Raw genomic sequence first — 70,447 nt, 5'->3', positions numbered from 1 at the left:
CTCGGTCGCCATCACCATTCCATCACTGCATGGAGACCTTTCCCTCTTCTCCTCTGGGACAGGGCTGGTCTGAACTCCAACCATGGACAGCTAAGGCCCCACCTGCTCCGCCACAGCCACAGGGACTGCTCTCATTCTGCATCCCTGATCACTGTGTCAGAAGGCTACTTGGGGCCCTCCCACTGTTTGCCATCTGTACCTTGTGGATCCTGAAGTGTCCCCCCTCAGGACACAATGCCATACCTTCCCCTGCACTCTGCAGACAGTAAGGACCTGCTCATCCCCTGACAGATACGCCCACCATGCTGGCTCCTAAACCCCCTTACCCTTGTCATCTCTGCACAGGAGGGAAGAAGAACAAACCAGGGAGGATGGCCCAATTCTCTTCACTGCATCAACCACCCCTCTTGTCTCCCTGAGCTCATGTCCTGTCCCTTCCCTGTGGGCCTGCTGCAGGAATCCTCTCCTGCTACCTGGTCCTGGCACAATGGACTCCTTCAAAGCTGAGCCTCATACTCACAGAGAGTTTTTTGGCCTGTTTCTTGACATGGTTTGCATCCGCGATTAACTTTTTATTCAATTGTGCAACCTGGAGAGAATAGTCTTGGTAAAGTCTCTGCCTGTAGAAGACAACAGTGAACGCTGTGATATTCTGTCTCCACATGAAGAAAGCTCACTCAAGGCCTGACTGACCTCTCCTCACTAAATCTACCGATGGAGGACTGGGAAAGGGCATCTAAAATATTCTGACAGGGAAACAAAAAATTACATGGGTTATTTCATATCACACTGACAGTATCTGTCCTGTCTTGTCTGAGAGAGAAATCAATTCACAGCTCTTAGTGCTAGAAAACTCTGCAAGAAGAACCATTGCTGTACTAACATTCCACAAGTATCCTTCTCTGATGGGCACAGCTTATGCATTCTCTTCTCTTCATGAAGAGAGGTAGAATGAGGATGGACACACCGGACAGTCAGAGAAGTCTTTGGACACCATCTGACTCTCCAGTGAGGATTTTGGGACACCTGCATTGTGAACACTGCTCTTGAAATCTGTGACACTTTGCATGTGATTTTCATCCCATTTGGCACTGAAGAGACAATGGACTGCAGGCTGTATGTCCCAAATGCAGGCTGCATGCACCCAGGACCTTTGTACAATACACACGCCTTCCTTACTGGCACACTGGTTCAACTGCCCAGTGTCAAAACAGTGTAAAGACATTTTAATTCATCCTTAGGAAACACAGCTGACTTCAGTTACCATGAGAGGCTATGAGAAAAAACAAAGTCTGTTCTACAGAAAAACCAAGGCAAATCCACTTGCCACACCAAAGCAAACACACTTGGGAAGAAAGCCTCTAGCCAGCTTGGTCACTGCTTTATTCCCCTTTATGGAGCTCACAAGCCAACCTTCAACAGCTCTGGAAACAAAGTGTCAGGACCTCACCTTTGTTCACACTGGGTTTGTATAATGTCCTTAACTTTGACCTCCATGGCGAGGAAAGATAATGTAACCATCCTTGAGAATCTTTCTCTGTCTTCCTGAAGAACCTTATTCATTGGCTCTGGAAGGGAACATCATCTTGTTGAGCATTAGTGCAAAAGTCCCTCAACAGACAGAAAAGATCTACAGATGCAAATGTTATCTGCCTCCTTTCTTTCATCCAAGAATTTCAGTGGCTCTGACCTTATTGTGAAATTGAAGAGTTGGACTTCAGTGTCTCGATATTATATAGAAAACATAACAGAGGGGACTTACAAAACGGGAATCAAGCCACTGTGTAAATTTCTTTTTACATCTTCTAGATGTCATTTATAAAGTATGAATTTGATCAATGTCCTAGTGTGCTCCAGCTCAAAGACACGTTAGGAGTGACTGTTGGGCTGCTTGTGGCAAGACACAAAAGTGGTCCATTTACAAAAATCTACAAAGGCTCAGAGAGCACTGCACAGCGAGATGACAAATGTTGTAATTACTGTATCCATTGAGACTTCTTGACAAATTGGATAGGGTAGATACCCTGAATGACATAAACGGAAACTGGCTCATGGGAAAGTCTGTGGCATTGGGGATGGTAGACCGAAGCTTGAACACACCAGGCAAATGCAGTCCACCACGATACACTAGCTTCCTATGCTGAGTCCTGAATAGTTTCTAGGTGTAACTCTCCATCAGAAAATCATGCAGACCTCCCAGCTGGCACAGTTTGTGATTTGATTTCAATAGTTCATGTGACTAACCTGTGACAGATCTAAATGCAGGATGCAGGACTCAACTGGTCATACTATATTCAGAGGCTAACACTACTGAATTAAGCTTTCTACATCTTGTGTTAGCTTTTTGCAAGATAAATTGTGGGCAGGTATTTAAAAAGGAGTGGCCCTCTACTAGCTCACACTCCCGAATAAGAAGAACTAGACTAGAACACAAATGAGTGGAGTGATCACAAAAGAACACACAGGGCATGTGCTCACAATGGAGTGGATACTAGCCCGTAAGCTAGCAATACCCAAGAAACAATTCACAGTCCATATGAACCTCAAGAAGACGGAAGGCCAAAAAACAATGTGGATGCTTTGCTTCTTCTTAGAAGGGGGAACAAAATACTCACGGGAGGAAATACAGGGACAAAGAGTGGAGTAGACACTGAAAAAAGGTCATGCAGAGACTGCCCCACCTGGAGATCCATCCCATATGCACCCATCAAACCCAGACACTATTGCAGAAGGCAAGAAGTGCTTGCAGACAGGTAGGTGCCTGATATAGCTGTCTCCTGAGAGGCTCTGCCAGAGCCTCAGTGATACAGATGAGAATGCTTGCAGCAAACCGCTGGACTGAGCACGTGGTCCCCAATGGAAGAGCTAGGGAAAGGACTGAAGGAGCTGAAGTGGATTGTAACCCCATAGGCAGAACCAACAATATCAACGAATCACCCACACAGCGTTCCCAGAAACTAAAATACCAACCAAAGAGTACTCATGGCAGGACCCATGGCTCCAGCTACATGTATAGCAGAGGATGGCCTCATCTGTCATTAATGAAAGGGCAGGGCGTTGGTCCAATGAAGGCTCATTTCCTCAGTGTATGCGAATGCCAAGCATATGAGGTGGGAGTTGGTGGGTGGGAGTAAGAGAATCTTCATAAAAGCAGGGAGAAGGGGAAGGGGAATGAGAGTGAAGGAGACCGGGAAAGGCACAATCATTTGAATTGTAAATACTTAAAATATCCAAATTTTAAAAACTAAATAAAATTAAAACAGAGAAAAAGATAGATCACTTGTGTAATTGGAAAACAGGTAATTTCATCTAATTTTAAAATATCTGAACGTGAGTAGGTAAGAATAGTCACACTGCAGGTGCCATACTCCTCATATGGACAATTAAGGTGAAGTAGACACTTGGCAAGCTAATACATACTATTTTGAAACCAAGTGTTTGAGAACAAGGCAGTAAACACACTTTTCTTGTCTGCCACGTGACAACTCCCTTGCCTTGGATTCTTTGGCTCAAACAATTTTCTCAGATTCCTAATGTCTCCTAGAACATACCTTCAAATTGTTGGAGTAAATCCTGTTTGTTCCTCCTGCAAAGAAATCACATTAACTCTTTACTTCAACATGTACATAGGGCCACCGTTGTTGCTTGAGCAGAAGTGGAGAGTGCCAAACAGCCTATATGCAGTTCACAGTTCAAGAGCAGATATTGACTCTTCCAGATGTCCAGAGACATGCATGTGTACACATGTGCTGTCATAAGAGGTAGAAGTGTGTGTGTGTGTGTGTGTGTGTGTGTGTGTGAGTGAGTGAGCGTTCAGGGTAGGGGTGGGTCCTCCTCTACCTATCCTTAACTCATTCCTATCAAAAAAGTTGTGTGACAGGACTTGAGGTTAGCTGTCAGCATGTGATTTTCATCTTGCATTTTGTAGCACACTGAATTCTGATGGTTGAAGCATGAACATGGTTAGGCCTTCAAGCTCCACGCACCGAACACACTCCTGTGATCACACACCTTACACCTACTGCACTCGTTGGTTTGTTTACATCTCCTTTAATTTTGTTAGGCTGTCTCCAGAAAGAACTTCTCTGCCACACCTCAGCCCTCAGTTCTGGGCCTCAAAGGTATTTAGTGGCCATGTGTAGCTTCTTCTATGTGGGCTGAGGATATGACCTCAGATTCTTGTGTTTGTACATTGGGTACTCTTTCACTGAACCATCTTTCCAGCCTGACTTTTCTAAATGAGTGTTATGAGTTGGGGGGAGGAAATGTGATCACCTGGCCCTCTTCCTTTCTCTTCCTGAGGAAATGCTGTCCTCCCTGCCAGCATCAAGGACTTCTTTGTCGGCTGTATTAAAGACAAAGAGGAAAATATTTTGAGACAAAGTGTGCTGCTCCCATCACCCCTCACAGAAAACAGATTCACTGTGGGGTTTCTGGATCCCACAGCCACCAATGCTAACTTATGTCTCAAAAGAAGTCATGTACATGCACAAACAGAGCACACACACAAATACACACCAGTGTGAGGGGGGCACACGGAACTCGGAATCATCCACAAACACACAGACACACCCAGCTACAAGGGGGGAGAGAATGTGTTACAGGGGGACACAGAAGTGTGCACACATAAGCAAAGACACAAACACACACACACACACACAAGTGATTAGGCTTGAGTCTTGGATCACCTTGTGTAGGCACCTGCATGTGCCTTCCACATGTGACCCATGTGTTCCCAGAGAGGCCTACTGCATACTGCCTGGAAAGAACTGTCTTATGAGCCTTGTAGGTTTCATGAGGAGTGGGAATATCAGGTCGGGAAAGCGAAAGCCACAAACAAGCTTGAGCAACAGTTAATGGCATCTGAAACCTCTTACTGTTGGGAGAAAAAAATTTCCATGCACCACACCCACTCAGGGTTCCACCTGCCAAGGGATTTTAGGATGTCTCCTGGGGGTGGACACAGCCCTCTAGCAGCTCCTCTGGAGCAGCTCCTCTGGACAGTCTGTTTGTGTTGCTTTATGATGCTAGTGTGTTTGGTTTTTGTTTTCTGCTTTGTACCTGCAGAGATTGCACCTCGGTCCTGGCTGTCATCCGAGGAGAGATCTGGATCCATCCTTCGGTGCCCGCCAGCACTGGCAGTGGCCTGCCTTTTCCTGCTTGACATGGCTAGAAACTTCTTGGGTTAGATAGGACTCCTGGAAGTAGAAATGCCGGGTAGAACTGTAAGATGGCAATGGCAAGAGGGACCCAGACTCCACAGGGTGTGGCCGGCCTGGTGTCCTGGTCCTTGTGCTGGAGCAAAATGAGGAAAAGAGCATGCCAGCAATGTCCTGACCTGCCCCATTTCTCTACTGGACTTGGAGCTCCAGACCCACTACCTCTCAAGATCAGTACCCTCTGCTGTTTCCCAACACCACCACCACCACCACACACATACAATACCTGTAAAACAAGGCACCTAAGGCTGGTGTCTGGTTGGGAACTCTAACTCGCTGATGTCCTACTCAGTCACTAAGGCCATGTCTTACAGTTCACATGCTGCCCCATTTAGCCCTCCTAATCTCTGCAGCCCCTAGCCTTGCCCTCTGTGGCCTTGTCTGATATCATTTAGAAAGTGAAATTCCTGGGTGTCTTCACCAGTTTGCCTTGGACCCACTACTCTGTGATCCAATCGTTCTATTGCATAAGGTGAGGCACCTCTCTGAGCCCTGTCCCAAGCAGAGTGACTCTTACCTGAGTTCCTCAATAGCCAATCATCCACCCAGGGTACTTCTAACCTTGGAGCCTCCTGCTTCTCAGAGGGGTGAAGGTCATACCTATGTAGGCACCACCTCCCAGTGTACATCTCTCAGACTGGTTGGGAAGACTTGTCCTCTCTGAGTTAAGTGGCTTCAACTAGTACTTGTGGGATTTGGACAGGGGATGTTGCCCTTTGGTGAAGGGGACCCTGGGCCTGTAGGGGTCCTGGCCCTTACCCGTACAGAGAGGCATTTGTGTTGAGGGAGGCAAGGCCCACGGCAGCACACAACCAGGACCCAGATGTCCACTGAGGACCCTAATCGGATACACAGAGCACACGTGGAAGGCCACTACTTCCTTTTCTCCACTTCACTGTCACAGCCAGCTCTCTTCAAACTTGCCACCCTCCTGGAACCCCTTTCATCCACTGCCCTCACGGGTCTAATTTATCACCAGGTGGGATGTCTTCCACACCTCCCATCCCAGATAGACCTGGTCCCTTCTGCCTCAAGATCCCACATTGCTCCCCAAAGGATCCGAGGCCCCAGGCTGATTGTGCTTTCTCAACATCAGAGGCTCAAGACTGACTCTGTTGATACCCTGCCACTTCACCCAGGCGACCACACCTCCATACATCCCACTGAGAGGCTCCTTCCCCTGCCCCTCAGATAGAGGCCCCACCTCTGGAATGGGTCTCTGCTTAGCAGGAACAGTACTATGCAGGCATGCCTGAGGATGCCTACAGGTAGTACTCTCAAAGGTGTGAGGCCTGCCCATCACCCATTCCCAGCTTGGGCCCTCTGCTATGCATGTGCTTGTGCAAAGACCCCTGGGATCCCTCTTCCCCTGCAGACTAAATGTCCTGTCCAGATATTGCTTATGGAAGCAGCACAGGAGGTTCCAGGAGTCGACCATTCGGGACCCAAACAAAACAAAACAAGAACAAAACGACCACAAAGGAAACAACAAGAACAAAACCCAAACAAAACCAGAGAAGAAGGGAAACCAACCCCAATCTGTGAGAGATGTGTAGAGGTGCCTACTCCCTCTCGCAGGCAGCCCACCCACCAACTGCCCCATCCACCGCGCGGTGGCCCTGCTGCCCTCATCTCCCCACTTCCCTTCCCTGGGTCTGGCGCCTCTCACAGCCCTGTGTAAAGTAAAATAAAGCCACCTCACAGGCTCCCCAGGACCCTCACGTTCAGTGGTCCAACTGTCCACGACGACAAGGGCTTCAGTCTCTCCCAGTGCCACTAAACCACCCCGGGGGGGCACCACGGAACGCACCCCGCAGAACGCGTCACCCACCAGGCCGCTCGTCCTGGACACAGCCTCCTTCCACTCAGAGGCTCATCAGGCTTCTTCTGGCCCACGTCCTGATATAACGCTCTCTGATTGGCTGGGATACCACTTGCACATGCGCACTGGATCCCGTCCCTCTGCGCGGGCATCCAGGGGCCCAGCCTGCCTCATCCACTCACACTTGCTTTCCTCTTGAGCGGTGGCCCGTGGCTTCATTCCACTGGAACACCGCCTCAGCCCGTTTTGCCCATCTCCTTCTGTTTTGTCTCTGGCTGGCTTCACCAGGAAGAAGGCTGAACGTGGGTCAGAGAGAGGTCCTTGCGCCCTGTGAGGCGATGGGATGCGCATGCGCAAAGACGAGGCGCTCGTACATGCAGGCCCAACCGAGCTCAGTCGACGCATGATGCCTAGGAAAACCTGTCAGTCTCCCAGGCATACTCTGGTGCAGCCATTGCGCATGGCGTGCCTTTTCTCTACAGTTGGCCCTTCTGTCGCGGGATGGCCTTGGCTGTATCTCAGAGGCCTCCAGCGTTCCGTCTGTTCCTAAGCAGTACACATCGGGCAGATGTTGGGAACCCCGAGCCCCTACCTGGACCCCAGTGTCCGACTCGTTCTTCCCAGGCCCTCTGTTCCTCGACCTCTTCTAACCCTCCAGGGTCTCCAAGTCCAGTCTTGGGTTAAAGGTCGACTCAGGCAGATTATGACACAGCTCCCCTTGGGCAAGTCTCCTTGTGATCCTTCCCCAAGGCCTGTGGCCCAAGCCTTACTCTTCTTAACTCAGCATAGCTGACGATGCCCTTTCACCCAGTTCGTCCCCTAGGCGACCCAAAGCCACCACACCACTGAGCCACTGAGCCCGTCCTTCCCTTCAGACAGCAGTCACAGCTCCTTCCTCCCAGCCTTTCCAAAGATGTGCATCCTTTCCGAGGATGTGACTGACCCATAGCAGTGGGGCAATGAGAGCAAGACGGTATTGGGAGACTTCTGGTTTGCTTCAGCCAGGGCATTCTAACACCTGCAAAACTTGGGATCCGGTATTCAAGCACATCTCATACAAACCAGGACACAGGTGAGGCTCTCGAAGAAATTCCACAAAGGTCCCTAAACCTCAGCCTGAACCCCGACTGCCTGCCCACAACTCAGCCTGCAGGCCTTGCAGTGGGACACACCTCCTACCTCCACAGGCTACAGGCCTGAGTCAGACTCTCCCTGCTCTCACAGGCTCACAAGACTCTGCTCAGGACTCTGGTGGCACACTTCTACCACCCTGCATGTTTCATCCTCTCTTGGTCTACTTTTAGTCAGGCAGGAGGGGGGAGGTAGGGGTCCTTCCTACAAAAGAGGCTGCTAAGTCTCCTGCAGCCATGCAGTGCCAGAACACAGCCAGAAGCAATGGGCAGGAGGAGATGGGTCCTGTTGAGCAAGCTCAAGTGTGACAGTGCCTGTGCCAGGGGCACCACAGCAAAGCTGACAGTCGAAGTGAGTGCCTGAAAACCACAGGGTGGGCCCCCTCCCCCAGGCCAGGCATGGATGGCAGGCAGCAGGTCACCAAGTTAAAGCTCTGGGGCAGAGCTGGGCAGGGTGTGCCTACTTGCGGCTTGGCAGCTTTCCAGCTAAGGGCCACACTACTGCAAACCCGAACTACAAGAAGAATGGGCAGAGTTTTGCTGCCGAAGTTGCAGCTTGAGATGACATAGCTTAAAACAATGCAGCTGGCCAAAACCTTTTGTGTTTTTTTGTTTTTATTTTTTTTGTTTTGTTTTGTTTCGTTTTGTTTTGTTTCTGGTTTGAATGTCTTTTAATTTTTTTTCTTTTCGGTTTGTCCCTTTGAGTGGAAACAGTTAATTGTCAGTGGTTCCTCTGTGGCACATATTGACTGAGTAGAGCCCACTATCAGATTAAAATCTCTAAAGCCAAGTAATTTATCTCAAACCTTACTAGGAGATCCACACTCAAGTATTCCAGGAAAATTATCAACCGAGCCTAACAGAGAATTGGCTGAGGAGGAAGAGATATGACATGGGAAGAAGATGGGCCACTTGGATCCAGAAGTCGATTGCGTTTAGTTTATTTTGCCTTCCAAAAATCATGGTCATTCTCTATGACTTTAGTCTTGAAAGCATAACTAAGTTTATCGAGGCCCATGTAAAATTAACCAACTAGCTCTTACATGTACCTTTTTTTCATGGTCAGTGTGTTTTCCTAATTTATGAAAACACAGAATTATGATTGATGACGGGTGTCAAGGTTCTATTCTACTCTATTTTGCTCTTGAGGGACTCCCTGTTAGCACGCTGTAATAAACAGGGTAGCTTCTGATAAAAAGGAACCTAATTAAAGGTCTCTGTTCTTAAACAGTGCCATTGCAAAGAAGAAGGAAAAGGCCAACTATGGATGATGGTATATTTTCCAGGAAACACATTGCAAGCTAACAAAATGGGTGAAAGTCATTTTAGTACATTTCTTCTTTATTTACCAATTAATATATGTAATGTATCATTTCCATATGAATCTGGTACAAAAATGAAAAGGGAGATAGATACACACCGGGCTTCTTTCTTTTTTCCTTTTCATTTTTTTTTCTTTTTTTGCAACCTGCTCTTAATAAGGTATCAACCTCTCCTCTGGCCCACCAGCCAGCATCAGCAGTGGAAGAGCAGCCAGATTAGGATATGGGGGAATTGGACCTGTTCAGCAATAGTTCTTTGGGGGTAAGCGCCATCTTCTTTAGCAGCAGTTCAGTCCTATGGTAAACACCCAATAGGACTCAGCATCTACAGAACAGGCCTTTCTGAAAGCAGACAGACACCAGGCATGAAGCAGCAGCTACAGCCCAGTTCTTTGGGCAGGCAGACACCAGGCAGGAGTGCCAACCGCACTGAGGCGAGGTCACAGAAACTGGAAACTGCTGCAGGAACCGCACAAGCGGTGTTTAGGCGAGATTCTCTCTGGCCTCATCACGAGTGGGGATCAACAACACAGTGTAAAGCGAACTACTACATGCTTGTTGTTAGTGTCCTTTCACATCTTTGCGATATGAAAACATCCGTTCACCTGTATGTGCTTAAGGAAAATTTCTCTGTCATGTCTGCTCTAGCAAGACCTTCTGTCACCTGTGTGCCTCAGCAAGCCTGCATTTCACAGAACTACCTGTCCAAAGAAACTAGAAAGTTTCCTCTTCAGGAAGGTGTATGTGTTGCCCATCTTTATTTGGTTTTTGTTTGGTCTTCAATTCATGTAAAAGAGGGAAGATCCTTTATTTGAGACTATCTGTGTTACTGGCCATTCCAAAATTATTGTAAATTGGCATCATGTCATCTCTTGTATGAAAAGTCCTGCCTATGACATGTCCTAGCATTCAGCAGTCTCTGAACAAATGTATTTCCTTCACAGATGTGAAATTAATTCCAGGGACTTGCATGCGGCCCAGTGGACCCATGCAGTTTGACACCTTTTCCTTGTACAAACATAGAGCAGAGAATCACCATTAGGAGGATTGTGCACACTGTACATAACGTACGTGTGTTAATGCAGAAATGTACCTACAATGTTACCTTTAAGGTTTGTGTGTTTCAGAGCAAATGGACCAGACACAATGCCTGGCTGACAGCTTGCAGGACAAGCTTGCCCAGGCCCTGTCTTCCACCACAGACGGTCCTGAGCCCCTAGAGGACAGAACACCTCCTGGGGCGGTGGGGGTGTCATTCTACAGAATCAGAAGAGTCTGTACCTGCTGACTGCTGATAGACTGGCATTTTTCGGGAGAGGAATGATGTTTCTATGCCAGTGAACCTGGGCTGATGGAATAACACACACCAGTGGCCAAAGAAATTTGGCAAGATCTCCTGGGCAGATGTGCGACCAACTCCCCTAACTCAAGATACTAAAATCCTCTGATGTGTTGGTTCCTTCCCACCTTGGCTCATAACTGACTACTGGAGCCGTAATCCTCCAGTTGTCCTGCCTCATCCTATTTCTAGAATGGCGGGGAAGTTGCATTGGAATAAAAACCACGACCAAGCAGTTTAGGGTGCAGAACCAAACCGTTCCCAACCTAGAGGCTGATGATTATGACGACACCACCCTCACTAGAAAACAAAAAGAGGGACTGGGGGGCTAGTAAGCTATGCACTTGAGGAGCCATTCCGGAACAAAGGTGAGATTGAGGCATGGCCCAACCCTGAAAACCCGAACCTGAGACCAGGAGGCGCAGGACTGTCTTCCTCCCTGCTCTGGGCCTGTGTGGCCCAGGGGGTGTAGCCTGTGAGAACCCCAACTCCACCACACAGGTAGTCACACTGGCATTTGTCCAAGTTGCAGGTTTAGCTTCCTCTCTACCTATAAGTATGCATCCAGCGTGCACCTGAAATGACTATTCATGCAAATGAAGTATCCCCAGCACCTCAGCCTATGATGTACAGTGAGGCCCCCAAACCCTTACCCACTCCCCAGGGTCTATATAGCCCTGGTTAGCCCCAACAAAGGAGAACTGTTCCTGTGAAAATGGTCTGAGAGAATGCTCTTTGTCCCCAGCATTCACACCTGCCGACCAGGGTTCTGCTGAAGCCACCTGGTCCAGCTAGGTAGGCTTCATTCTTCCCAGTCCGGCCCAGTGCACAGCACCTGAACACCCCGAGGGCAGAAACAATCCAGGAAGGCAACAGACTGGCCATTTGTGTAGGTGTATGATGGGCCCTGAAGGCACACGTGCAAGCATGCCTGGTCCACCAGGCCTCCATAGGGGGGTGAGAGATTCAGTCATGTATTTCTGCTCCAACTAAAAGATTTAAGGCTGTGTGTCTGCTTCCTCCTGTTCCCTTTTGTCCACAGAGTTCCTTCTGTTATTCCTTTTGTTACATAACATACTTGCAGGTAAGCCTTCTTGGATTCATGAAATGCTTGCACATCCAATCATCCCTCATTCCGTATTCTCCCATGTTTCTCTATTTCTGTTTCACATTCTCACTTAAGAAAAGGCTCACAAGTTGAACCTCAGCTGATAAGGAACAGACAAGCACCTCCTTCGGAGGAAGAGAAGAAGCCATCTAGGCTATGTGCTCCCCACAACTCACAAGACTCAACTTCCCCCCACCTATCTGACTGCTTTCAGTCCTTGGCTTTCCTTTCCCTTTTTATGAGATACATACCAGGATTATTCTTTCTGTTCCAAACAGTGGGGCCCCGTTGCTGTGACTTTGAGGTGCTGGCCCACCTCCACCTTCAAGGTACCCATGACATTGAACACACATTCATTCTTGTGTTAGGTAGATCTCTCCAGCCACAAGCTCTCTTAATGGGCTATTTTTCTGATGGCTATGTCCTCAGCTTACTGAGGCCGGGGAAGGTACTTGGCCACAGTGCTTTCACAATTCCTCAGCTGGGCAGGTGACTCTGGGATCAGGAAAATGTGACTGGCCCTGGCCCCGGCCCCTATAGCTGGTGTGAGACATGAGGTGAACAGCAGGAGAAACCGCACCTGACTTCTATCATACACCATTCTCAGGCTGGTCCCTGGCTCAACTACTGTCCCATTTTCTTGGCCCCAACAAGCTTCAGGTCCTGGCAGCCTGGACATCTGCCCCATAGTAGCCTAGCCCAGGGCTACCTACATCCAGTTAGCCAATTAGGTGATCTAACATAGTCATACTCCACTGCAAGCCTCCTTCCCTCCCTTGCAGTGAGCATCAATAGCTAGTTACACTCTGCCTGACTGGGTGTACTTTTCTGATTGCCCGGAGAGGTGTGAATGAGCAATATGGGGAGCTTGCCGCTGAGGTGGGCCAGCAGGCCTGCGGTCCTGACATTGTCCTAGAGTAGCCATGAGATTGGGGAAGGGGAATGAGCATGGGGGTCCATTAGGTGTAAATTAGTAGGACCCACAATAATCCTGGTGCAAGATCCAGGTTCATGTGAATGTGTAGCTCCTGGATATCACCCAAGAGGCTTGGGGTAGACACCCATAACTAGATACGCTCTACCGGACTGGGTGTATCTTTCTGATTGCCTGGAGAGGTATGAATGAGCAATATGGGGAGCTTGCCACTGAGGTGGGCTCAGCAGGCCTGCGGTCCTGACATTGTGTCTCTCCTGCTTAAGCACTAGCCTGAGGTGGCTCCAGCATGGGGATCCATCAGGTGTACATGAGCCAGTAGGACCCACAATAAGCATGGTGAAACTTGGGGGTCCATGTGAATGGGAGCTGAGAGGTCAGTGTGGCCCCCTCTTCCTTCTGGCCCCCTGTAGTTAATGAAAGGTTTGGATCCATCCTGGCCACTGTGACCCATCGCTAAAACCTGGGCACAGGATCCCCCAGTATGCATTTTTCCTGCCTTGCCATGGTCACCGCACTGCCCTACTCAGAATCTTCCTCCTCAGAAAGGGAATATATGCAACCAGTCCCTGTCTATCCCAAGAGTGTATCTCTCTGACTGGTTGGAAGTGGGGATATCAGAGGATATTCTAGCACCTGGGCATTCTTCCGATGGGCCTAGCACATGGCCACGTGGGTGTACATACATACATATTAGGCATGTATGACGGAGACAAGCAATGGAGGCTTATGTGTGAGCCAGACCAGAGAGGTGAGGACACATGAGAGGCAGACCAGATGCATGTGTGAGGGGAGCCCCGCAGGTGCCCACAAGGGAGGCTCTGCAGCATGTGCTTGCATGCATGAAGCAGGGAACGACGGGCCCCATCAAGTAGGCCTTGTGCAGGCAATCCGAGGCTTGGCGATGAGAGATTAAAGCAGTAGTTCCCCACCTTTGAAATACAGTTCTTCAGGTGTGGCGACCCCCACTCATAACATTATTTCATTGCTACTTCATAACTGTAAGTACCCTACTGGAAGGAATAGTAATGCCAATCTCTGTACTTACCAATGGGCCTTCCGATCTCCATTGGCTCACTGCCACTCTCAAAAGGTGCCATCTCCAGTTTGATCTCCCTAGTCCGGGTACCAATATCAGTGGTACCAAGTCTCGTTCCTAACCCTCCCTGGCTGGCTCCCAGAAGCACATTCAAGGCAAAGACTGTAACCAGTTCTCTTTCTCCAATTAGATTGAGTCTTCTCTAGCATACCAAAGACCTCGGAGCCCCGATGATACAGGAGTCGAGGCATCGGCTGAACTAAGACACAAAACCCCTTGGTGTGATTCAGGGCCTGTAGATGTACACAAGGGGTCAATCCTGAAGAGCAAGCCCACCAGGTATCCTCAGGGTGAATCAAATACACATCCGGTCTACCATACTCATGAGTAGAGTTATAAAGAAACACGTCCCCTAGGAGGACAGTGCCTAGTCCTTGCCCTGACACTTGTTGCAAGGTGAGAGTGTGTTGGACCTCCAACGGAAGCCCTCATCTGTCTTCTGTGACCCGAGGCAGCTATTCTCTCAGAATATGGGGGAACTGCAATATAGCAGAGCCAACAAGAGGTGGGAAGGGGAGGCTTGGTTGAGTTTGGAACTAGGAAAAGACTTTTCAGTAAGGTTTAGAAGCGGGTGCACATTGCCCTGGGGATCCTGATTAGAGAACTAATTCTCTATTATCAAAGCCATGCTGGTTACTGCAGTAACCCCAGTCACTACCTTGGGCCACACCTTAAGGCTTGGCATAGTGTGTCGAGAGGCCGGAAATGCTGGGACTGAAACAGAGTTAGGCCCGATGGAGGTGGTCAAGGCCTCAATCCGCAAGTGGACAGTGCACAGAAGCCCATTATCATAGCCTAACTGATATAGCCTTAGTCTCTAGGAGTTTCTCTTTTCTCGAGTACGTGTTCCTTTTCCTGCTTCAGTTAATCAGATGGAGAGGGGGTTGTAGGAGAAATTACAGCAATGCCCTTCTCCTACTCAGCTACCACTTCCCCGGGTGATGTCACGGAAGGTGACCAGAACCCCAAAAGACCCGGAGGCCCTACTGGTCCGTGGACTCATGTAACAGCCTCTGCGTGTTATTCCCCCACACCACCACTTGTGGAATTCCTTCTTACAGTAATTAAATACCATGAGGAGTGGGAAGCAGGCTCGCAACTCCACGCACTACAAAAGTAGCCATCAGTTTCTGCTCACTTATGGGCCCATGCCCTAGTCTGCTCATTTCTGGGGCACACATAGCCCAGGTTCACTCCTTAGCTGAGGGTACCCACACCCTTATCCTCATCCTCCCAGACCACCCCGGGGACAGGGCTTCAGGAATCATGTGTGTACACCCTTGCATTCTGCTAGTTCTTCTCCCAGTTCCTGAGTTGGAATATCCCACGTGTCCAAACTGGCAGCTAATAAACACAAATCTGGGGTTAAAGTGGACCACCAGGAGTAAGGGTGTGCGTGCTTCATTACATGTGGACCACACCTGTAGCTGATAGGGCCTGCCATGTAAGTCTAGCAGGGGAATGGGGGTTGCTCAAATTCTCGAGATGTCCAACCACAGACAAACTAGTAGTCAGTTCATAGTTTTGGGGGTATCTTGAGTTTTAGGGGGTTGTAGGTCTTTTTGATTTTCCAACTGGAGATGTCAGACGGCTCAGGTCTGGAGCAGGTTTCACATGGGAGGTGTGTCCAGGCTGCGATCCCGTCCACCTCGAATGCTGTTGATGTAATCAGCAAAACCAGGTACGGTCCCTTCCAGGGTGGTTTGAGGGTCAGGGTCTGATGGCGTCTCCTGTAGACCGAGCCTCCGATTTGGAAAGGGTGAACAGTCTCCGGGCAGCTGGAACATAGGCCACGGCCAACTGAGCCCAGACTTCTCTTTGAATTGTCTGCAGAGCCTTAGGTCTGACACATAAACCACTATCATTATGGCAAGTCAATTCAAGAACATCCCTCAATAGGGTAAGAGGAGTAGGGGTCCCATGTAGTATCTCAAAGGGGGTCAAGTTGAAGTGGGAGGGGTGTTCCTAACCTTAAAAGGGGATGAAGGAAGGAGATCCACTCAGTCTGCACCAGTCTCCAAGGTCATTTGAGTTTAAGGTCTCTTAGAGTTTTACTCCATTTTTTTCCCACCTGCCCTGAACTTTGGGGAAGGTATGCACAATGAAGTTTCTAATTGGTCACCAAGAAATGAGCTAATGTCCAACTTACCTGGGAAACAAAAGCTGGCCCATTGTCTTATCCAATTACCTCCGGGGTGCCAAACCTAGGGAAGATCTCTTCTAGAATCTTCCCTGCTACCACCGCCGCCGCCGTTCCTCTCTTTGTGGGGAGGTTTTCACCCATCCAGAAAAGGTATCTATAAAGACTAATAGATATTTATATCCATATGTTCCTGGATTAATCTCAGTAAAGTTTACTTCCCAGTAAAGCCCGGGTATGTCCGCCCTCGGCCTTTTTCCTTTTTCTACCTTAGTTCTCCATGCATTCACCTTCTGACACGGCACACAGTTATCTACTACTTGCCCACTAGATGCCTCAAATCTGGCACAAAAGAATTTGACCACAAGGTGGTCCTCAGAAGTTTGTCGACCTCTAGATGAGTCCATCGATGCATTTGCTTCAAGTCCAGGACTGTGTACCAGGTTCTGGATGGGGGCAATGAGCTCAACAGGATATAGGGTTTAGGTAAGTGAGGTGGAGATCGGCCACCCATTTGTTTACCTCTCCGAGATCTTGAACTGGCAGGCAGTCATTGGTTCCAGGTTTCCGAACCTGTAGGAGAAGTGTGTTCCAGTCTGACTGGCACTTACACAGAACCCTGAGTTGGAGTACCCAGATGATGTGTGGCATGATCCCGTCTCGTGCATCCTTTGACATGGTGTACTGACGCACCCCTATTGGGCTTACCTGGGCTTTCAGTTCTAGATGGACAGGGACGGGAGGGGGTTGGTTCTTAGCCCCGCCTTTCCTGCAGTACCCCCCCCCCCCGCTTCTGGATAAGTCTGCAGCCACCAGTCCATTTTATCCGAGGCAGGTAAGATACTCATTGATACTCATGCTCCAAGTGAAAGGTTAGGACCTGTACGGGCTCTGCTTTTGACTCTCTAACCTGTGGTCCATCAGGGTGGAAGTGAATCTGTGCTCCCATCTTAGTCAGGAGGCTTCTCCCCAACAAGGGGCAGGGGCAGTCTGGCATTACTATGAGTGAGTGGGATGCCTGGCCCCCTCTGAGATTCACAGATCCTCGGGTAGTCCATGAATCAATGTTTGGTGCGGGGAGCCCCTTGAACCCAAGGCTTTTTGTTTGACATGGGTCCTTCTGTTGTTAGCAGGGCAGAGCATTGAGCCCCTACAGTATCTACAAGGAACTGGATAGGTTTCCCCTCCACTTTCAAGGTTATCCGGGACTCAGGGAGTGGTTCTGAACCCCATCCTTCCTAGATCCTGTCTTCTCGTATGGTAAGAACTTTGAGGCCACGGGTCCAGGGGTCCCTTGTTGGGGTCCCCTTTTCTTATTGTTGGGACAGTCCCTGGCCCAGTGGCCTTTCTCTTTACAGTAAGCACATTGCACATTGATCCTTGTCGAGAGGCTCCTTCCTAGTGCCAGACTTGGTTCCTGATTCCCTGTCCCTCACCACTGTGGCCAGGACCCTCTGTAAATTCCTTTCCTGCCCATTCTTATTCCCTCCCTCCCTCCTCCCCCCTCTCACCCTCGATGCCTCTCCCCCACTCCCCCTCTCTCTCATCTTCTTCCTTTCCCTTTCCATGCTCTGTCTCCTCCTCTGTCGACAGAAATTATGGCAAAGTTTCTCAACAACCTGCACTAAATCCCACAACGACTTATCCCATCGTCTCTCTAGCCTCTGAAGCTTTTATCTGACACCTATACACTGGTGTATAAAGGTCCTAGTCACAGTAGCTTTGTGCTCCGTGCTGCTTGGCTCATGGGGTGCATATTGGCAGGATGCCTCTATGAGCTACTCTAGAAAGGCTGAGGGCGACTCATCCGGTCCCTGCTTAACCTCTCGAACCTTTGTCAAATTGGTGGTTCATCCTGAAACCCTCGTGATACCTGCCAATGGAGCCTGGTGATAGACTTGCCTGTGCTCCCTACCTTCAGGAGAGTTGTAGTCCAGGCTGGTTTTGAAGAGGGAATCCCTGGTCTAAGTCAGCAGGGTTCTGAGTGGGAGTCCCTTTTGCCCCAGGGATGTTCTTTCTGGCCTCTAGAATAATAAACTGGTAAAGAGAGACTCTGCAAAAGTTGCTGGCAATCATCCCAGGCAGGCTGATGTGTGAACAAAACAGAATCTAAAAGGCCAGTGAGCCCCCTAGGATTATCAGGAAAAGGGGTATCTAATAGAAAGAGGTGAGAGGAGGAGGAGTCCTGCAGAATCTCCTAAACAGTGTGGGGTCCTGCAAAGCAAGGATCTGGGTTGAAGGGGAAGGCCAAAAGGGCTGGACCCATGGAGGAGGGTCCGACACCAGATTCTCCCAGAGCAGGAGAATGTAAGGAATTTTCAAGGAGAGCCCTAGAAAATGCTCTGGTAAACACCCACCCAAAACACTGGAACCACAAATGGTGACACAGACACATGCTGATAAAACCAAAGCTAAGGACAGGTAGCTTTCAACCAGTGTTGAAGACAGCATCAAAATGAGTCTGGGTGTGTCTGGGAAATGCCACAGCACCACAACTCGCTCAGACCGGACACATTAGGCTCTGGCTCTACTGTGGGAATCGTGTTAACAGTTTAACACATCTGAGCACCCGAACGTGCTTGTTCAGCATGTTTCAGTGGCCTGTTGAGTTCATGTTCCAGTTGCAGTGGAACTGGCTCTGTGACCTCATGAATAAATGAAAGCATGCACATGAAACGGGTCTCATCTTTATTCCCCTGAAATAAGTAAGGTAACATTCACTTTGGGGAAGTGACAGAGAACCATCCACAAAATCAAATGACATTTGCTTCCAAAATGTAATTGCCACTACTGGGCAGAATGTATCTATCCCCCTTGCATTCATGGGCCTGGACATCATGCACTTAACTGTTGCTACTCATAGAACTGCTGGGGCTTCACTTAATGGTTAACAGAGTCTCAGTCTCAGTTGTAACAAACAAAGTAAAGAGAAAGGAGCTGCACCGACTGCTAATAGTGTCTTCTTAGCATGCCCAATGATCCCTTCCCTGTTCATCGCAGGTGTGAGCCTCAGATGGCGTCCTCAGAAATCAGGGACTGAACGTATGTTTCAAGGACGGATACATCTTGCTCTTGCTGTTTGAAAAATGGAGATTTAGAGAATCTTCATCACGTTTCTGATAATAGGAAGCCGGCTAATAGGAGGCACACAGCGATACAGACACAGGACTTACAGTTTCCATGATAACTCTGTCCTGCACCTTGGAGATTTCCTTCTCCACTTTAGTTTTCTGACCGCCAATAAAGGTTTTGCCATGTTTACTCAAGTCCTTGGCTTTCTGAAACAGACAACAACAAAAGAAGGTACTGGATCCTGAAGCCCTGACTTGACACCTCACGTCATCTGATTAAAAAAGTACTGACTTTGCCTATCCAAATGATCCTTGTTACAAATTAAAGTAAGAACAGTGGCTACTCCGGTGCATCTAGATAAACTCTCCTCATAAAGTTGCAGTGCCACAGTTGAGCTCAGTACCACTGTGAGAAGAGAACAGCTAAGGCACTTATCTCAGAAAAAGGATGGATGAGAAGGTAAAGGCCACCGAGACCAAACAAGGAATAAGAGGCCCAGGCATGTAATGGAGACCCCCGGGGTTTCCCAGGGGAAGGAGCCATTTGTTCACCGTGTCCATGGAATGTAATTTTCACAGAGAAGACACAGCATGCAACTGCAGGCCCCTTTAAGCTAAGTAAAGCTGAAGTGAGGACTCCTGATCCCCTCTGATCATCTCTCAAAGAACACTGCAGTGGTGGATACAGAGGAGGAAGGACTAACCATGTCACCTTCTGTCCATAGACTACAAAACGGCTCTCCAGTCTCTGCCCTATTCCCAGGGGAGCTTAAGGGCACAGGACTTGTATGCTGGCTGAAAATGGGTGTGGAAGGGGAACCTGCTGGCTCTGTTACTGAAGAGGACACACATGGCGACTTCCAGTGGTGAAAACATAGGATTTCCATAGGGAAGGCAAGGCACAGGGCTCTATCTGGGCCAAGAGCAGAAGCAAAGCACGGGCAGGGACCAGGAGACACTTCAGGGGAAGCTGGTACACGGGGAGGAGGGAAGACAGGACAGAGGCACCCAGTGGAACTTTGGAGGAGGGGTGTTTGCAGAGGACACAGGAAAGAGGGAGAATTAAGAAGGAAGGCCACTGGGAAATATGGAAGAGGAAAAGGCCCCATTTCTGGACAACAGCTCTCCAGAGCCGGGGTCTAGGGAAGTACAGAAGACTGAGAGAAACAGCAGAGGGGCATCAAGAGAGCCAGTCTCCACTCAGCAGCTCCCATGCTAAAACTAAACTAAACTAAAGATCATCAGTTTCCCGGGGTAAACAAAACCTAGCCTTGTCCCCACGTTTAAGCAGAATATTCCAAGAAGAAGGTGACTGCCGATTTCAAAGCCAATTACTTTTCCCACAGATTGAGAAAGGACCATTCTGTCTCCTGCTTTTACAGACACACGGTGAGACATAAGGATGTGTTCTGTTCACATGTGCAATCTCTCAGACCTTCAAAACATTGTCACACATATCCTTAGCGTCTTCAAGCTTGGTTTTGTGATCCTCTATAGCCGTCTGTAAAATCTTCAGTTGCTGCTGAGTTAAAAACTGAAATAGAGGAAATCCATGGTAAAATGACGGTAAAACTGGACATCCAACCCTGCTGCTTACAATAACTGCGTCCCAAGCTGTTTTGTGGGTTCTATCATTCGTGATCGAGGTTCAAGTCATGACCCTCAATGCCAAAAACAACATGACAATGTCTGATCGGTCACAGGGTGAGACATTCTGTCGTAAATGGGCAAAGTTCCAATGAAATAGCTACTCATTTTGAAATTTAAATGAGATCCATCTAATCTGTAGATTCCTACCCAGCAAAACAGAGGACAAAGCTTCTATTGTGGCTCCTGTTTTATGAAGTATTAATTTTTTTTGTCAAGCTCAATGCACACAGAGATTAGCTTCCAAGGGAACACTTCTTTCCAATGGAGTTTTTCACCTAAAACTTCCTTATCTGTCAGTGACTCCCCACATTGTGACACCCCGAGAAATACATTCTCAACATGGAATTAGAGAGAAGACGATTAACAACGATATATCAGCTCCAGCTGTGAGCATTCCACAGAAAGAATCAATTGCAAAAGCTGAAACCACTCAATACACAGGTCTAAAAGGTCCACAGTCTGATTTCTCCCACATCTGCTCTCCCAACTTTGGAACTTAGAATCTCCAGGCGGAACTGCTCCATCCTTCCCCAGGAAGAAAGAGTCCCAGAGACAGCAGTGAGTCCACTACCTGCCCCTAAAACCCCATTCTCATCTCCAGGTTAACCATGACTCGGTCACCATCACCGTTCCATCACTGCATGGAGACCTTTCCCTCTTCTCCTCTGGGACAGGGCTGGTCTGAACTCCAACCATGGACAGCTAAGGCCCCACCTGCTCCGCCACAGCCACAGGGACTGCTCTCATTCTGCATCCCTGATCACTGTGTCAGAAGGCTACTTGGGGCCCTCCCACTGTTTGCCATCTGCACCTTGTGGATCCTGAAGTGTCCCCCCTCAGGACACAATCCCATACCTTCCCCTGCACTCTGCAGACAGTAAGGACCTGCTCATCCCATGACAGATACGCCCACCATGCTGGCTCCTAAACCCCCTTACCCTTGTCATCTCTGCACAGGAGGGAAGAAGAACAAACCAGGGAGGATGGCCCAATTCTCTTCACTGCATCAACCACCCTCCTTGTCTCCCTGAGCTCAAGTCCTGTCCCTTCCTTGTGGGCCTGCTGCAGGCAACCCTGACACTAGAGAAATGGCATGGCAGTTTCAGCAGATCTGTTCCAAGCTGAGCAAACCACTCACACTGAGGTGTTCTTCTTGGTCCTTTGTGCTGCCCACCTCATCCAGCCACTTCTGGTACAGGGACCCAAACGTTTCGCAGTATATGGACTTAAGCTCCTGCCTGTGAAACAACACAGTTCTGATTACAGAGCATGGTCACACTGGGTGGGGGCAAGCCACTGTCACACACTCATCATTGTGAAACAGGAGCTAGAAACAAAAGACAAACAGGGAAAGAGTTGCTTTCTCATGGGAGGTGAAATGTGACACTCACTCCAGAAGAATTAAACTGCTAAGAGAGACATCATTTCACATGTCTTCCCTCTCAAACCATGAGGATGCATTAGTGTATACTTCTCCCAAGATTGCATTTCTGGCTTAAAAGTAGACTCAGCTTCCCTTCCCCTTACAGAGTAACCTATAAATCCCGAGAGCCTAAGACCATATCCTGAAAGCAACATATCCTATGGGTAGTTTACAGACAGCCAGAGCACACAGAGCCCTTTGCCCAAGTGGTACTTACAAAGGAGAACTCTGGTGATACCTCCTGAGAGGTACAGTTTTGTAGACCACAGAGGACTGGCTTGCCCTACTAGATGTTACCTGTACTGTTATCTGAGAGGGGAGGGATGGCAGTCTTGCACCCAACACATCTCGGTTCCCATTGTTTATGCATAGGACCAGGTCATAGAGAAAAAGGCAGTGCTCCGCAAAACCCATCATGGATTTGACTCTGTGTACCATCGAGGGGGCAGACAGGAGAGACTTGGCTAGAGTGAAGGCTTCACAGATCTCCTTTATGGAAGATGGTCACATCATGTTACCTTGACTGCTCCTGAGCTTTCAAAATACCCTGGAGGTTTTCATTCAGGATTCTGAAAGACTCATTCACATCCTCTTTAAACTGCTTCCTCTTTTCCTTAAGAAAGCTGGTGACATCTCCTGTGAGAGAAAGGAAAGGGCATCACCTTACATCAAATATCCAGAGGAAGAAATGCTTTTTCATCCCAGACACACCACCTACAGGGTAATATGAATAACTATGGGCCTGTTGTCTCTTCTAGCCTAGGCTGGTCTCAAACTTGATACATAAATGAGGCCATCCTCAAGTTCCTTTTTCCCTCTCTACTTCCTAAGTGCTAGCAATACAGGCGTGGGGCATGGAGCCTGACTAAAGAATGCCGTGGACAAACAATTTTCTCAACACTTCAAAACCCCAGCTCTTATTGTGTAGCAGAAAGAACAATGCTGTCAGACTTCCCTGCTTGTGTGAACTGACTCTACATGCTAAGAATTGACTGTGGCTCTCTGGTAATGTTGTCTTGGTCTGCCTATACAAAGAATATAGCCTGACTTGGTCGGAGGGACATGTTGTACACTGTGGTTGTTACCTTGGATGACAGAAAACAAGCTGGTGTGGCATGCACTTGCTTTTCTTCCCGGTGCTGCCTTGGGAGTTCCCTGACAGGCTCCTAAGCGTCTACAGACTAAAGGCTATTTTTACAAGCTCTCCTTTGACAGGGGTTCATGGTGGAGAGCAACTTTGGAAAGCCAGAAGCAGGATTTAATTCACAAGTTGGAAAACGGCTGTTGCAATCTCAGGCATTGCTCCTGCAGTAAGTTAAAGAGCAGAGATTTATCTGCTTTCCCATCACCTCTAGTGACACTCTTCAGAGATGCAGTAAGCAGGGAGCAGGAAGCAGGAAGCTCTCCTCACAGCCCAGGTGACAGCTCCATTTCCCCTGATTACAGTAGTGTCTTAAAAGGTAAGGTAAAGGTAACCCCTGAAGGCCAATGGACAACTTATTCTTTGGCAACATCCTGTGAGTCACAGAACTGTTCCAGAGTTCTGTTGTCTCTCAGGGACCACACTCTCAACCTGTGTAAGTCAGAGGGTTGGAGAGAAAGCTCTGGGACTACAAGACCTGCTGGAACCCACCTTCGTATTCCTGCATCCTCTTCTGAATAGGCTCTCTGTGGGAAAAATGACACAGCATCCTTAATTGAGGACAAGCATCCTAAGTGTGCATTGAAGGAAAAAAACAGAGGCTTTGCCAAGGCTAGAGCTTCTGTGGGGGTAAAGTCGGGTTTTCCTCTCTTTGGGTCATTACTTTTATTCCTTCATCCTTGTTTTAGTACTGAACCAAAGAGTCCTCTGCAGATACATATGGGCACATGGCTCAGGGTTACTTCCTGGAGCACAAGTGACTGAAAGCCTATACTGTATCCTCAGACATCCCACCCCAGGCTGGGCTTGGGAGGCTCAGGAAAACTGCGCCCCAGGTGTTCCCTGCCCAAATGCAGGCAGCTGCACAGAAGTATCTCCTCTCCTCAAGCGGTGGCTTTGTGTCTGTTGTGTTCTGGCAGCATAGGGGATTGTATACTAAATGTTTACTGAAATCCATTCCTGGTGCACCGGAGGCTTTCACAAAGGTGTACTCACCATGTGTCGAGCACTCTCCAGCCATATTCACTCTCCTCCTTCCTCAAGTCCCTCCTGCCAATCCTCCTACATCACCCAGACAGTGTCTCTTCAACTTTCATGCCAGGTGGCCATGTGCAACCTCCAGAGTCTGCCTCTCACCACTTCCCCTCAGCCCCTGCAAACCTTCCCCTCACCTGGGTAATGCTGGCCTCTTCCCGGCCTCCCCTCTGGGTTCAGGTTATATCATTTGATGGACATATTTGTAATCCAGGAACCCCAGAGGAGAGAACCCAGGTAGAAGTAGACTCTTTGAGGCTGGCTTATTTCACATAACACCACATTCCCCACTTACATCCATTTTCTGGCAAGGGAACATTTTGCTTTGTATACCTGCAGGCAACCACACTGAAACTACCTCGTGGGGAAGGCCAACTAAACCTTGAAGACATCACCTGGCCTGTTGCATGTCTGATCTTGAGGAACGGCCGCCCATCTCACTGGTACCAACTGCTGGATTGTCTGCTGCGTCTAGAAGGAAGGAAAGATCTTTGCAAACGAAGCATACTATTCTCCTCATCACTCACTCCACAGTTGGTTGAGCCCATGTCCAACACAAAGGTTTGGAAGCAGTCTTCCAGGAACTCACGCCCCTCCCCTGCCCCACCAACACAGGAGAAACTCAGCCTGGCCCCAGTCGAGAGACAGCAGATGCACGTGTGCATACAAAACTTACAAGGAAATTCCCTGTGACCCTGGGCGTCTCCAGAGACATGCTGGCTAAGACCAATGTCTCTGTGAGCCTTGTATCTCTGCCATGCACTGGGAATGTCAGGTGGGGACCAAAACCCAGAGCATGCTTCAGGATAAGAGGTCAGACACTGAATCTGCATCCCTCTGTCCTCTGTGCCCTCCCTCCCAACCCACCCAGCCACAACACCATGGAAACCCCTTTTTAGTCTGAGACTGCCCCCATGCTGCATGTGCCAAGTAGTAGAGCGTACCCATGGTTGGGCCCCATAATCCCCATCAGTTATTACCAGGGTTGGCTGCTTCTGGGTTCCAGTCATCTGATGGCAGGGTCTTATCTACCCTCCTGCACTTGGCACTTTTCTTCATGGTCTTCTGTGCCTTGCTTGACATGGCTGGGACCCTCCTGGCTCAGACAGGACTCCTGAAACAACGGTGGGATGCACGGACAGTAAAGATGCTGAATTTTATGACTGTACATGAAAACAGGGACCAGGACACCACAGGCTGTGGCCATGTGAGCTGGGGCAAAGAGAAGGTGGGAGGGTGACATCGATGCCCTGCAAGGTCCAATCACATCCTGTCCCATCATTCTGGCTGGAAGCAGAGCTTTCTACAACCCAGTAGCCCTTGATCTAAGCTCTTTCTCCTGATTTTTTGTCACCAGGATAGGACAAGCTTGGCTAGACCCCAAGCCAAGTGATCCAACGTTGGTGTCTAGTCACAAGCACGAATCCAGCAATGGCCAGTGAGGTCACCAGAGCCGTGCCCTGGTTGAGCCCTGCTGTGGGGTCAGGTGAAATTCCTACCCGCTCTCAGTCTAGATGCTTCTGGAGAAACTCGGGGACCCAGGCCTCCAGGAGAGGCCCAAAGAATGCCCCAGAGGCAAATACAGAGATTCCCCAATACACTCACTCAAGATGACACGCAGCCTGTGGATATAGACAAGGATATGGAACCCGGGGATGTGAAGCATGCAGGCAGGCTCGTCTCTTCAGCAGAACAAATGTATACGCCCCCTTTCCACCCAGAACGCTGGGAGTGGATGTTGTTAGGAGCCTGGTGGTCTGTTCCACCTGTGGAGTCAGGTGACACCAGAATCCCCCGACTTTTTGGTTTATCTTGAACTCCCACCCCCTAGACCTTCATCCTTAGTTTTGTTTGCCAGTCAGTAGAGCCCTGTGAGACCCGTGGAACTGTGTCACCAGACAAAACCTGGGAAGGTTCAGCGCATACAGAAACCCTGCTATATACTCATATAGGAGAATGGGAGGTGATTCATCTGCTCCCGCCTGGTTTCTGTCCTGGAACATGTGACCACAAATCCCCCACCCCTTAAAATCTTGATCACCTAGTCACATAGCACAGAACACCCAGTTCTTCGTGCTAATGTGGTATCCAGATAGATGGGCCCCCAAGGGTTCAGCCAATAAGCTTCCCTTCACCAACATTCCTTCCTGCAAAGTGTATTTAACCTCTGGTCCACCCTGAGTGAATCACGTGCACCCATTTTCCATGATGAACAATGAATAAACAGTTTGGACAAGCAAAGACTGTCTCCTCAAGGACCACTGTGGGTAGAAGCCCTTGCCTCCTAAGTCTCCTGCAGAAGGCCCCTCCTCTGACCTTTGGACAAGAACACTGGCCCCTGAGCTAGGCCAAAGTTCCCCCTCCCCCCTGGCCCTGGGCTTATCACTGGCTTGTGCAGCCTCTCTTCTTTCCAGATCTAGCCAATTCCCAGTGGCGCCTGGATGACCAGGAGTTTGGGAACCCCTGCTTCACTGGCCTCTGCACTCCCTCTGTCTTACTCACCTGGGCCGGGCCCCATCTTAGGCTACATTCCTAGACCATCACCTGTTCCCGAGTCTGCCCGAGCAGCCCCAAGCAGTGTTCGCACACCCCAGCTGCGAGGTGGAAACCAGAACCCCTCTTTAGGGGAGAACCCTTCTTTACGGGAGACGTCAAAATGTACTTTATGGCCTGGTAACCTCGACACTATCTGCAGGACTGAAACCACACCAGATCCCAGGCCCCCAAGAAGCAGAATACATCCTCCTGGCAGATGTCACCTATACTTTGCAAAAGGCTTTCCATGCACTTAGGCCCGAGTTGTCGTTCTCCACAGGGAACCGGGGAACTCTTCTTTCCCCAAATTGCACTGTACTTAAATATGTCTAAAACAAACTGCCCGGGGTCAGACTCTAGTAGCTTGAACCTGCACTGGCTAACCAAGGAGAACTGAGGGTAGTACAAGCTACTGAGACATCACTTGTGGAAGTGTACTACTGTGTGTCCCTGATGTCTAGACTCAGCTAGGGAAATACACCTCCTACAATCCCCCCAAATCCCTCTTCCCCTCGAGGGTAATCACGGCTACTGAGAAGTCACTTGAAGACATGTACAACTGTGGGTCCAGGTATCTTGTCACTCAGCTCAATAATTAATTAAATAAAAATAAATAAACAAATAGAAATAAGCCTCCCAGCACCCCACCCCCAAACCCCTCATGCCCTAAAGTGTGGTCACAGCTTGTGAGATGTCACGTTCAGAAGTACATTCCTGCCACGGGATGCACAGGCACTAAGCAAGGGGGAAAGCCCCCAAAGGCGCGCCCAAAATGCACTCTTCCTCTCGAGGGTAGTCAAAGTTAAGGAGACATCCTTTCTGGAAGTGTTCCATTACAGGTCTCAGGACACCTTGTCACTCAGCTAGGGAAACCCTCCTCACAGCAGTCTCCCTCAGTGATTATAGTCACTTGCAGAAGTATACTACTGACGATTCCGGATATCTCACCACCCTAGGGAAATACAACCCCTAAGGTCCCCCAAAGCCCCTCTTACCCTCAAGGGTGGGCACGGCTATTGGACGTCACTTCCAGGAGGGGTTTACCTTGGGGCTCGAGATACCTCCTCTCCCAGCTAATGAACTATGCCTCCTCTAATACTCCAAAACCCTGCTTACACTCCAGAGGGGGCACAGCTACGGGACATCACTTCCTCAAGGCTCTCACCATGGGTCTCAGGAAACCTTGTAGCTCAGCTAGGGAAACACACCCCCTACGATCCCCCCAAAACCCTCTTATCCTCGAGGGTGGGCACGGCTACTGGACGTCACCTCCAGGAGGGTTTAGCGTGGGACTCGGGGCATCTTGTTGCTCAGCTGGGGAACTACACCTCCTGCAATCCCCGCAAACCCCTCTTAGCCTCCAGGGTGGTCACACTTCTTTGCCATCAGGTAAGGAAGGGTTTTACATTGGGTCTTATGATACCTTTTCGCTCTGCTAAGGAAACACAGCCCTTACAATCCCCAAGCCCTCTTACCCTGGAGACAAGGCTGAAATGTTGGACGTCAATCCCGGGAGGTTTTTAACCTTCGCTCTCTGGACACCTTGTCGCTCAGATGTGGAGTTACCCCTCCTACAGTTCCCCACGCCCCCACCCCTCCTACCCTCGAGAGTGGGCGCTGCTTGTGGACGTCACTTCCGATGGGTTTTTACCTTGGGTCTCGCGATACCTGGTCCCTCAGCTAGGGAAATAGGTAGCCCTCTGGCAACCCCACGAACCCCACTCACCTCGAGGGGGGCACGTCATTGGCTATCACTTCCGGAAGGGTTTTACCTTGGGTCTCGCGATACCTTGTTCCTCAGCTAGGCTCACACACCTGCCACAGTCCCCCAACACCCCCCTTACCCTCGAGAGTGTCCTGGGCCAGGGAGACGACACCTCCGAAAGGGTTTTACCTCATGCCTCAGCATGCCTTGTCGCTCACCTACGGAATTACACCTCCTACTGTCGCACCAACCCGCTCTTACCCTTCAGGGTGGTCACGGCTAGTGCGAAGTCACTTCCGGAAGTGCTGAGCCACAGTGGGAAACGTGTGCACATGCGTGACACGGGCCAACCTGGTTCCGGGCAGAGGCCCACCTGACAATCACACATGTGTGACATGGGGCTTGGGGTTGCTCGCTTGTCAACCACAACAACGGCAACAGAAATCGTTGTGTTAAGGTTTTCAGGGGACCTGAAGAACCCACACCACTTTCAAGGGGCCCTGCTGTAGACACACAGACACAGAGAACTTCTGCAGTACCCACGGACCCCAGAAAGATGCACGCAGAACGCCCCAAGTCTTTCCCCAAGCACGCCTGCTGCCCCGTTCACTCGGCTCAGTCCCTCAGACCCTCACAGGACCTTGTTACACAGTCCTCCTGGGGCCCACCTAGGTCGCCCGGTATGGAATTCGGGCACCAGACGTCACCTCACTGAGACGATCCTAATATCTGGTCGCTCACCTGCAAGAACACACCTCACCACGGCTGCCCGAAGCCCTGCTTCCCCCGGAGGGTGGTCAAAGCAGGTTGGCCCCCACTTTCAGAGAGTATTCCACCTCTGTGGAGAAGCGTGGGTGCATGCGTCGCTCCTGTCCAGTCCTTGTCCTTGGATAGGCTTGTTGGGGGTTCAGGAATCGCCACACAAACCTCGTGAACGCTGATCTCAGCTAAGTAAGAGTAGTTTATGGAGTGCACACCTCAGTGCTGGTCAGACCAGGGACATAACTCAGAACTGTCCGAAAGATGACAGCGGGTATATTTTTCTGTCAGCTTATAAAGGAAAAGAAAACAACAAAACCCACAATGAGTTCATGTGCAGGAAGTGCTGCCTGCTGGTCAGCTCTGACTCAAAAAATGCTAACAAATGACAGTTCATAATGACCTTTGATTTGATGGGTCCTATGGAGTAAAGCTGTGTGGAACTTCTTGCGATTGGCAGACTTCATACAGAACATTCAGAATATACAGAACATATCAGGCTATGAGGCCAGCATGTCCTTGCCCTGAGGCAAGTGGCTTCTCTGTGTCAATGCCTGGCAGGCATGTTAAAGCAACGATATGAAATAGCTGGTAAGCAAAAAACAAACTGGCTGTTCTGCGTGTGGGGGGATCAGACCATAACAGGCCCACCAGCAACCGTGCACGAGGGAACAGGAAACGGTGCCCTTGCGGCCTGGAAGGACCCAACGATTTGAGTAGGGCCAAGTGTCGAAGTGTGGACCTGGGTGAATGTCTCCCGTGCCCAAGGACTTCAGACAGGGCCATGTGGCAGATCCCTAGTCCTAGGACAGGCACATGTGCTGTCCTGCCCACCCTCCTCAGTCCCTGCTTCTTTGTATCAAAGCTTTCCCACACCACCCTTCCCGCCTCCTCCACTCCACTGTGGAGTTCAGATTCCAGACCTTCACCTCAGGACTCTCCTGGGCCTCAGTGCCGAATCACTCACCTCCAGGGACACACATAGCTCGCCACAATCCCTGAGACCCTATTTCTCCTCCTGGGTGGTCGGTCTCAGGTCTTCCTCCTTTCCTCGTGCCCCGTGGAAAACCTTGTCTCCCCTGTGTGAGCCGGGCCAATGATGCTCCATCTTGCGCCCCACTGCCATAGCCAGCACAGCCCGTAATCACGCACGATGGATGTGGACCTTCCAGTTGTGCATGCACAAAACTGGGTCTCACCTGGGAAGGGCCTAAATGACCGGAAAACTCTGCTGCCAGTTTTCTGTCACCTTTAAAGCCCGACTTCATGGAACTTGTGTTCTGAGTCCCCATGTTCCGTGCACACACCGATGCCGTGGTGTTGAAGCACGCTCAACAGTGGTCCACCGCCCTTGCTGGAGGTCCAGGACAGGCAGACCACAATGTGTTCATGCAAGACAGCAGGAAGCATGGACCTTTGCAGAATCACTGAGGTGCACAGAGGGTATCGAAAGGGCCAGGCAGAAGGTCCCTTGTCGATGCAGGGCAGAGGTGCTGTCCACCCCCCCAACACCCCCCCACACACACATTTTTACAGTTCCTGGCACCTTGACAAAACTTTCCAAGGATGGCCCTCTGGGCTTTGTGAACTCCAGGGTGGACCCGAGGCCCGTGGCATCACCTCATTGGTGGCCCTAATAGCAGTTGCTCAGCTATACAGACATCCTTCACTACAATTAGCTGAGGCCCTCCTTTTCCAGGGCTAGTCCTCACGTGCAGAAAGTAAGGATGTTAGACTCTCCAGAAAGGCAGAAGAGTACTTCCAGCCTTTCTCAGGTGACATCCCAGTTTGTGCATGCACAACCCAAAGCTACAAGTCGAGCAGGAGACCGGGTGAAGTGACACCCACCAAACAGGCGCACAACTGGAACTTGAGCTTTGAAGATGATGTGCATGCTGGACAGCTGTCTTTGGTTGTGCCTGTACACTGGGCCGCAGGAAGCCCCTCTGGTCTAAGTATCGCTCGTGGCTGCTTCTCCGGGGATCCGGGTGGCCAGTGGAGTCTGCAATAGTACAAAGGGGGCAGAAACAGGAGGCCCCTAATCCCATGGTCACTGTACAGACTCCTGACCAACCTCTTTAGGACTGCCGTCCTCACGGTCCCCTTTCTGATCTCCTCCAAGAGCTTGGTCTGATCCAAGGAACAAGTGCAACTCCTGGCTATCACAGTATTGTTCAGCTCCGGCTCGGACACTTCATGGTCCTACTGCCTTCCCCCAAGGGCTGTGGATCTAAGTTGGCCGTGCTTCACCACCACCCCATCTGTGCATGCACAAAGCTCAGGACGCGTGTTCCATGAAGTCAGACCTTGGAGGATGCGAGAAACATACAAGGACAGCAGTTAAACCCAGCAAGCCTCCGCCTGACTATCTGGGAAGGAAATTAAGAATTACTGTGAAGGCCCTGTTGCTGTGGGAATTTTCATTGCCGTGTCCACTGTGGGGAGGACCTTTGTGATCATCAAGATGGCAAATGTTGCCTCAGCCCATCTCAGGGTCACTCCACCCCTAGGTAGATGCCACTTCCCCGAATAGGGGCATTCAAGCCAGTACAGGCCGGCTCGGCAAAGCTCAAGACAGCCCAAATCACAGTAGCAAAGTCCTGAATCATCCCACATGATGAAGAGATGGGCCAAGCATGCCACATCCACAGAACAGAATAGTATCCAAGCCCTCAAAGGAAATGCGCATTCACTTTACGGACACTGAAAGCATTTTCACTGAAATCGTTCCGACCAAAGTCGGAGTTCTGTAAGGATCCATATATGAGTTATGAGCAGAGTAAGAAAAAAAAAAAAAAAAAAAACCCTGAAGAGGTGTCGGTCCCAACTGGTGTCATCTATTCTGGTGACAAAATATCTCACTGGATAAAGGCATAAAGGATAAAGGCCTAGTGTGGCAGGCATGGCTTGGGACTGCTTAGTGGAACACAGTTTCCTCTGTGCCTGAGGAAGAATATGGGTGTGTGCATGTGGGTGGTGGCAGCGGAATGAGATATCTTGTGTAGCTTGGAGCATTTGGATTCTTGCTTCCTAGTAGAAGATGCTTGTTTGGGTTGGCTTGGGAGGTGTGGCACTGCTGGAGGAAAAGTGTCACTTGGTGGGAGGGGCGCTTGGCTTGGGAGGTGTGGCACTGCTGGAGGAAAAGTGTCACTTGGTGGGAGGGGCGCTTGGCTTGGGAGGTGTGGCAATGCTGGAGGAAAAGTGTCACTTGGTGGGAGGGGCGCTTGGCTTGGGAGGTGTGGCAATGCTGGAGGAAAAGTGTCACTTGGTGGGAGGGGCGCTTGGCTTGGGAGGTGTGGCAATGCTGGAGGAAAAGTGTCACTTGGTGGGAGGGGCGCTTGGCTTGGGAGGTGTGGCAATGCTGGAGGAAAAGTGTCACTTGGTGGGAGGGGCGCTTGGCTTGGGAGGTGTGGCAATGCTGGAGGAAAAGTGTCACTTGGTGGGGGGAGCGCTTGGCCTGGGAGGTGTGGACGAAAAGTGTCACTGGAAGGGGGGATTTGAGGTTTTCAAAGCCTCCTGCCATTTGAAGTTGGCTCCCCTTCCTCCTTGAGATGCAGGGTAAATTTTTTTTTCTTTGATGCTGCTGCCACCTGAACTCCTGTGCTGCTTTCTATCCTGTGCAGGTCCACGGTCCTCCCTGCTTTCTGCCAAATGACCCGGAATGCTTATTTGCATCAGGAGGAACAAACAAAGTGCCTGCCTTCTGAATTCTGGCAGTGAAAAGGGTGGTCCTCTGAGGCGTGGGCCCTGGTCTTATTATTTTAGAAGGCAGGAGGCGACCTGTGATCTCTTGTCTTGCCTTGTTCCAGCCCCTCTGTGTTCAAATCCAAGGCCCAGCTGGGACCCTTGGAACGCCAGTATCATCTTTTGTACTGTGTGCACCCTTACCTACTTTCATGTGTGCAGCTGCAGGGGATGGTGGGAGAACCAGGTGACAGGGATGTAAGTGAACAGTCAGCCTCCTGGGTGGGTGGATTAGTACTTCCTGATTTCCTCAGAGAACTGGCTACTAGGAGGGAATGTTTTCCTATGACACTGTGGTTGCCATGACAACGGGGACAAGCCATTCTTTCCTGGTTACAGATAGGTTTGCGAAGGACACTCACAGACTGGAGGGGTGGAGTGACTAGACAGACTCGCAAAGCGCGTAGGTAGGTGCCTGCAGCCAACCTGAGCGTGTGTGAGAGCTGAGTCTGCGAGTCTGTGCCTTGGGAGCGTGTGTGCTCTTCCCTGGGACTCGGAAGGAAGGTTCCTCACTACTACAGTTTGAAGAGAAGCCCCAAGGACTGGCTGCTCACTCAGCCCTGTCTCTTTGTCCTCAGGTGACACTTCTTTGCTGCTAGCTTTATCTTTTCAGGCCCCGAGAGCATAGTTCGCCATGTAAACGGACACCTCCCTCTCTGTTTGGCAACGATTGTCACATGTGCTCTCCTTGACAGGATGGCCCCGTTTGTGTGACAGCACCTTACCCTGGATAGTTGCGGCTCCCATTGTCTGAGAGAGAAGCGGGGAGGCATTTAAGAGGAGGTAAATGCGGAAGGGGGTAGGGTGCGGGTGGGGGGGAAACCTTGGAGAATGGTAGAAGCCTAGTGGTGAAGATACTCTCTCGGCCTGGAGACCTGACGCAGAAAGTAAAATCCGCCTCCCAAAGACAGCTGCCTCTAAACTGGCCACTCGTGGCAGTTAGACAGACCAGAGGGGAGATAAAAATCAGTGTGGCAGGAACACCCAAGGAAGGGACAGAGTTTGTTCCCTCGGCAGGTATTAGTTTGGGTCTGTGTCTGAGTCTTTACCGTGCTCACCTCACGGTCGGGTGAAGCATCACCCGGGCTTTCCACAGCGTGCGCGGCTGGGGCTGCTCTCTGGCCCACGGGAACATCTGGACCACTCTGTGTACCTCTGCCCCTGCGTGTGAGCCAACTGTGTTGTGCTCTTCTGGTACCCTCTCGTCAGACCGTCCCCTGCCTTCCTGTCTGACTTACCTCAGGGACGGAAGCCATTGTTCTCATCTGGAGCACGTGTGAGAGGACACCTCACAGAGGGGATTGTGTGCAACTTCTCTCGGTTAGAAGGCCTTTGATCCCGGGGCCAAAGTGTGTGTGTGGAGACAGAGATTTCAGAATTCCACCTCCCAAACTTCTCTGTGTGTCCCTGGGGAAGATAGCCTGCACTTTTCACCTTTTCAGCAGAAAGGCAACTATCTCAGAAACTTTGGAGAGCCTTTTGAAGGTAGTGCCCCGGAGGCGACACCTGGAAACAGTGGAGGCAGGTGGCAATAGTGCTAAATTCTAACCAGGATGTAGGAAAGTAAGGACTTTTAAGAGCCCATGAGCGAGCAATAGGCATACACAGGTGGAGTGCGCAGTGGGGAGAGTGTGGCCTGATATGAGCGCAGACACGTTTCTCTATGACTGAGCTACAGATGCTGCATCGGTGCCCTGGTTTGTGGGCTCGAACACACACTCGCTATTCCCAGGTATGTTTTCTAAGTGAAGCAGTAGGTGGGGCTGAGAATGTCCTGCCTGAGGGAAGCAGAAGCAGGCGCAGACCTGTGCAGGGTAGAAAGCCTGCACTCTCTAGTTGTAACTCGGCCATCCTTGGTTTCTGAGGGCACCCTGTGAGGGATGGGCTCTCTCGGGCCCAAGGCATGGTGCCTGGATGGTGGAGAGGCAGGGTTTCATTTAGCCTTGCTGGAAAGCATGTGCAAGGAAGGTCCAGCAGATGGCAGCTCAAAAGTAACTGAGGCACTCATGTCTTCCCCAGTGTCCTCAGGAGATATCTGCTTGACAAGGCCCAGGACCTCAAGGGGGCTGGGTCAGAGGAAAGCAACCCTGAGAAATGACACAGCCTCCTAGGAGAAGGGTCACCGCCCGTGATCCCGAAGTTGAGCTCCATACCGCCACAGTACACATTTACTATTGCGTCATCCAGAAGGTGTGCCCTGAGACATTCCTAGACTGATTTATGTAGAAAGCCACTTTAGGCATCGTGAACTCAGATTAGAAGTCAGTGACACGTGGGTGGGGGTACAACAGAAGAGACACTGCACATTTGTGGGGTGAACTGGGTCCTAGAGTGCACCGCCAGGTGTCCAGGGATATAGAGGGTGGGAAGGGAAGGACTTGGTGGGGGGGTGATCCCGAGAATACCATTTGTCTTCCCTGACCCCATTTTTCTGTATGGTTGGAAATTCCTACAGATAAGGTCTGACGTTCCAAGATAGGCCCCGTTGGCCTATGCTCACAGAAGGAACATGAGAACAACTATGCTCACAGGAGTTCACGAGAAGAGCAGCATCCTTAGGAAGCTGTTTCAGGAACCCAGAGTCCACAGTGCTCCGCCTCACTGTGCCTTCTGGTGCCCACTTGCATCCTGGCATAGACAGTGAGCAGGGGTGGCATGCGAGCCCATCCCGGTCCTTCCTCTGTGCGGTAGTCCGTATCTATCAGCAAACACAGTGGGCCTCTTTGGAGGATCAGACAGATGAGGGATTTGTGTCCTGTCCCACAGGCATGCATGGCGTGCACACTGCTGACAGGAAACAGACTGGCTCAAGGCAGAAGCCATCATCAGTAACACAGTAGCCAACCCCCCACACACCCCCTACAGACCACACACAGACCCCACATAGACCTCACACACACACACACACACACACACACACACACACACACACACACAGGAACGTGGGCCAGGGAGAAGAACGTGATGAGATTGCACTAAGGTAGCCAGGGAGAAGGGATTGTGTGGAGAGCCAGAGTATGGGGGAGCATGGCCAGAAGAGCTATGCTCCACATGAGAGTGGACACCACTGGCCTTAGGAGTGGGCAAGGCACCATCCAGGCCATCAAGTCGCTGCTTTCCTTTCCCTTGTGTTTAAGACTTTGTGGATTAAGATTAGGCCACAGCGCTTGTGTGCAAGATTGTTCTGCGGTCTGGCATCTCTTGTTAGAACAGTGCCCTTCACAGGCAGATAGGGATGCGCAGGCTCTCCTGCAGGCTTGAGGTTGCAGCATGGGGGTGTACAATTCCAACAGAGGCACTTGCTTACCCTGTTGCTCTCCCTGTTGCTGAGTCTGCCAATTAGCAAGCATTTCTCCACAATGAAGCGCTTTCTCTTTGGGGATCTCCCCAAGTGTGCCCTGTGAACACTTGGTGCCACAGTGAGGCCCAGGACGGAGTTGGGAACAAGAGATCTAAACAAAAACTCTGGAGGCACAGGGGTGGGGTGGGCTTGGGTGGGGTGGGGGAGGGAGGACTGGGACAGAAGGAGGCCAGCAGCTGTGACAGCAGACACCCTTACTTGCAAATCACCATGAACATTTTCCCCAGCCCCAGTTGCTCTTCAACCTGGTAACACACTGGCCTGGAAGGCAAGGGCAAGAGGTGTCCACAGGCCTCCTGGGGTTGACAGTGTAGGACTACCTCCCTAGGAAAGGAAACATGGGGCTGCCCACCCCCCACCCGCAGGGAATCCCAGGAAGCCCCTGGGCACTGACTGGGTGGGCAAGAAGACAGACACAAGCCTTGTGAAGACACTCGCCCTTCTGGGAGGATGTTCACCACCCCAGCCTCAGGTCGAGGAACAAAATTGTTGTGACTGTCTCCCGCATCTGCTCTGGAACCTTCCGTGCCTTCTCCCACATCCTCCCTTCTGGAGAACAGACTTTGTGAGCTCCCTTGATTTCTCTAGCCTTGCCTCACTGAGGGGCTGCTTCCTTGTCCACTAAAGGCGATCTCCTTCCTAATGCAGCTCTGCTTCCCTTCTCCCTCCCTACAGGATATGCCCACACCACCCTGAGCGACCTCAGTCAGTTCAAAGTTCTCTGCCAGATTCTGGAGGGAGGACGACACCACAGACCACAGGCAGGAGAGCAGAGGCAGAGAGGACCAGCGGGCAGTCACGGTGCCCAGAACACCGGAAGGAAGGAGTCACCCTGTCCTGATCAGCACAGCCCCGGAGCCCACTTGCCATGGACTCTGCAGAGTACGTGCTCTGTGGCTGGAAGGGCCAGCTGTGGCCCGCAAGGGTGTTGTCCAGACCCAGGACCTCAGCCCATAGTAAGAGGAGAGGGGCGCCTTTCCTGGAGGTCCAAATCCTGCCTGTGGGTGAGAAGACGAGAGTGAGGAACACCGAGGTGAGGCCCCTAACCAAGTCTGAAATCATAAGCATTGCCTCCCTGGCAGGAAAGGAGTCACAGGGCAGTGGCTCGCCAGGGCAGACCAGGGCATACAGGAGAGCCCTCAAGGTGGCACTGGATGTTCTGGGCGAGGGAACCTGCATGTTTCAAGGAGGAAGGGCAGGCGGCCGAAGAACCACCACAGTGGCTCCAAAGGTTCCAAAGGAGCAGGCCAGCTCCAGCAGCTCCAGCAGCTCCGGCCGAGGCCAGCAAGGCCAGCGAGGCCAGCGAGGCCAGCGAGGCCAGCGAGGCCAGCGAGGCCAGTGCCTGTGCCTGCAAGGGAGCAACCAGAAAGGCCAAGGGCTCTCCCAGAGGATTCCTGGGAGGCGGGGCCGCCGCCCAGGTCCTGTGTTGATGGGCTCACAGAATGTGTCTGCTGGGCAAGGAGGGGAAGCACAGGCCCACACTGCTGTAGGACCCCCTTGCTTTGAAATGCAAGGGAATGAGTTAAGAGGCACCAGTGAGTGGTCAAGTTACTCAGAGACACCTTTGGGAAATGCTGGTGTCCACTCAGGGAAGAGAAAGCGAGGCACATCCAAGCTCAGGTCTTTGAGTGCCCCAGCCTCCTCGGAGGTCACATGGGCTAAAAACGAGCAGCAGGCTGCCTCTAGGCCACAGAGGCACATCTCTATCTCATCCAAAGCTCTCAGACAAGGAGTTCGGTGTGCCTGCCTGGAGATCCGGGCAACTGGAGCACAGAGGAAGTCTGCCCTCCTAAAGAACAAGGACCATCCTGGCCGGGGGACCCCGAAGCCAGACTCAAAGCAGGCGTCGGTAGCCTGCATGCCTCCAATCCCGACGCTGCGAAGGTCACTCCGCATAGCTAGCCGCAAAAGGAAGATCCATGTGCCGTGTGCACAGTGCGGGCTCCCAGAACTGAAACCCCAAGTGCAGTCAAGGGTGACTAAGACCAGGTCCAAGAGGAGAGAGGCCGGAGTTCAAAAAGATGCCCAAGCCACCAACGAGGCTTCTGCCCAGGGGCCCAGTACCATTGAGCAAGGAACGCTGGTCTGGTTCAAATTTCAAGACCTGCCTTTCTGGCCAGCGGTGGTCAAGAGTGTCAGCCAAAGCGACAAGATTGCGAGGGTGCTGATGATCGAGGGCAGCATGCAGTTTGAGCGCAGGGGCATCCGTGTCCCTCTCCGCAAGCTGAAGCACCTGGACTGCAGGGAGAAATTATCACTGTTGAGGAGAGCCAGCCGACTGTACGCCCATGGCATCAGCTGGTGCTTCTCAGTGATCGACCACTACCAAGAGAGCCTCGCCTCTGGCTCCTTCCTGGGCTCCTTTATGGACTACTACACCACCCAAGCCAGTTACCCGCTAAGGAAAGCCATCCAGGAGGGCGACCTGCACATCGATTTCCCCAGGGTGAGCTATGCCGACTTGGAAGATTGGGAGGAGGAGACCGTCCCCGGGGGGAAGGGGCCCTGCAAGAAACTCCTGCCTGACCGCATGAGGGCCGCTTGGGACAGAGCCAACCAGAAGCTCGTGGACTTCATCGTGAAGAGAAAGGGGGCCGACCAGCACCTGCTGGACATCGTCAAGGGCAGGAAACCGTCCAGGTGGCTGGACGGTCTTTGGAAATCAAAGAGGGAAGTCTTATGCATTGAGACCTACCTGGAGGACGAGGACCAGCTGCATCTCGTGGCCAGACATTTGCAAGAGGTAGCCAAGGAAGCCGACGAGGCCCTGCTCGCGCTGGCAAGAGGAGACAAAGTGCGGCTTACCATGGAAGTTCTCCTTCCAGAAGCAATCATCTGTTCCATTGCTGCCCTGGACGAGCTCAGCTACAAGGAGGCAGAAGAGAAGTACCTGCGTGGCCCACCCGTGCACTACCGTGAGAAGGAGCTATTTGACAAGACCCTCTTAAAGGAGGCCAGAAAGAGGTCGGCAGCCAGGATGCAGGCTGCCAGGGACCCTCGTTGGCCCATGCCTTAGAAGGGAGCGTCCTCCTTTCAGCCATCATCCCTGCGCCTCCCAAGACAGGAGACAGGAAGCACCTCCAAACCGGAAGATCTGGGAGACCGTGGGGTGGGCTGTGGCCGCTGTCAAAGCTCCTCACTGTTTCTTTCCCCCCTCCAAATAAATCTCCACGTTGGTACTTGACAGTGTTTATGTCTAGGTCGGCTCCACCAATCCTGTAAGCTTCAGGCCCGGTCTACCCTTTTGGCTCTCTTTCTCCTGTGCCCCAAAAGTACCCAAGTCCCGTGGGGCACCTCTCTGGAAAGACACCAGCCCTGTGTGGAATACTGGCTAGCTAAAGCCCACAGGCTGGCTCCTCTCTGGACGGACCCCATGCACCTAGACAGCACACCAGGTTTCTGATGACTCCGGGTCTCTGACAACCGCCCTCCCCCCACCCCATACTACCCGTCCTCTTGTCTCTAGGGTGTTGCTCTGCGTGGGGCTGGGTTCCACTGTTTTCTCCATTACTTTGTCCTTCACTCACCCATACTGAGGTAGAGGAACAGATTTGAGGCTGTGCTTTGAAACCACAGGAGGGGTTGCAAATGTTATGACCCTGGAACAACAATGCAAAGGACAAAAGGTAAGGAGAATTCGAGAACACAGTTCATTGTGTCTTACTGTCTCTCTCTCTCTCTCTCTCTCTCTCTCTCTCTCTCTCTCTCTCTGCCTGTGTGTGTGCTTCTCCCTGTCTCTCTCTGTGTTCTCTCTCCCTCTCTGTATTTATTGTACACGTGTGTGGGGGCACAAGTGTGTGGGAATCATGGGTCAAGATCTAGTTTCTTCTTCAATTATTCTATCTTTTTGAGACAGGATCTCTGGCTGAACCTGTTGCTCAGGGGTTGTTCTACAATGGCTTGCCACGCAGCTCTTTTGATCCTCCTGTCTCTGTTACTCCAGTGATGTCATTAAACATGCCTGTCCGTATACCTCCCCCGCCCCTTTTGTATGGGTACTGCTTAATGAACTCAGGTTTTCACCCCACACTGGAAGCACTTTTACATTCTCAGCCATCCTCCACATGCCCGACACTTCATGTGCCCAATGAGAAGAAAGATTTGCTGACCTTGTGGGCTGACCTCTGAACCAATGGTCCCAGCATCATGAGGTTTTTCTCCAGGGGCATCCTTCCTGGAAGTGATCAGAAGTGTGAAACAAAGAGGAGACAGTGCACTGGAAGTGTGATACTTTTACATACAGTAAGGCTTGTATAGTTTTAAAAATGAACCATGTGCTTCTTTGATATTTAAGTCCATCTTAGTGTAGTCTGGAGCAGGGTGAGTATGTGGCCTGAGTAGTGCAGCTTTTACTTAACTGGTACTAAGATGAAAATGGCACTCTTACCTAGTAGAGAAAATAGTACAGAAGATAAGCTAGGGAATACAGCAGATATTCCTACAACCAACACTTTGTAGTCAATTGTTGGCCCCTCAAACTGAGCCCACATCACAAAGAACCACAGCCTGACTTTGAAAGGGAAAATATATGTTTGTCCTTTTCTCAGGGATGACCTAGGGCAGAACTTCTGCAGGGAAAAAAAACAAAGCAAATTTAGAAGCCTAAATGGTCAGACCGTAGACACCATGATTTTGTTTTCTGATGAAATTAGATTAGAAAATCTGATTTCTATATGCTAATCTTCAGGAGCAAGCCTGGGAAGAGGCAAGTAAAAGAACCCAGGAATCATAAGAAATAGAAGATATCCCTGGAGAGAGCAGAGACTCATATTCACAGAAACAACAGCTAAGAACAACCCATGTTCCAGATAACCTGGGGGCCTGTCAACACTCAGTAGTAGGTCTAAAGGGGCTGCGAAAAACTTAGCTCAATGGATTCTCAATTTCTTTCTTTCAGAAGGACTGAGGGAGATTTCACTGAGGATATATGCAAGGAATAGCATAAAGATGCAGAGACATAATAGTGACCAAGAAACAAGAACATCTCCCACAAAGGAGATGGTAAAAGGCACTCAAAGAGCTCAAAGCAAGATATCAACATTGGGGGGTTCACAAAGTCAATGGAAGAGGGCACTCCACATATGTGAGCAGAGATAATCAGCTTGGGCTATTCTGTTCTTCCCTAAGAGCAGGAAACCAAGTTTCACTTCATGTGAAAATGAACTAACAGAAGACAGTCAAAGGCAAATCTTATGCAGAGTACTAACAGGAAAAAGGAATTAAAGCAGAAAAACACCTTCCTAGACTCCCTAAAATATAGAGTAAAGTCATTAAGAAAATAATCTAAGTTGCATGTGCTTATAGAGCACACATAATCTCAAGTACTCTTGAGGCTCAATCAGGAGGATCACACATTCAAAACTCACCAAGGCAACAGCGAAACTCTCTTTCAACAATTAAAAGCATAGTAATAGCCTAATACAAATAATCACTGTGCCCACCCCCCCCCCGCCTTTGCACCCCTTCTCCACTTATGTCAGTGGCCTACTGATGGCGCTGTCTCTCTTCAAAGCTACCACAGGCCAGTTCACTCTTTCAGACCATTGCTAACCTCAAGCACACCATTATACCAAGCCATACGACATACAATGCAGGCTAGAGGACAAGATCATCAAGGGTTCCAAGCAGAAGGGATTCCTCATGTTAGCCATCAAGTCCCTTTGGGCTTCTGACAAGCATCTGATGCAACAGCACTACAATGACCTGAAAGACAACTCCAGGCTAGTGAAGTATATGAATTTAGTACCTGTGGAGACCATGGGAGGAGTTCAGTGTGGTAAAGCCTAGCCAAATGTTGAGAAAGACCAATCCAGCTGACTCTAAAATGAGCACCATTCAAGGGGATTTATACATCCAAGTTGTCAGCAATTTATTGAAAAGTGCTGAGAAAAAAAATCACTGCATGGTTTAAACCTGAAAAACAATCAACTACAAGTCTTGTGTCCATGACTGGAAGTATGAGTAGATTTGGAGAAACAAGGTCCTTTCCAGCATTATTGATGAATACACTCTACCAAGCAGATCTTTAGTTACTTTGTGTTGAGCTGAAATGCAAAACCACCACCATGAAAACAGTCCTTAAGTAAGACTGAGGAAGAAAATGTATATAGAACAGAGAGCGCTAGAAACGTAGGAAGGAGCAGTAAGACAGTCTTGGCTGAAAGTAGACAGAAAAGGGAAAAGATATACAACCAACAAAATTTTGTGTTATTCTTAGCTTTCAAGAGACTGGGCTACTGAGATCCTACAACCTGGCTAGTCTAGGTTTTTTGGGAGAAGAAAAAAGAGAGAGTGGATACACACACACACACACACACACACACACACACACACAGAGAGAGAGAGAGAGAGAGAGAGAGAGAGAGAGAGAGAGAATTTCTAGAGAAGGTAGGTAGAAGTAAAATTGTCTAGGGAAACTAAGTGGATGGGTAAGAAAGGGAAGAATTTGCTCAACATACAATATATATAAATAAGAAATGGCTAGATATGTAGCCCAGTAGTAGAATAGTTGCTTAGCATGTGCAAGGCTCTAGGTTCAATTATAAGTACCAAGGGAGAATAATCCAAGACATGAAGGAACAACACAAATCAGAATTATAAAATCACAGAAATGGGGTAATTAATTTAGAAAGTAATTATAGGTGAAATTTACAGTTTTAATTTTTTCAGTAAATAAGATTAAAATTAAGACTTATAAGTGGCTACGATGGTTTGACTAGGTTTGATCCCCATAGACTCGTGTGTTTGAATGCTTGTCCCATGGTGAGTGGTGCCCTTAGAAGGTGTGGTCTTGTTAGAGGAAGTGACTGTATCACTGTGGAAGCTTTGAAGTCTCATATATGCTCAAACTATGCTCAGTGTGACAGTCTCCTCTTTGCTGACTGCAGATAAAGATGTAGAACTCTGAGCTCCTCTGGCACCATGCCTCACTGGATGCTGCCATGTTTCTTGTCTTGATGATAATGGACTGCCTCTCTGAACCTTTAAGCCAGACCCAATTAAATGTTGTCCTTTATAAGAATTACCTTTTTCATGGTGTCTCCACAGCAATGAAACCCTAATAAAGTGACTAAATACAGCTTATAATGCCTCAAAAAAGAGGTCTGGAGGGATCGCTTGGTGGTTAAAAGTACATGTTGTTCTTGCAGAGGACTCTAGTTTGATTTGCAGCACCCACAGGGCAGCTTACAACCATCTGTAACTCCAGTTCTGAGGGACCCAATATGCTCTTCTGGACTCCATAGGCACTGGGCATGCATGCAGGCAAACACTTTATACACATTTTTAAGGATGAAACAGATGAAGAGGACTTGAGAGAGAGGACAAATATAATTTAAATAAGATAAAAATAAAGCAAATGAAAAGGACAAACATGACATTTCTTAATTCAATGAACCCTTCCTGTGCTATTCAAAACCATAAACAAAAAGGGAATAAAATGTACCTAAGAACTAGTCTAGAAAGAGCAAAACCCAAATTGTGTTTTAGTGGAATTGTTGAACATCAAAAGAAAACAACTTTCCTCCAGTCGAGCAAGATGCCCAAAGGAAAGAAGGCCAAGGGGAAGAAGGTGTCCCCGGCCCTCGTCAAGAAGCAGGAGGACAAAAAGGTGGTCAATCCTTTGTTTGAGAAAAGGCCCAAGAACCTCAGCATTGAGCAGGCTATCTAGCCTAAGAGATCTAACACGCTTCGTCAAATGTCCACGTGACCTCAGGCTGCAGTGGCAAACAGCCATCCTCTATAAGCGGCTCAAAGTACCTCCTGCTATTAACCAGTTCACCCAGGCCCTGGACAGGTCAGAGACAAAGCAAGAGAAGCAGCAAAAGCTACTGGCCCGTGCTGAGAAGAAAGCTGCTGGCAAAGGGAACGTCCCAACTAAGAGACCACCTGTCCTCCGAGCAGGAGTCAATACAGTCCCCACTTTGGTGGAGAACAAGAAGGCTCAGCTGGTGGTGATTGCCCATGATGTAGACCCCACTCAGCTGGTGGTTTCCCTGTCTGCCCTGTGTCGAAAGATGGGGGTGTCCTACTGCATCATCAAGGGAAAGGCCAGGCTGGGTCGCACTCTCCCCCTACCTATTCAGCATAGTACTAGATGTCCTGGCCGGAGCAATTAGACAGCAAAAGGAAATCAAAGAGATACAAATCAGAGAGGAAGAAGTCAAAATATCACTATTTGCTGATGACATGATAGTATACTTAACTGAGCCCAAAAATTTCATCAGAGAACTTCACAGAGGCAGAACTGCATATAGTCACCTGGGCTGACACTTGTGCTCTCTTAGTGTCTGCATGTCTGTCCAGGCTCTTCTAGCTTTCATAGTCTCTGTTGAGAGATCAGGTGTGATTCTGATTGGTCTGCATATATATGTTACCTGACCTTTTCCCCTTACTGCTTTTAGTATTCTGTCTCTGTTTTAACACTTGGTGTTTTGAATATTATGTGTCAGGAAGAATTTTCTTCTGGTCCAACCTATTTGAAGTTCTGTCGGCTTCTTTTATGCTCGTGGTCATCTCATTTTTAAGGGTTGGGAAGTTTTCTTCTATGATTTTGTTGAAGATATTTACTGTGCCTCTTAGCTGATATTCTTCACCCTCTTCTATTCCTATTATCCTTAGGTTTGGTCTTCTCATTGTGTTCTGGATCTCCTGCACATTTTGGGTTAGGAGCTTTTTGGTTTTTGCATCTTCTCTGAATGTTTTGTCTATGTTTTCTATGTTGTCTTCGGCCCCTGAGATTCTCTCTTCCATCTCTTGTAGTCCGTTGGTGATGCTTTCATCTGTGACTCCTGATTTCTTTTTTAGGTTTTCCATCTCCAGGGTTGTCTCTTTTTGTGTTTTCTTTATTGTTTCTATTTTCATTTTTAATTCCTTCTCACATTGGTTGCGTTTTCCTTTAGTTCTTTGAGTGATTTTTGTGTTTCCTCTTTAAGAGCTACTATTTGTTTATGTGTGTTCTCCTGTAATTGTTTAAAGGAGTTATTCATGCACTTCTCCAAGATCTCCATCATCATCGTGAAGTATGATTTCAAGTCTTCTTTTTCTGGGGTGTTTGGCAATCCAGTACTTGCTGTGATGGGAGAGCTGGGTTCTGATGTTGCCAGGTTGTCTTGTTTTGTGTTGCTTAAGTTCTTTTGTTTTCCTCTTGCCATCTTATTATCTGTGGTTATATGTGGTCTTGTTGTCTCTGACTGGCACCTGTCTCTCCCGTGGATCTGAGGGCCTGTGAGCTCAGGAAGAAAATTGCTTCTGAGTGTTCGGCATTTTGTCAGTGAGCAGTGAGTTCTGGTAGCAGTGACTCAGTTGTTTTTGCTGGTTCAGGTGTGGGAGCTCTTGAGAAGCTGCTCTGGGAGCTCAGCCCTCTGCCCACTCACTGGTACTGAGTACTAGTGGTTGGGACCTGGCTCTTTCTTTAGGCCAAACCGAACCATTTTCCAGTGAGCACAGCACTCTCTGCTCAGTGAGAACTCCAGGTTTGCCCTCTCTGGGCCTACGTGTCAGGCTCACCTCTAGTCTAGGTGTAAAAGGGCCTGTGGAGCTGATCTTCTAGCACAATTCTCTCTGACAAAAGCCTGGGCACCGCTGCCAAGCACTCTCTGTGCTCTGGGTACTCACAGCGCAACCTCACTAGGCCTGTGCCCCAGGTTCTCTGCTGGTCCGGGTGAAAAAGCACCTGGGCGTCTGGGCATCTGGTCCACAGCATAGCCTTTTCAGGCAGATCCCGATTTCCTCTGACAGAGGCACCTCCTTTACTGGGACTGGAAAGGAACCTTTGACGCAAGCACCTCCAAGCACTCTCTGAGCTCTGGGTACTCAAGGCGCAGCCTCACCAGGCCTGTGCCCCAGGTTCTCTGCTGATCTGTGCGGAAAAGCGCCTGGGTGTGTCTGGTCTGCAAGCACAGCCTTACAGGGCAGATCCTGATACCCTCTTACTGAGGCCCAGAAAGGAACCTTTGCCACAACCACCTTCACCAAGCGCTCTCTGTGCTCTGGATACTCATGGTGCAGCCTCACTAGGCCTGTGCCCCAAGTTCTCTGCTGGTCTGGGTGGAAAAGCGCCTGGGCTTCTGGTCTGCAAGCACAGCCTTTCCTGGCAGATCCCAGTGGTAAAGAATTCTTATTTGGCGACCACAAAGAAAAATAGGGTATTCAAAAAAAACCTAGCTGTAGTATTTATCACCCAGTGTCTGTGTTTATACAACCCTTGCCAACTCCTACTCTTTGTCTGTTCAGCAAATGTTTTCAAGGAAACTACTACCATGATTTGAGAATTAAAACCACAAGCACACAGTCAAGTGATCATATGTTTTGATTTTGGTTGTGGGGACTTAACTCAGAGCTTACATGTGTTAGACATGTATTTAATGACTTACAACATATATGTGTATATGTGTATATGTATATGTATATATATATGTATATATATAGAGAGAGATATATACAGCTCAACCATTTCTTTATGCATTTAGTCATTGTTATCATTACTTTCATACATACATGTAATTTTGAGAGCCTAGAAATTTAATTCATGAGGAGTTATTATATATATGAAATGTAAATATAAGGATATATATATATATATATATATATATATATATATATATATATATATATATAATTTCTATCTTAAATCATTGTTTATGTAGAAGCCACATGGCCTGCCAAAGCCATCATGGGGATAGGTCCTGTGTATGGGTGTTTATGCCAAATGATCAACAGAAGCATTATGTGGTTTTTTTTGGTTTTGTTTTTTTTATTTGTATTTTACTTGTATTTGATAACGTCCCAGTTTAATTCACAATCCTTACTGACATACATCCATATAAATTTGAGGTCCCTTTTCTGAAAATACACTAAAATTATTTATGCTTGCCTGTCACTTTGTAAAATGTTGATAGAGAACACTTACAAACTCATACCACTATTTAAGCACACTTTTTTTTTTTAAAACAAAGTGACTCAAATAGAAACAAAGCTCAAAAAAACTACACAAAAACCAAGTAAGATTAAAGTTGTTAATTTTACCAATCTGTGGGTCCCATCTTCTATTATTTTTATTTCTTTTTCAGACAGGGTGTCACTATATAGCCCAGGATGGCCTGCTGGAGTTCCCGGCCCATCACCACATCCAGCTTCTCCCTCTCAAACACTGATACCCTCAGAGTTTAAACAATTCTAAGGTTCAATGAAAGGCTGCCCTGGGTGGAGATATTGTCACAATAAGAGTTTGTAATAGAGAGGTACAAGGCAAGCAGACAGCACCACTGGGTGCTGCCCATGCGCTCCAGGTAGACCAGGCTACCCAGGTTTGCTGGGCTCAGAAGTTGACCTGGACATTGTAGGTCATTGTTACTTTACTGGGTTTTCTTTTGTTTCATATTTGCTGTTCCACTATTTTGTAATTATGGCAAGATTTAGTTAGTCTAAGAATGCTTAGCCACACCTCAAACCGTCCGATTCAAATGCTTTTATCTTTCTGAACATATGCCTAATTTCCACCTACAATTATTTTAAAGATATACAGTAAGTCAGCTGAAAAGAGAGGTGGGGGATGGGACTGCTACCACCTTTGGGCATAGCAGAGGTGAGTAGGCAGTTGCTCAATGGTGGTGGGTAGGACCAGCTAGTGAGTCTTTTCCAGGAAGGCCTTGCAGCACCTAAGGCATTGCTGATACACCACCTCGAAGTCAGAGTCATTGCCATAACAGGGAACTTCAATAATGAGCTGTTTCTGTGGATCATGGCTCCCAAGTAGTTCAAGTTTAGCTTTGCAGTTTTTAACTTGATTACTTTTTCTATTCAAATCTCTCAGATTACTTTCATCCATACACAGTATATAATCGAATGTAGCAAAGTCTTCTCTTGTAATCTGCCGTGCAATGTGATGCATGTGGATGCCATGTTTTTTCATGCAGCTCTGCCCTCGATAGTCAGGGGGGTTCCCCACTTCATAGGTGGATGTAGCCGCACTGTCTATCCTCCAGTTATCCAAAACCTTTTCATCAGTGACCAGTTTCCTGAACACTGCTTCTGCAATGGGTGACCGGCAAATGTTACCGAGACACACGAACAGCACTGACTTAGACCCAACCTCTGCCATGTTTCCGTGCTCATTATGTGGTTTTTAAAAGCAGGTGACACAAACTTTTGATGCTTCACACCTTTGGCCCATGACACCACATGCCCTACAACAGCAGATGGAGACCCTGAAATTATATTGCTGTGTTTAAAGTGGTCTTCACTTCCATGGCTTTCACACAGCTTTCCCCTGTAATGCATCTGTGTTAAACCTGATCTTTCTGCTACTATTCCTCTTTCCTATTGGCATCAGTGTGACCACTCTAAAAACTACCCATATCAGTCTGTTTTGAACCCCTACAAAACAACCTTTCAAGATGTAGTTCAGTTTTCTGAGCAGGTATTCTAGATCCTTCCTGATCAGTGGCATACTTACTTACCAGTCTAGTCTCATCTTTCATACTGTCCCAAAGATCCCATACTCCAGGAAATCCATTTCAGTATTCCTTAAATGAATATTGTTATTTTATCCCTCTAATACTTACCTCAAAACTATTCAACTTCTGAGCAATTAGCACATTTTCTTTTTTTTTCATTTAAAAATAATATATTCCAGAGATCTAGCTCATGGAATAAACACAGTTTAAGTTTTAAATTAATCACTTGATAGTACACAATGGGAAATGAAAAAGTATACTTAGCAAAAGGAAAGATGGATCGTGTATCTGATTCTAGCAATTCAAAGAAAACTCTCCATGTGCTTTCCTACTCATCTTTTGTCCACTGTCTTGCCCATGACTATCCCTGTGTGGACTGATTAGCATGCAGGGATACACTTTCTTTGTGCTGATGCTGTGGCAGCACCTGGCAAGAGTGACATATCTAGTCATATAAACTAACTCCTCCGGAATTAAAGTTTCTAGACCCTTAAAATTACATGTATGCATGAAAATATTGATAATGACTAAATGAATGGATAGACTGCGGAAATAAACACAGAAACATGAACCCTGCCACATTGTGTAAAAGATATATAGTTTTTCCTTGTGTAAGTTGCTATTGCGGTTATAACACACTTTTATATAAATAAAAGAGACAAGGAACAATACTGTATAAAACAGTAGCAGCTGAGGCTGTGGAGTTGGCTCAGTGGATGTAAGTACTTGGTGTGCAAGCATGAGGACCTGAGCTCTGACCCACAGCACCCACAGGAAAACCTGAGCTTGGCTGCTGTCCTAGCAACTATAGCATGGAGAAGAGGCATGAGCCCTAGGAGCACCAGAAGAAGCAAGAGAGTTTAGATTTTTTCTTGGCCAGTTATTTCCCCTTCTCCCCCTAAAGAAACCCAGTGATTTCCAATAAATCAGTGAAAAACAGTGTATCAAATAAATAAGATAAAGAGGGACTGAGGAAGGCAAACAACATCCTTTTCTGACCTATGCTTGTACAAATACTTGCATCCAACAAACACACACAAACACACAAATATAAAACTGGGCAAGGGACAATCTGGGCAACCTTGGTACTTAGAATTGCCAACTGTTTAACTGTTGTCCTAGAACACATCTCAGATGATAGAGCTTCTGAGAGCTTCTACAGAAGCTGGGCTTTTCCAAGGCTGACTCTTGACTGCCAAGCATTGCTACAGGAAAAAAAAGCAAAGACACATATGTTAGAGATAAGGAAGCCTAGTAACACAAAAGTAGACAGGGCTGTTTTGAATTCCACTGTTTCCAAGAAAACCAACCCATCTGTTGGGGAGTAGAGAACTGAACCTAGTGTTATAGACTAGATAGAGCAACTCATGTGGCATTATACAGTTAATTATTTCACTAGATTTCAAGTTCAAATGAAACATAATTTCATAAGACAAACACAATAAACACTAAAGAGACCTGTGATCTGGCTAGCCCAAAATATGCCATGAGAACCCAGTTAACTTCATATCTGCAAAACAACTGATTTTTTTAATGCCTCAATCTCTCAAAACTGTGAATTCAACGAGTGAGCTACAACAGAAAAACAAAACTGCATTATGAAAATCAAGCCTAATGGTCTCTTAAATCTATAAACCAATTGATACTTCCAACATAACAAATCAGCACAAAGTAAATATTTCCAGAAGGTATCCATGGCAAACAGGCAGTGTGTCCCACACTATGTCTCACAACAAGGAACAAGTAACAGTTGAAAGGATGTGACCTGGAAGACTTGGTAATGGTAGAGTATCTCTAGTTCAGAAGAAAGTAAAAGGGAAAAGTGTCAAAAGAGAGCAGAGAGTACAGAATCCACACTAGAATAAACTGCTTTATTTGTGGGACTGCAACTGCAAAAGGCTGCAACCACTACCCGAGACAAAGAGCAACTTCCTTTCTGTTTGTCAGCCTTTACTCCCTTTTGCCTCTAACATGGAACACTCCTGCCCATTGTCTCTAAATCTTCATATGCAGCCTACATGTCTCCTTCTTTTTTCCCCAGGCCACTTTCTGTTAAAATTCTTGTGGGTAGATGGACAGCACCTCATACTTTCCTATTATTTCAGAATTTCATGCTCATGGCTTTTCCTCTTTTTCTCACAATGGCTCTAAAAATCCCTGATGCCCAGGGCTGGGTCCCACCCTTAGTCTAACAGACAAGTCTGCAGCACAGGATGTCTCAGAAATATGAAATGTGATCAAATGGTAGCAGACAATTCAGGTCAGAGGAAGACAGTGTCTTATCTCTCTAAGTGTTGAACAGTGAAAGACTTCCAGATGACACCCAAAGAGACTGTCAGGATTCCATCAGCCTTGTTTGTCCTCTTTCTCTGGGTCATCCATGGAGGGGAAGACCAGAGTCTTTGAAGGAATTTCTGTGTCAGGCTAGAGAAGAGGAGACTGGGTGACTCTAGCTCTAAACACACATACAATGGAAAATACCCACACTAATTGAGTAGTCCCCACAAAAGAAGTGTCACCGTCACCTGTCTTACAGTCCTCAAAGGCACCAGAGTTTAAAATGAGACAAAAGACTTGGCAGTGCAGTGAGTAAATGTAAGCCAGACTCCAGGGAGTAATTGAGAGGAAAGGAGGCAGAAACCCTGGCGAGGCAGAGTTTCCACCAGGCCCGAGGTCACATCTGAGCTACTCCTACACTCAGATCCACAGTAGAACAGTGTGCAGATACGCAGCACAATGAGGCTAAGCCAAGTGTGGCTTTAAGGTAACGGACACCTGGCAAGTCTGTGTTGAGATGTGCTATTCAGCCCAGATACTTCAAAAAGTTATCACAAAAACTTAAACAACAAAAAAAATTATTGATAACCTTTTGTATTGATCACACGTTAAAGCAATAATTTGAATTTGTTGGGTAAAATAAGTCACAGTTTTAATTCACTTCACCAGTTAGTTTTGACTTGACAGAAAATCTACTAGATTTCAAATGCACACACATAGCACATATTATGTTCCTATTACCCAGCACAAACCCTACACCCTCATCCAAACCCCATGGTCTCACACACCACTGAGACCACCGACAGAACCAGGCAAAATCAGACACTTTTCGCTTTTAAAAAACCCAAAATCCTCTTGAAAGCCAGGCTCAGTACCCCTACTATTGATTGGTCTTTCCTTTTTCAAGCATAAGAAAGGAACTGATTCCCTACTGGTCAACCCCAGCCAGAGAGTTGATTACTTTTGCATATTCTCCTTAGGTTTCCCTACCTTCACATCCAGGAGTGGCCTCCCCATGAACCCCTTGTCTTGTTTTAGAGATGCTTCTGCACAGAGGGTCTTTAGGATCCAAGGACTGGGAATTGGGCTTGGGGATATAGCTCAGCAAGCAAAATGCATGCCAGGAAACTGTGAGGACATGAATTCAAATCCTCAGAATTCGCAGAAAGCCAGATGTAGCTTAGAAGAATCTCCATTTTTTTCCCCAGGCAAGAGGGGAAAGAAACCTTAGAAACAAGGAGGGTCAGCAGGGACAAAAAGGAATATATTTTGTCTCAGCTAGGGTGAAAGGTGACTTCCATAGACAGACAGATGGACAGAGAGGCCGGCAGGCAGGCAGGCAGGCAGGCAGGCAGGCAGGCAGGCAGGCAGGCAGGCAGCAGGCAGGCACTCACACACACACACACACCACTGACTGGGGATAGGTTCATGAAGTCATGAGGCACAGGCTACAGTCCTGGGAATTCAGGTCGTGAGCGTTCAGGGCTATATTTGTATCCTGTACTAAAATTCTTCTCTGCATATGGGTCTGGTAGTTTGGCTGTCACTCTGACAACCAAACTAAACGGCTCACCACTGTTTATAGCAAATGCAGGAATGCACAGTTTTGTGGAAAAACGATAAACCACGGTTAAAGAGCAGTACACAGATAGTGAATAATGACAACAAGAGTTGTCACAAATACAGAGGTCATCTGGATCAAAAATAAACAGAAGAACACTGAAAATAAGTTTATTGTGGAGGGGATTTCAGACCACTGGGACAAGAATGGAGTCCCATGACGCCTAGGAAACTCAAGGATACAGATCAAAAGAGAAGGAAACAGGACCTTCTGAGAGGTATGTCATGGGTCCTTCTCATCAGTACAACCCAGGTGACAGGGACTAAAGGGAGCAACAGGCCCTCTCCCTTTCCTGAAAAAAACAGAATTCTCTTATCTCTGCAATACTACAAAAGCTGAGATACCACTGTCTGCTGCACAGCTGCACACAGTCAGCCCACAAGGTCAGCAAATCTTTCTTCTCATTGGGCACATGAAGTGTCGGGCATGTGGAGGATGGCTGAGAATGTAAAAGTGCTTCCAGTGTGGGGTGAAAACCTGAGTTCATTAAGCAGTACCCATACAAAAGGGGCGGGGGAGGTATACGGACAGGCATGTTTAATGACATCACTGGAGTAACAGAGACAGGAGGATCAAAAGAGCTGCGTGGCAAGCCATTGTAGAACAACCCCTGAGCAACAGGTTCAGCCAGAGATCCTGTCTCAAAAAGATAGAATAATTGAAGAAGAAACTAGATCTTGACCCATGATTCCCACACACTTGTGCCCCCACACACGTGTACAATAAATACAGAGAGGGAGAGAGAACACAGAGAGAGACAGGGAGAAGCACACACACAGGCAGAGAGAGAGAGAGAGAGAGAGAGAGAGAGAGAGAGAGAGAGAGACAGTAAGACACAATGAACTGTGTTCTCGAATTCTCCTTACCTTTTGTCCTTTGCATTGTTGTTCCAGGGTCATAACATTTGCAACCCCTCCTGTGGTTTCAAAGCACAGCCTCAAATCTGTTCCTCTACCTCAGTATGGGTGAGTGAAGGACAAAGTAATGGAGAAAACAGTGGAACCCAGCCCCGTGCAGAGCAACACCCTAGAGACAAGAGGACGGGTAGTATGGGGTGGGGGGAGGGCGGTTGTCAGAGACCTGGAGTCATCAGAAACCTGGTGTGCTGTCTAGGTGCATGGGGTCCGTCCAGAGAGGAGCCAGCCTGTGGGCTTTAGCTAGCCAGTATTCCACACAGGGCTGGTGTCTTTCCAGAGAGGTGCCCCACGGGACTTGGGTACTTTTGGGGCACAGGAGAAAGAGAGCCAAAAGGGTAGACCGGGCCTGAAGCTTACAGGATTGGTGGAGCCGACCTAGACATAAACACTGTCAAGTACCAACGTGGAGATTTATTTGGAGGGGGGAAAGAAACAGTGAGGAGCTTTGACAGCGGCCACAGCCCACCCCACGGTCTCCCAGATCTTCCGGTTTGGAGGTGCTTCCTGTCTCCTGTCTTGGGAGGCGCAGGGATGATGGCTGAAAGGAGGACGCTCCCTTCTAAGGCATGGGCCAACGAGGGTCCCTGGCAGCCTGCATCCTGGCTGCCGACCTCTTTCTGGCCTCCTTTAAGAGGGTCTTGTCAAATAGCTCCTTCTCACGGTAGTGCACGGGTGGGCCACGCAGGTACTTCTCTTCTGCCTCCTTGTAGCTGAGCTCGTCCAGGGCAGCAATGGAACAGATGATTGCTTCTGGAAGGAGAACTTCCATGGTAAGCCGCACTTTGTCTCCTCTTGCCAGCGCGAGCAGGGCCTCGTCGGCTTCCTTGGCTACCTCTTGCAAATGTCTGGCCACGAGATGCAGCTGGTCCTCGTCCTCCAGGTAGGTCTCAATGCATAAGACTTCCCTCTTTGATTTCCAAAGACCGTCCAGCCACCTGGACGGTTTCCTGCCCTTGACGATGTCCAGCAGGTGCTGGTCGGCCCCCTTTCTCTTCACGATGAAGTCCACGAGCTTCTGGTTGGCTCTGTCCCAAGCGGCCCTCATGCGGTCAGGCAGGAGTTTCTTGCAGGGCCCCTTCCCCCCGGGGACGGTCTCCTCCTCCCAATCTTCCAAGTCGGCATAGCTCACCCTGGGGAAATCGATGTGCAGGTCGCCCTCCTGGATGGCTTTCCTTAGCGGGTAACTGGCTTGGGTGGTGTAGTAGTCCATAAAGGAGCCCAGGAAGGAGCCAGAGGCGAGGCTCTCTCGGTAGTGGTCGATCACTGAGAAGCACCAGCTGATGCCATGGGCGTACAGTCGGCTGGCTCTCCTCAACAGTGATAATTTCTCCCTGCAGTCCAGGTGCTTCAGCTTGCGGAGAGGGACACGGATGCCCCTGCGCTCAAACTGCATGCTGCCCTCGATCATCAGCACCCTCGCAATCTTGTCGCTTTGGCTGACACTCTTGACCACCGCTGGCCAGAAAGGCAGGTCTTGAAATTTGAACCAGACCAGCGTTCCTTGCTCAATGGTACTGGGCCCCTGGGCAGAAGCCTCGTTGGTGGCTTGGGCATCTTTTTGAACTCCGGCCTCTCTCCTCTTGGACCTGGTCTTAGTCACCCTTGACTGCACTTGGGGTTTCAGTTCTGGGAGCCCGCACTGTGCACACGGCACATGGATCTTCCTTTTGCGGCTAGCTATGCGGAGTGACCTTCGCAGCGTCGGGATTGGAGGCATGCAGGCTACCGACGCCTGCTTTGAGTCTGGCTTCGGGGTCCCCCGGCCAGGATGGTCCTTGTTCTTTAGGAGGGCAGACTTCCTCTGTGCTCCAGTTGCCCGGATCTCCAGGCAGGCACACCGAACTCCTTGTCTGAGAGCTTTGGATGAGATAGAGATGTGCCTCTGTGGCCTAGAGGCAGCCTGCTGCTCGTTTTTAGCCCATGTGACCTCCGAGGAGGCTGGGGCACTCAAAGACCTGAGCTTGGATGTGCCTCGCTTTCTCTTCCCTGAGTGGACACCAGCATTTCCCAAAGGTGTCTCTGAGTAACTTGACCACTCACTGGTGCCTCTTAACTCATTCCCTTGCATTTCAAAGCAAGGGGGTCCTACAGCAGTGTGGGCCTGTGCTTCCCCTCCTTGCCCAGCAGACACATTCTGTGAGCCCATCAACACAGGACCTGGGCGGCGGCCCCGCCTCCCAGGAATCCTCTGGGAGAGCCCTTGGCCTTTCTGGTTGCTCCCTTGCAGGCACAGGCACTGGCCTCGCTGGCCTCGCTGGCCTCGCTGGCCTCGCTGGCCTCGCTGGCCTCGCTGGCCTCGGCCGGAGCTGCTGGAGCTGCTGGAGCTGGCCTGCTCCTTTGGAACCTTTGGAGCCACTGTGGTGGTTCTTCGGCCGCCTGCCCTTCCTCCTTGAAACATGCAGGTTCCCTCGCCCAGAACATCCAGTGCCACCTTGAGGGCTCTCCTGTATGCCCTGGTCTGCCCTGGCGAGCCACTGCCCTGTGACTCCTTTCCTGCCAGGGAGGCAATGCTTATGATTTCAGACTTGGTTAGGGGCCTCACCTCGGTGTTCCTCACTCTCGTCTTCTCACCCACAGGCAGGATTTGGACCTCCAGGAAAGGCGCCCCTCTCCTCTTACTATGGGCTGAGGTCCTGGGTCTGGACAACACCCTTGCGGGCCACAGCTGGCCCTTCCAGCCACAGAGCACGTACTCTGCAGAGTCCATGGCAAGTGGGCTCCGGGGCTGTGCTGATCAGGACAGGGTGACTCCTTCCTTCCGGTGTTCTGGGCACCGTGACTGCCCGCTGGTCCTCTCTGCCTCTGCTCTCCTGCCTGTGGTCTGTGGTGTCGTCCTCCCTCCAGAATCTGGCAGAGAACTTTGAACTGACTGAGGTCGCTCAGGGTGGTGTGGGCATATCCTGTAGGGAGGGAGAAGGGAAGCAGAGCTGCATTAGGAAGGAGATCGCCTTTAGTGGACAAGGAAGCAGCCCCTCAGTGAGGCAAGGCTAGAGAAATCAAGGGAGCTCACAAAGTCTGTTCTCCAGAAGGGAGGATGTGGGAGAAGGCACGGAAGGTTCCAGAGCAGATGCGGGAGACAGTCACAACAATTTTGTTCCTCGACCTGAGGCTGGGGTGGTGAACATCCTCCCAGAAGGGCGAGTGTCTTCACAAGGCTTGTGTCTGTCTTCTTGCCCACCCAGTCAGTGCCCAGGGGCTTCCTGGGATTCCCTGCGGGTGGGGGGTGGGCAGCCCCATGTTTCCTTTCCTAGGGAGGTAGTCCTACACTGTCAACCCCAGGAGGCCTGTGGACACCTCTTGCCCTTGCCTTCCAGGCCAGTGTGTTACCAGGTTGAAGAGCAACTGGGGCTGGGGAAAATGTTCATGGTGATTTGCAAGTAAGGGTGTCTGCTGTCACAGCTGCTGGCCTCCTTCTGTCCCAGTCCTCCCTCCCCCACCCCACCCAAGCCCACCCCACCCCTGTGCCTCCAGAGTTTTTGTTTAGATCTCTTGTTCCCAACTCCGTCCTGGGCCTCACTGTGGCACCAAGTGTTCACAGGGCACACTTGGGGAGATCCCCAAAGAGAAAGCGCTTCATTGTGGAGAAATGCTTGCTAATTGGCAGACTCAGCAACAGGGAGAGCAACAGGGTAAGCAAGTGCCTCTGTTGGAATTGTACACCCCCATGCTGCAACCTCAAGCCTGCAGGAGAGCCTGCGCATCCCTATCTGCCTGTGAAGGGCACTGTTCTAACAAGAGATGCCAGACCGCAGAACAATCTTGCACACAAGCGCTGTGGCCTAATCTTAATCCACAAAGTCTTAAACACAAGGGAAAGGAAAGCAGCGACTTGATGGCCTGGATGGTGCCTTGCCCACTCCTAAGGCCAGTGGTGTCCACTCTCATGTGGAGCATAGCTCTTCTGGCCATGCTCCCCCATACTCTGGCTCTCCACACAATCCCTTCTCCCTGGCTACCTTAGTGCAATCTCATCACGTTCTTCTCCCTGGCCCACGTTCCTGTGTGTGTGTGTGTGTGTGTGTGTGTGTGTGTGTGTGTGTGTGTGAGGTCTATGTGGGGTCTGTGTGTGGTCTGTAGGGGGTGTGTGGGGGGTTGGCTACTGTGTTACTGATGATGGCTTCTGCCTTGAGCCAGTCTGTTTCCTGTCAGCAGTGTGCACGCCATGCATGCCTGTGGGACAGGACACAAATCCCTCATCTGTCTGATCCTCCAAAGAGGCCCACTGTGTTTGCTGATAGATACGGACTACCGCACAGAGGAAGGACCGGGATGGGCTCGCATGCCACCCCTGCTCACTGTCTATGCCAGGATGCAAGTGGGCACCAGAAGGCACAGTGAGGCGGAGCACTGTGGACTCTGGGTTCCTGAAACAGCTTCCTAAGGATGCTGCTCTTCTCGTGAACTCCTGTGAGCATAGTTGTTCTCATGTTCCTTCTGTGAGCATAGGCCAACGGGGCCTATCTTGGAACGTCAGACCTTATCTGTAGGAATTTCCAACCATACAGAAAAATGGGGTCAGGGAAGACAAATGGTATTCTCGGGATCACCCCCCCACCAAGTCCTTCCCTTCCCACCCTCTATATCCCTGGACACCTGGCGGTGCACTCTAGGACCCAGTTCACCCCACAAATGTGCAGTGTCTCTTCTGTTGTACCCCCACCCACGTGTCACTGACTTCTAATCTGAGTTCACGATGCCTAAAGTGGCTTTCTACATAAATCAGTCTAGGAATGTCTCAGGGCACACCTTCTGGATGACGCAATAGTAAATGTGTACTGTGGCGGTATGGAGCTCAACTTCGGGATCACGGGCGGTGACCCTTCTCCTAGGAGGCTGTGTCATTTCTCAGGGTTGCTTTCCTCTGACCCAGCCCCCTTGAGGTCCTGGGCCTTGTCAAGCAGATATCTCCTGAGGACACTGGGGAAGACATGAGTGCCTCAGTTACTTTTGAGCTGCCATCTGCTGGACCTTCCTTGCACATGCTTTCCAGCAAGGCTAAATGAAACCCTGCCTCTCCACCATCCAGGCACCATGCCTTGGGCCCGAGAGAGCCCATCCCTCACAGGGTGCCCTCAGAAACCAAGGATGGCCGAGTTACAACTAGAGAGTGCAGGCTTTCTACCCTGCACAGGTCTGCGCCTGCTTCTGCTTCCCTCAGGCAGGACATTCTCAGCCCCACCTACTGCTTCACTTAGAAAACATACCTGGGAATAGCGAGTGTGTGTTCGAGCCCACAAACCAGGGCACCGATGCAGCATCTGTAGCTCAGTCATAGAGAAACGTGTCTGCGCTCATATCAGGCCACACTCTCCCCACTGCGCACTCCACCTGTGTATGCCTATTGCTCGCTCATGGGCTCTTAAAAGTCCTTACTTTCCTACATCCTGGTTAGAATTTAGCACTATTGCCACCTGCCTCCACTGTTTCCAGGTGTCGCCTCCGGGGCACTACCTTCAAAAGGCTCTCCAAAGTTTCTGAGATAGTTGCCTTTCTGCTGAAAAGGTGAAAAGTGCAGGCTATCTTCCCCAGGGACACACAGAGAAGTTTGGGAGGTGGAATTCTGAAATCTCTGTCTCCACACACACACTTTGGCCCCGGGATCAAAGGCCTTCTAACCGAGAGAAGTTGCACACAATCCCCTCTGTGAGGTGTCCTCTCACACGTGCTCCAGATGAGAACAATGGCTTCCGTCCCTGAGGTAAGTCAGACAGGAAGGCAGGGGACGGTCTGACGAGAGGGTACCAGAAGAGCACAACACAGTTGGCTCACACGCAGGGGCAGAGGTACACAGAGTGGTCCAGATGTTCCCGTGGGCCAGAGAGCAGCCCCAGCCGCGCACGCTGTGGAAAGCCCGGGTGATGCTTCACCCGACCGTGAGGTGAGCACGGTAAAGACTCAGACACAGACCCAAACTAATACCTGCCGAGGGAACAAACTCTGTCCCTTCCTTGGGTGTTCCTGCCACACTGATTTTTATCTCCCCTCTGGTCTGTCTAACTGCCACGAGTGGCCAGTTTAGAGGCAGCTGTCTTTGGGAGGCGGATTTTACTTTCTGCGTCAGGTCTCCAGGCCGAGAGAGTATCTTCACCACTAGGCTTCTACCATTCTCCAAGGTTTCCCCCCCACCCGCACCCTACCCCCTTCCGCATTTACCTCCTCTTAAATGCCTCCCCGCTTCTCTCTCAGACAATGGGAGCCGCAACTATCCAGGGTAAGGTGCTGTCACACAAACGGGGCCATCCTGTCAAGGAGAGCACATGTGACAATCGTTGCCAAACAGAGAGGGAGGTGTCCGTTTACATGGCGAACTATGCTCTCGGGGCCTGAAAAGATAAAGCTAGCAGCAAAGAAGTGTCACCTGAGGACAAAGAGACAGGGCTGAGTGAGCAGCCAGTCCTTGGGGCTTCTCTTCAAACTGTAGTAGTGAGGAACCTTCCTTCCGAGTCCCAGGGAAGAGCACACACGCTCCCAAGGCACAGACTCGCAGACTCAGCTCTCACACACGCTCAGGTTGGCTGCAGGCACCTACCTACGCGCTTTGCGAGTCTGTCTAGTCACTCCACCCCTCCAGTCTGTGAGTGTCCTTCGCAAACCTATCTGTAACCAGGAAAGAATGGCTTGTCCCCGTTGTCATGGCAACCACAGTGTCATAGGAAAACATTCCCTCCTAGTAGCCAGTTCTCTGAGGAAATCAGGAAGTACTAATCCACCCACCCAGGAGGCTGACTGTTCACTTACATCCCTGTCACCTGGTTCTCCCACCATCCCCTGCAGCTGCACACATGAAAGTAGGTAAGGGTGCACACAGTACAAAAGATGATACTGGCGTTCCAAGGGTCCCAGCCGGGCCTTGGATTTGAACACAGAGGGGCTGGAACAAGGCAAGACAAGAGATCACAGGTCGCCTCCTGCCTTCTAAAATAATAAGACCAGGGCCCACGCCTCAGAGGACCACCCTTTTCACTGCCAGAATTCAGAAGGCAGGCACTTTGTTTGTTCCTCCTGATGCAAATAAGCATTCCGGGTCATTTGGCAGAAAGCAGGGAGGACCGTGGACCTGCACAGGATAGAAAGCAGCACAGGAGTTCAGGTGGCAGCAGCATCAAAGAAAAAAAAATTTACCCTGCATCTCAAGGAGGAAGGGGAGCCAACTTCAAATGGCAGGAGGCTTTGAAAACCTCAAATCCCCCCTTCCAGTGACACTTTTCGTCCACACCTCCCAGGCCAAGCGCTCCCCCCACCAAGTGACACTTTTCCTCCAGCATTGCCACACCTCCCAAGCCAAGCGCCCCTCCCACCAAGTGACACTTTTCCTCCAGCATTGCCACACCTCCCAAGCCAAGCGCCCCTCCCACCAAGTGACACTTTTCCTCCAGCATTGCCACACCTCCCAAGCCAAGCGCCCCTCCCACCAAGTGACACTTTTCCTCCAGCATTGCCACACCTCCCAAGCCAAGCGCCCCTCCCACCAAGTGACACTTTTCCTCCAGCATTGCCACACCTCCCAAGCCAAGCGCCCCTCCCACCAAGTGACACTTTTCCTCCAGCAGTGCCACACCTCCCAAGCCAAGCGCCCCTCCCACCAAGTGACACTTTTCCTCCAGCAGTGCCACACCTCCCAAGCCAACCCAAACAAGCATCTTCTACTAGGAAGCAAGAATCCAAATGCTCCAAGCTACACAAGATATCTCATTCCGCTGCCACCACCCACATGCACACACCCATATTCTTCCTCAGGCACAGAGGAAACTGTGTTCCACTAAGCAGTCCCAAGCCATGCCTGCCACACTAGGCCTTTATCCTTTATGCCTTTATCCAGTGAGATATTTTGTCACCAGAATAGATGACACCAGTTGGGACCGACACCTCTTCAGGGTTTTTTTTTTTTTTTTTTTTCTTACTCTGCTCATAACTCATATATGGATCCTTACAGAACTCCGACTTTGGTCGGAACGATTTCAGTGAAAATGCTTTCAGTGTCCGTAAAGTGAATGCGCATTTCCTTTGAGGGCTTGGATACTATTCTGTTCTGTGGATGTGGCATGCTTGGCCCATCTCTTCATCATGTGGGATGATTCAGGACTTTGCTACTGTGATTTGGGCTGTCTTGAGCTTTGCCGAGCCGGCCTGTACTGGCTTGAATGCCCCTATTCGGGGAAGTGGCATCTACCTAGGGGTGGAGTGACCCTGAGATGGGCTGAGGCAACATTTGCCATCTTGATGATCACAAAGGTCCTCCCCACAGTGGACACGGCAATGAAAATTCCCACAGCAACAGGGCCTTCACAGTAATTCTTAATTTCCTTCCCAGATAGTCAGGCGGAGGCTTGCTGGGTTTAACTGCTGTCCTTGTATGTTTCTCGCATCCTCCAAGGTCTGACTTCATGGAACACGCGTCCTGAGCTTTGTGCATGCACAGATGGGGTGGTGGTGAAGCACGGCCAACTTAGATCCACAGCCCTTGGGGGAAGGCAGTAGGACCATGAAGTGTCCGAGCCGGAGCTGAACAATACTGTGATAGCCAGGAGTTGCACTTGTTCCTTGGATCAGACCAAGCTCTTGGAGGAGATCAGAAAGGGGACCGTGAGGACGGCAGTCCTAAAGAGGTTGGTCAGGAGTCTGTACAGTGACCATGGGATTAGGGGCCTCCTGTTTCTGCCCCCTTTGTACTATTGCAGACTCCACTGGCCACCCGGATCCCCGGAGAAGCAGCCACGAGCGATACTTAGACCAGAGGGGCTTCCTGCGGCCCAGTGTACAGGCACAACCAAAGACAGCTGTCCAGCATGCACATCATCTTCAAAGCTCAAGTTCCAGTTGTGCGCCTGTTTGGTGGGTGTCACTTCACCCGGTCTCCTGCTCGACTTGTAGCTTTGGGTTGTGCATGCACAAACTGGGATGTCACCTGAGAAAGGCTGGAAGTACTCTTCTGCCTTTCTGGAGAGTCTAACATCCTTACTTTCTGCACGTGAGGACTAGCCCTGGAAAAGGAGGGCCTCAGCTAATTGTAGTGAAGGATGTCTGTATAGCTGAGCAACTGCTATTAGGGCCACCAATGAGGTGATGCCACGGGCCTCGGGTCCACCCTGGAGTTCACAAAGCCCAGAGGGCCATCCTTGGAAAGTTTTGTCAAGGTGCCAGGAACTGTAAAAATGTGTGTGTGGGGGGGTGTTGGGGGGGTGGACAGCACCTCTGCCCTGCATCGACAAGGGACCTTCTGCCTGGCCCTTTCGATACCCTCTGTGCACCTCAGTGATTCTGCAAAGGTCCATGCTTCCTGCTGTCTTGCATGAACACATTGTGGTCTGCCTGTCCTGGACCTCCAGCAAGGGCGGTGGACCACTGTTGAGCGTGCTTCAACACCACGGCATCGGTGTGTGCACGGAACATGGGGACTCAGAACACAAGTTCCATGAAGTCGGGCTTTAAAGGTGACAGAAAACTGGCAGCAGAGTTTTCCGGTCATTTAGGCCCTTCCCAGGTGAGACCCAGTTTTGTGCATGCACAACTGGAAGGTCCACATCCATCGTGCGTGATTACGGGCTGTGCTGGCTATGGCAGTGGGGCGCAAGATGGAGCATCATTGGCCCGGCTCACACAGGGGAGACAAGGTTTTCCACGGGGCACGAGGAAAGGAGGAAGACCTGAGACCGACCACCCAGGAGGAGAAATAGGGTCTCAGGGATTGTGGCGAGCTATGTGTGTCCCTGGAGGTGAGTGATTCGGCACTGAGGCCCAGGAGAGTCCTGAGGTGAAGGTCTGGAATCTGAACTCCACAGTGGAGTGGAGGAGGCGGGAAGGGTGGTGTGGGAAAGCTTTGATACAAAGAAGCAGGGACTGAGGAGGGTGGGCAGGACAGCACATGTGCCTGTCCTAGGACTAGGGATCTGCCACATGGCCCTGTCTGAAGTCCTTGGGCACGGGAGACATTCACCCAGGTCCACACTTCGACACTTGGCCCTACTCAAATCGTTGGGTCCTTCCAGGCCGCAAGGGCACCGTTTCCTGTTCCCTCGTGCACGGTTGCTGGTGGGCCTGTTATGGTCTGATCCCCCCACACGCAGAACAGCCAGTTTGTTTTTTGCTTACCAGCTATTTCATATCGTTGCTTTAACATGCCTGCCAGGCATTGACACAGAGAAGCCACTTGCCTCAGGGCAAGGACATGCTGGCCTCATAGCCTGATATGTTCTGTATATTCTGAATGTTCTGTATGAAGTCTGCCAATCGCAAGAAGTTCCACACAGCTTTACTCCATAGGACCCATCAAATCAAAGGTCATTATGAACTGTCATTTGTTAGCATTTTTTGAGTCAGAGCTGACCAGCAGGCAGCACTTCCTGCACATGAACTCATTGTGGGTTTTGTTGTTTTCTTTTCCTTTATAAGCTGACAGAAAAATATACCCGCTGTCATCTTTCGGACAGTTCTGAGTTATGTCCCTGGTCTGACCAGCACTGAGGTGTGCACTCCATAAACTACTCTTACTTAGCTGAGATCAGCGTTCACGAGGTTTGTGTGGCGATTCCTGAACCCCCAACAAGCCTATCCAAGGACAAGGACTGGACAGGAGCGACGCATGCACCCACGCTTCTCCACAGAGGTGGAATACTCTCTGAAAGTGGGGGCCAACCTGCTTTGACCACCCTCCGGGGGAAGCAGGGCTTCGGGCAGCCGTGGTGAGGTGTGTTCTTGCAGGTGAGCGACCAGATATTAGGATCGTCTCAGTGAGGTGACGTCTGGTGCCCGAATTCCATACCGGGCGACCTAGGTGGGCCCCAGGAGGACTGTGTAACAAGGTCCTGTGAGGGTCTGAGGGACTGAGCCGAGTGAACGGGGCAGCAGGCGTGCTTGGGGAAAGACTTGGGGCGTTCTGCGTGCATCTTTCTGGGGTCCGTGGGTACTGCAGAAGTTCTCTGTGTCTGTGTGTCTACAGCAGGGCCCCTTGAAAGTGGTGTGGGTTCTTCAGGTCCCCTGAAAACCTTAACACAACGATTTCTGTTGCCGTTGTTGTGGTTGACAAGCGAGCAACCCCAAGCCCCATGTCACACATGTGTGATTGTCAGGTGGGCCTCTGCCCGGAACCAGGTTGGCCCGTGTCACGCATGTGCACACGTTTCCCACTGTGGCTCAGCACTTCCGGAAGTGACTTCGCACTAGCCGTGACCACCCTGAAGGGTAAGAGCGGGTTGGTGCGACAGTAGGAGGTGTAATTCCGTAGGTGAGCGACAAGGCATGCTGAGGCATGAGGTAAAACCCTTTCGGAGGTGTCGTCTCCCTGGCCCAGGACACTCTCGAGGGTAAGGGGGGTGTTGGGGGACTGTGGCAGGTGTGTGAGCCTAGCTGAGGAACAAGGTATCGCGAGACCCAAGGTAAAACCCTTCCGGAAGTGATAGCCAATGACGTGCCCCCCTCGAGGTGAGTGGGGTTCGTGGGGTTGCCAGAGGGCTACCTATTTCCCTAGCTGAGGGACCAGGTATCGCGAGACCCAAGGTAAAAACCCATCGGAAGTGACGTCCACAAGCAGCGCCCACTCTCGAGGGTAGGAGGGGTGGGGGCGTGGGGAACTGTAGGAGGGGTAACTCCACATCTGAGCGACAAGGTGTCCAGAGAGCGAAGGTTAAAAACCTCCCGGGATTGACGTCCAACATTTCAGCCTTGTCTCCAGGGTAAGAGGGCTTGGGGATTGTAAGGGCTGTGTTTCCTTAGCAGAGCGAAAAGGTATCATAAGACCCAATGTAAAACCCTTCCTTACCTGATGGCAAAGAAGTGTGACCACCCTGGAGGCTAAGAGGGGTTTGCGGGGATTGCAGGAGGTGTAGTTCCCCAGCTGAGCAACAAGATGCCCCGAGTCCCACGCTAAACCCTCCTGGAGGTGACGTCCAGTAGCCGTGCCCACCCTCGAGGATAAGAGGGTTTTGGGGGGATCGTAGGGGGTGTGTTTCCCTAGCTGAGCTACAAGGTTTCCTGAGACCCATGGTGAGAGCCTTGAGGAAGTGATGTCCCGTAGCTGTGCCCCCTCTGGAGTGTAAGCAGGGTTTTGGAGTATTAGAGGAGGCATAGTTCATTAGCTGGGAGAGGAGGTATCTCGAGCCCCAAGGTAAACCCCTCCTGGAAGTGACGTCCAATAGCCGTGCCCACCCTTGAGGGTAAGAGGGGCTTTGGGGGACCTTAGGGGTTGTATTTCCCTAGGGTGGTGAGATATCCGGAATCGTCAGTAGTATACTTCTGCAAGTGACTATAATCACTGAGGGAGACTGCTGTGAGGAGGGTTTCCCTAGCTGAGTGACAAGGTGTCCTGAGACCTGTAATGGAACACTTCCAGAAAGGATGTCTCCTTAACTTTGACTACCCTCGAGAGGAAGAGTGCATTTTGGGCGCGCCTTTGGGGGCTTTCCCCCTTGCTTAGTGCCTGTGCATCCCGTGGCAGGAATGTACTTCTGAACGTGACATCTCACAAGCTGTGACCACACTTTAGGGCATGAGGGGTTTGGGGGTGGGGTGCTGGGAGGCTTATTTCTATTTGTTTATTTATTTTTATTTAATTAATTATTGAGCTGAGTGACAAGATACCTGGACCCACAGTTGTACATGTCTTCAAGTGACTTCTCAGTAGCCGTGATTACCCTCGAGGGGAAGAGGGATTTGGGGGGATTGTAGGAGGTGTATTTCCCTAGCTGAGTCTAGACATCAGGGACACACAGTAGTACACTTCCACAAGTGATGTCTCAGTAGCTTGTACTACCCTCAGTTCTCCTTGGTTAGCCAGTGCAGGTTCAAGCTACTAGAGTCTGACCCCGGGCAGTTTGTTTTAGACATATTTAAGTACAGTGCAATTTGGGGAAAGAAGAGTTCCCCGGTTCCCTGTGGAGAACGACAACTCGGGCCTAAGTGCATGGAAAGCCTTTTGCAAAGTATAGGTGACATCTGCCAGGAGGATGTATTCTGCTTCTTGGGGGCCTGGGATCTGGTGTGGTTTCAGTCCTGCAGATAGTGTCGAGGTTACCAGGCCATAAAGTACATTTTGACGTCTCCCGTAAAGAAGGGTTCTCCCCTAAAGAGGGGTTCTGGTTTCCACCTCGCAGCTGGGGTGTGCGAACACTGCTTGGGGCTGCTCGGGCAGACTCGGGAACAGGTGATGGTCTAGGAATGTAGCCTAAGATGGGGCCCGGCCCAGGTGAGTAAGACAGAGGGAGTGCAGAGGCCAGTGAAGCAGGGGTTCCCAAACTCCTGGTCATCCAGGCGCCACTGGGAATTGGCTAGATCTGGAAAGAAGAGAGGCTGCACAAGCCAGTGATAAGCCCAGGGCCAGGGGGGAGGGGGAACTTTGGCCTAGCTCAGGGGCCAGTGTTCTTGTCCAAAGGTCAGAGGAGGGGCCTTCTGCAGGAGACTTAGGAGGCAAGGGCTTCTACCCACAGTGGTCCTTGAGGAGACAGTCTTTGCTTGTCCAAACTGTTTATTCATTGTTCATCATGGAAAATGGGTGCACGTGATTCACTCAGGGTGGACCAGAGGTTAAATACACTTTGCAGGAAGGAATGTTGGTGAAGGGAAGCTTATTGGCTGAACCCTTGGGGGCCCATCTATCTGGATACCACATTAGCACGAAGAACTGGGTGTTCTGTGCTATGTGACTAGGTGATCAAGATTTTAAGGGGTGGGGGATTTGTGGTCACATGTTCCAGGACAGAAACCAGGCGGGAGCAGATGAATCACCTCCCATTCTCCTATATGAGTATATAGCAGGGTTTCTGTATGCGCTGAACCTTCCCAGGTTTTGTCTGGTGACACAGTTCCACGGGTCTCACAGGGCTCTACTGACTGGCAAACAAAACTAAGGATGAAGGTCTAGGGGGTGGGAGTTCAAGATAAACCAAAAAGTCGGGGGATTCTGGTGTCACCTGACTCCACAGGTGGAACAGACCACCAGGCTCCTAACAACATCCACTCCCAGCGTTCTGGGTGGAAAGGGGGCGTATACATTTGTTCTGCTGAAGAGACGAGCCTGCCTGCATGCTTCACATCCCCGGGTTCCATATCCTTGTCTATATCCACAGGCTGCGTGTCATCTTGAGTGAGTGTATTGGGGAATCTCTGTATTTGCCTCTGGGGCATTCTTTGGGCCTCTCCTGGAGGCCTGGGTCCCCGAGTTTCTCCAGAAGCATCTAGACTGAGAGCGGGTAGGAATTTCACCTGACCCCACAGCAGGGCTCAACCAGGGCACGGCTCTGGTGACCTCACTGGCCATTGCTGGATTCGTGCTTGTGACTAGACACCAACGTTGGATCACTTGGCTTGGGGTCTAGCCAAGCTTGTCCTATCCTGGTGACAAAAAATCAGGAGAAAGAGCTTAGATCAAGGGCTACTGGGTTGTAGAAAGCTCTGCTTCCAGCCAGAATGATGGGACAGGATGTGATTGGACCTTGCAGGGCATCGATGTCACCCTCCCACCTTCTCTTTGCCCCAGCTCACATGGCCACAGCCTGTGGTGTCCTGGTCCCTGTTTTCATGTACAGTCATAAAATTCAGCATCTTTACTGTCCGTGCATCCCACCGTTGTTTCAGGAGTCCTGTCTGAGCCAGGAGGGTCCCAGCCATGTCAAGCAAGGCACAGAAGACCATGAAGAAAAGTGCCAAGTGCAGGAGGGTAGATAAGACCCTGCCATCAGATGACTGGAACCCAGAAGCAGCCAACCCTGGTAATAACTGATGGGGATTATGGGGCCCAACCATGGGTACGCTCTACTACTTGGCACATGCAGCATGGGGGCAGTCTCAGACTAAAAAGGGGTTTCCATGGTGTTGTGGCTGGGTGGGTTGGGAGGGAGGGCACAGAGGACAGAGGGATGCAGATTCAGTGTCTGACCTCTTATCCTGAAGCATGCTCTGGGTTTTGGTCCCCACCTGACATTCCCAGTGCATGGCAGAGATACAAGGCTCACAGAGACATTGGTCTTAGCCAGCATGTCTCTGGAGACGCCCAGGGTCACAGGGAATTTCCTTGTAAGTTTTGTATGCACACGTGCATCTGCTGTCTCTCGACTGGGGCCAGGCTGAGTTTCTCCTGTGTTGGTGGGGCAGGGGAGGGGCGTGAGTTCCTGGAAGACTGCTTCCAAACCTTTGTGTTGGACATGGGCTCAACCAACTGTGGAGTGAGTGATGAGGAGAATAGTATGCTTCGTTTGCAAAGATCTTTCCTTCCTTCTAGACGCAGCAGACAATCCAGCAGTTGGTACCAGTGAGATGGGCGGCCGTTCCTCAAGATCAGACATGCAACAGGCCAGGTGATGTCTTCAAGGTTTAGTTGGCCTTCCCCACGAGGTAGTTTCAGTGTGGTTGCCTGCAGGTATACAAAGCAAAATGTTCCCTTGCCAGAAAATGGATGTAAGTGGGGAATGTGGTGTTATGTGAAATAAACCAGCCTCAAAGAGTCTACTTCTACCTGGGTTCTCTCCTCTGGGGTTCCTGGATTACAAATATGTCCATCAAATGATATAACCTGAACCCAGAGGGGAGGCCGGGAAGAGGCCAGCATTACCCAGGTGAGGGGAAGGTTTGCAGGGGCTGAGGGGAAGTGGTGAGAGGCAGACTCTGGAGGTTGCACATGGCCACCTGGCATGAAAGTTGAAGAGACACTGTCTGGGTGATGTAGGAGGATTGGCAGGAGGGACTTGAGGAAGGAGGAGAGTGAATATGGCTGGAGAGTGCTCGACACATGGTGAGTACACCTTTGTGAAAGCCTCCGGTGCACCAGGAATGGATTTCAGTAAACATTTAGTATACAATCCCCTATGCTGCCAGAACACAACAGACACAAAGCCACCGCTTGAGGAGAGGAGATACTTCTGTGCAGCTGCCTGCATTTGGGCAGGGAACACCTGGGGCGCAGTTTTCCTGAGCCTCCCAAGCCCAGCCTGGGGTGGGATGTCTGAGGATACAGTATAGGCTTTCAGTCACTTGTGCTCCAGGAAGTAACCCTGAGCCATGTGCCCATATGTATCTGCAGAGGACTCTTTGGTTCAGTACTAAAACAAGGATGAAGGAATAAAAGTAATGACCCAAAGAGAGGAAAACCCGACTTTACCCCCACAGAAGCTCTAGCCTTGGCAAAGCCTCTGTTTTTTTCCTTCAATGCACACTTAGGATGCTTGTCCTCAATTAAGGATGCTGTGTCATTTTTCCCACAGAGAGCCTATTCAGAAGAGGATGCAGGAATACGAAGGTGGGTTCCAGCAGGTCTTGTAGTCCCAGAGCTTTCTCTCCAACCCTCTGACTTACACAGGTTGAGAGTGTGGTCCCTGAGAGACAACAGAACTCTGGAACAGTTCTGTGACTCACAGGATGTTGCCAAAGAATAAGTTGTCCATTGGCCTTCAGGGGTTACCTTTACCTTACCTTTTAAGACACTACTGTAATCAGGGGAAATGGAGCTGTCACCTGGGCTGTGAGGAGAGCTTCCTGCTTCCTGCTCCCTGCTTACTGCATCTCTGAAGAGTGTCACTAGAGGTGATGGGAAAGCAGATAAATCTCTGCTCTTTAACTTACTGCAGGAGCAATGCCTGAGATTGCAACAGCCGTTTTCCAACTTGTGAATTAAATCCTGCTTCTGGCTTTCCAAAGTTGCTCTCCACCATGAACCC

General features: G+C 50.0%; 6 protein-coding genes across 6 annotated transcripts in view; 2 read left to right on the top strand and 4 right to left on the bottom strand.

The window, feature by feature from the left end:
- Positions 1–5,167, bottom strand: part of LOC308415271 (X-linked lymphocyte-regulated protein 3A-like) — a gene marked incomplete at both ends in the record, with an annotated part of 11,140 nt that extends 5,973 nt beyond the window's left edge. Inside the window, 3 exons of the mRNA XM_080910261.1 lie at positions 968–1,091; positions 1,451–1,568; positions 5,062–5,167. Coding sequence (XP_080766387.1) covers positions 968–1,091; positions 1,451–1,568; positions 5,062–5,167 — 348 coding nt within the window. The remainder of the gene's footprint in view (positions 1–967; positions 1,092–1,450; positions 1,569–5,061) is intronic.
- A 10,416-nt stretch (positions 5,168–15,583) lies between these two features.
- Positions 15,584–34,311, bottom strand: LOC308415270 (synaptonemal complex protein 3-like; the record flags this gene model as incomplete). The annotated part of the gene is made up of 8 exons (XM_080910260.1): positions 15,584–15,751; positions 16,636–16,686; positions 19,287–19,391; positions 20,620–20,718; positions 21,973–22,072; positions 22,776–22,893; positions 23,891–23,925; positions 34,235–34,311. The coding sequence occupies 8 exons, from the start codon at positions 34,309–34,311 to the stop codon at positions 15,584–15,586; spliced, it is 753 nt and encodes a 250-aa protein (XP_080766386.1).
- Positions 34,312–37,405: 3,094 nt separating this feature from the next.
- Positions 37,406–39,553, top strand: LOC308414444 (PWWP domain-containing DNA repair factor 4-like; the record flags this gene model as incomplete). The annotated part of the gene is made up of 1 exon (XM_080909662.1): positions 37,406–39,553. The coding sequence occupies one exon, from the start codon at positions 37,406–37,408 to the stop codon at positions 39,551–39,553; it is 2,148 nt and encodes a 715-aa protein (XP_080765788.1).
- Positions 39,554–48,061: 8,508 nt separating this feature from the next.
- Positions 48,062–48,642, bottom strand: LOC308415989 (low molecular weight phosphotyrosine protein phosphatase-like). Its single transcript, XM_080911022.1, has one exon. It carries the CDS (start codon positions 48,635–48,637, stop codon positions 48,161–48,163), a length of 477 nt encoding a protein of 158 aa, XP_080767148.1. The 5' UTR covers positions 48,638–48,642; the 3' UTR covers positions 48,062–48,160.
- A 5,724-nt stretch (positions 48,643–54,366) lies between these two features.
- LOC308416011 (PWWP domain-containing DNA repair factor 4-like) lies at positions 54,367–56,514 on the bottom strand (the record flags this gene model as incomplete). Its single annotated transcript, XM_080911039.1, has 1 exon — positions 54,367–56,514. The coding sequence occupies one exon, from the start codon at positions 56,512–56,514 to the stop codon at positions 54,367–54,369; it is 2,148 nt and encodes a 715-aa protein (XP_080767165.1).
- Positions 56,515–68,403: 11,889 nt separating this feature from the next.
- The window catches only part of LOC308415269 (X-linked lymphocyte-regulated protein 5C-like), a gene marked incomplete at both ends in the record, with an annotated part of 6,394 nt that continues 4,350 nt past the window's right edge, over positions 68,404–70,447 (top strand). Inside the window, 3 exons of the mRNA XM_080910259.1 lie at positions 68,404–68,506; positions 69,016–69,091; positions 69,995–70,029. Of these exons, the coding sequence (XP_080766385.1) occupies positions 68,404–68,506; positions 69,016–69,091; positions 69,995–70,029 (214 nt within the window). The remainder of the gene's footprint in view (positions 68,507–69,015; positions 69,092–69,994; positions 70,030–70,447) is intronic.

This window comes from Micromys minutus, assembly GCF_963924665.1.
Source record: "Micromys minutus genome assembly, chromosome: X".
Lineage (NCBI taxonomy): Eukaryota > Metazoa > Chordata > Mammalia > Rodentia > Muridae > Micromys > Micromys minutus.
This window is presented reverse-complemented; position numbering and strand designations above follow the sequence as displayed.

Bases quoted from the DNA above. Each gene is read 5' to 3' on its own strand.
- LOC308415989 (XM_080911022.1), bottom strand. From the start codon at position 48,637: ATGGCAGAGGTTGGGTCTAAGTCAGTGCTGTTCGTGTGTCTCGGTAAC.